A 72,089-nucleotide genomic window follows, 5' to 3' on the forward strand; every position below is an offset into this window, starting at 1 on the left:
GAATGCCACACTTTTATTTTTCTTGTCTTCATCCTTCTTCTCATCTTGGTCAACCCCTTCCCTTTCTACACGGTATGTCTCTTGTGTCATGACATCACCTAGTACTTGGTTAGGGGTAAGCTCTTTCAATCCTCCTCTTATAATAATTAATCTTAGTGTCTCAAATCTTGGAGGTAAGCACATCAAGAACCGATGGGAAACATCATCATCACTTATCTTCTCACCCAAGGCCTTCAAATCATTCACAATTACTTGCAATCTATGGAACATCTCTGGAATGCTCTCATCATCTTTCATCTTGAAGCTTGTCAATTTATCTTTGAGAATGTATAATTTTGCACTCTTGACCGCCGGTGTGCCCTCATATGTTTCCTCCAATCTCTTCCACACTTCACTTGCCCTATCACAATCCTTGATTTGCTCAAACACTTTTGAATCAATTGCATTATATATAGTGTTGAGAGCCATAGTATTGCATTGCTTGTTTGCTTTATCTTGGTTGGTGAGATTGGTGGGATCAAGAATCACAAAATCATTCTCTGTCACATCCCACACTTGATCATTGATTGAACCCAAATACATCTTCATTTTTCTCTTCCAATAATCATAGCATGTACCATCAAAGAACGGTGGTTTGCCCCCCACATGGTTGAACACAATTTGAGCCATCTTTTGACACCGAAGGTTGTTAAGCCTTGATTAAACGGTGACCACGGCTCCGATACCACTTGAAAGGTCCTAATATGGCTAGAGGGGGTGAATAGCCTATTTAAAAATTCTAAAAGACACTAGAGCAAAGGATTAGTATAACAAAAGGCGTAAAGCAATTTTGCTCTAGCTCTACAAGGGTTGCAAGCCACCTATCCAATTATTATAGTTGCTATGATCTCTAAGCACAAGCAACGGCTAAGTCACTACTCTCTACAACTAGTTACAACTAGCTAAAACTAGGTACTACTAGTTACAACTAGTTTACAAGAAAGTAAAGAGATGAGTGATAATTATACCGACGTGTAGAGGATGAACCAATCACAAGTATATCAATATATTCACCGGGAGAATACCAATCATAATATTGACACCAATATTTTTCTCCCGAGGTTCACGTGCTTGCCGGCACGCTAGTCCCCGTTGTGTCGACCAACACTTGGTGGTTCGGCGGCTAATAGGTGTTTCACAAACCTAGCCCAACAAATGGGAGCCACAAGAACCTACCCACAAGTGAGGTAGCTCAATGACACGAGCAATCCACTAGAGTGGCTTTTGGCACTCCGCCGGGGAATAAGCCCAAGAACCCCTCACAAATATCACCTTGATTGGGGGCGGACACAATCACCAAATCCCCTCACCAATCAACAAATCCACAACCGTCTAGGTGACGGCAATCACCAAGAGTAATAAGAAATCCAAAATCACAATAATCACCTAGTGCCACAAAATATGCAGTTTCAAATGCACCTAGGGTTACCCTCAATCCTCTCTCAGATGAGCACCAAGCTATGAGAGGGAGAGGAGAGGGAGGAGATGCTCACGAGCTCACTGGATCAATCACGCAGGCCTCTCAAAAATCTCTCGTAGGATTAGCACTTGGGAGAGATGGGAGAGGGGAGCTCGAGTTCTCTGTTCTCTGGAAAGAAAGAAGTGAAGTGTTATGTATTCGCGAGACCGAGAGAGTAAGGAAGTGGAGCGCTCGGCCTGATTTACTTGGCCAGCCAGCTCTCCCAACGGGCAACTACAGTACCAATTTCCACAACGGGCAGCAACACAGGCATTGAGTGGCTCTCTGTATTTTCTCAGCACTAGGCCCCATCAAATAAATGAGCAAGTGGCAAAGAGCTGCAACCCTGCAGTCCATGCGCATGCACTCCTGCCACTTCTCCACTTCAAATGGGACGAGCTGCACAACAGAGCAAATTAGTACCTCCTTGTACTTGAGTGGACCCCATGCTATAATTAGCATAAGTCAATGGCTGCCTCCTTTCTTCAAAGCGTGTTCACATTTGCATGCATGCATGCAAATCACCTTTCTCTTTCTCTCTCTCATTTAATATGGCAAGAGCTTCACCACATGCACGTATGGATGCATGGTCCCTGACTGCCATTCCTTCTTTCGCACGAGATGGACAGCAAGCAGCAGCTGTAAAAACTTTCAACTGGTTCCAACTAGTTCCAACTGCTTTCAGCTCTCTTTCATCTGTCTGCTGTTGGGCTGCACGCTGGATTCGACTAGTTGCAACTGGCTTCAGTTACTTGCAACCACACTCATTTGCTTGCTGTTGAGCTATGCAGTCATCTTAACTGATTGCAACTGGTTGCAACTGCTTTCAGCTTCTTTCAAATATATTCACTCGCTTGCTGTTTGAACTGTCCACTAGTTTTAACTGATTGCAACTGCTTCCAACTTGTTTCAGCTACTTACAAAAACTTTCAGTTTGTTTCAGCAGCTTGCAGTTCTTTTACGTCTGGACAACAGTTCATCTTCTTTGAATTTTCAGCATCTTTTCAAGTAGCTAATTTTACCAAAATATTCTAAAATAAATTGGACATTTAAATTAGCTTTTCACAAATATTTTTTTATAGACTTTCTCATGCAGCTCACCACGTCACTAAGCGCTAGGTAAATGCAAATGAGAAACATATTTAGTGGCACTAGATAACCATTGTAATTAAAGATTTCCCCTCTTTATAGTACGGTTATCTATCCTAAATCCACTCACACCCACTAGGTGTTTTGAGTGGCAAAACAAAATGGCCCTATTAAAAATACCTTTGCCTTGAGCCCATTTTGTTTTTCTCATTCTTCTTTTCCAAGTTGGAGCACTTGAATATCATCTTTTGATCACCTCCATCACCATGACCATCATCTAGCTCTATCACTTGGTGTGTACCAACCTATCTTTATATTTCACTTATGACAAAGGTTAGTACACATAGGTTTCATCAATTATCCAAAACCAAACTAGGGCTTTCATGCAGGCGCGCGTGCGCAGTAACCGTTGGCGGCAATGGTCGAGTTCAAACGGCTAGTGACACGTGGCTGACGCCTGAGCACCGGACGCTGGAGGTTGAGCGTCCGGTGGCTCCGTGTGAGCATCCGGTGCCCACGTGTTTTGCCCAGTGAAAGGGCAACGGCTAGTTTAGCCCTTGGGGCTATAAATAGAAGTGGTGGCCGGCCTTGGCCGGTGCTGAGCACCCTTGGGACTTAGTGTCCATGCTTGGGGAGTGCTAGTGAAGCCTCTAACTCACATATGCTTGATAGTGTTCATCCGATTGTGTGAGTGAGCGATTCTAGTGCGTTGCATTGAGAGATTGCATAGAGTGGCACTAGGTGTTCGTGTTGCAAGCCGGTGGTGCTTGTTACTCTTGGAGGTTGCCACCTCCTAGATGGCTTGGTGGCTTGTGACTCCGTCGAAGCACGCAAGGAGATTGTGCGGTGCTCCGGAGAAGAGATTGTGAGGGGTACGGTGATCACCTCGCGGGGATCGCGAAGAGCAACTCTAGTTGAGCGAGACGTGAAGAGCGACAAGTGGTCCGACTGGGTCAAGTGCTAGAGCTTGTGGTAAACACTCCACGTGGGAGAGTGTGACTTGAGGGTCACCACTAGCAAGAGGACCAGCGGCAACCTTGGAGCTTGTCTCAACGGGGACGTAGCTTGGTGGCAACCAAGTGAACCTCGGGAGAAAATCATCGTGTCAACATTGTTCTTCCCGTTGGTTTGCAAGTCCCTAACACAAGCTTGTTCCTACTTTCTTATACTTGTGCTTGTGTAGTTACTCTTGTAATTAGTTAGCTTGTGTAGCTTGCTAGTTACCTTCTTGCTTGTGTAGCTAGAAGTAGTTCCCTTGCATGACTAATTTGGTTTGTGTAACCTTGTTAGTCACAATGCTTAGTTTGTGTAGGTAAGTAAGTTGCGCTCTCTAATTTGGCATTAGTTGCCTTGTTATTGAGCTTGCTAGTGAGCTTAGGCTTTGTGCGCTTTGCCACACTAGTTTGTGTAGGAGCTCCCCCGGTTTGCAAAGTACTAGTTGCATAGGTTTGTGTGACCTTGCTCCTAGAATTGATTAGGTGAGCTCTTGCTAAGGTAGCACCTTGCTTGCTTGTTTAGGATCTTTTCAAGGTGCTAGAGAACTTAGATAGAGGGGTGTAGTCTTGGCTAGACCGATAGTTTTAATTCCGCATTTGTTTCGGTTAGCCGACGCGATAAGTTTTAGAAAGGACTATTCACCCCCTCTAGTCTGCCATCTCGACCCTTCAGAAGTGGACTACAGAGGAATCAACGCAGCTATAAAGTCACCTACGCGAACTACCACTGTCTGGCTGATCAGGGACATTCACAAGCAACCATAGCCCAGACACCACGTCTACGCTACGAATCACTACTCCAACCTAGGAGCTACCCAAATCGTAGTACTCAATATAATATGAGTTGCAAACCAAAGTACGAATACAAACAAGTTCCTTACTTGAATCAAAAGGGTAAATACAAAAGTACCTCAGAATGCGGTTCCGGGCGAGGGAGCCGAATCCAGACGAATACAACTCCAGAGGAAGCTCCGACAGGCCAGGACTCCTCCGAATCTCTACTCCTCTACTCTATCTCTCTAATCTCTATCTTCATTGCTAGCCTAGATCTAGTGGATCTCTATCTAATGCTATGACTCTTCATCTCTTGATCTGGCCTCCCCTAGGGGGGGGGTCTAGCCTTCTATTTATAGCCTGGTGGGATGAACACGCGCCGTCGGATCAAACCGACTTAACAAGCAGCCGAGATGGCTTCGCAGAGGCGGTGGAGGAAGCTTCCAGAAGGGGGGAGCAAACCCTAACCAGAGGGGGCCGCCGGCGTTAGGGTGGGGCCGGCCGGCCCCACCTGGTGGCTGCTGGCTCCCCCTCGCGTCGGGTGTCTTCTAGAGTGTTCCTTCCGTCGCGGATAAGTTTCATGGCCGATTAGAACTTAAATCCCTCTTTTCAGCACTTTCTGAAATAATCTATGGAAAACACAGAATGTATAAGGCCTTGTTTAGTTCACAAAATTTTTTGTTTTTGGGTACTGTAGCATTTCGTTTTTATTTGACAAATATTGTCCAATCACGGAGTAACTAGGCTCAAAAGATTCATCTCACAAATTACATGTAAACTGTGCAGTTAGTTTTTATTTTCGTCTATATTTAATGCTCCATGCATGCAATCAAAGATTCGATGTGACAGGGAATCTTGAAAATTTTTGCGAACTAAACAAGGCCTAAAACTCGTGGAAATTGTTAGTGATAACCCTATTCTAGTAGATATTTATTTCTGGTGGAGAAATAAATACTAACAAATTTTGTAAGTTAACATGTGTCAATATGGATCATTCTTTGTGATTATTGTGTGTGCGTTAAAAATACCAACACATGGCTATCAATAGAGTCATCAAACACTAGCGTCCTTGACCCAGTGTGCACGGATGCGACAGAGTTGCCACATCACCTGCTATGTCATATGCTACGTTGTGGTCATAAGGTATGGCTATGGGGAGTCTAGGGCAACACCAACAAGAACGACACCGATGATTATGATGAGCTTGGCGTCGGTGCCCCACTCGTATGGGTGCTGCTGCTCGTCGAGATGAGGGATGATCACGCCTTGAGCCGACAAAGGACAGATCCATGGACACGTGGGCGGATTTGGGTTCTACTTGCACATGCATGACTGATGGCGACATGATACGAGTCTGGCTTGTTGAGAGGTCCGTCCAAGGCTCGACCCTCGCATGATCTGCGGAGCTGCCTCACGAGGTGGTTGTGGAGCTGAGGGGCACCTTAATGATTCCCTTCCTCCTATGTCATGGACCCAGCATCGAGGTTGGTGCGGTCGATGCATGCGACGCCAGTGGCGGCCCCAAGCACAAGATCTCGGTGGCTTGGGAGGAAGCGTGTGGCGATCTGACCAGGCCTCGCCGATGCGATTGGATCCTATCGCGTCTGTGCTCTTGTGCTCTATGGCGAGGCCTACCTTCTACACGTTGGGGGCTGCCATGGCAATGTGACATTCAACACTCTTTGTCCTCTTCGGCCCTGACATGATAACACGTGCCTTCACACAGATGTGTCTGAATTCTGTCTTTTTCATTATGGTTCCCGGCCGGGTTGCGAATGCAAAGCAATTTTATATTCCTTTCAATCTAGGCCTCGTTTAGTTCACTCTGAAAACCAAAAATTTTTCAAGATTCTCCGTCACATCGAATCTTGTGGCACATGCATGAAACATTAAATATAGAGGAAAACAAAAACTAATTACACAGTTTAGCTGTAAATTACGAGACGAATCTTTTGATCCTAGTTAGTCCATGATTAGATAATATTTGTCACAAACAAACGAAAGTGATACAGTACCGAAAAGTTTTTACTTTTCGGAACTAAACAAGGCCCTATTTCTCAGTCTTTCTGCAGGCATGGAAGTAGAAAAACAGTTATTGGTGTTCGGATTGACCGCCAACCTTGATTGATGCAGGTCTTCAGATTTAACATTAATAGTTGTGGAATCATTTTCTCGATCTTAGTGAAGCCTACTCCCTCCGTCCCAAAATCATTGTCGTTTGCGCTTTCTAAAAAATAGCTTTAATTAAATATATAGTAAAAAATATTAATATTTATAGTATATAATTAGTATCATTGGAAAGGTCTTTAAGTCTAGTTATTTAACAAATTTATTTAGAGACACAAATATTGCATATATTTTTTAAAAATCGAGTTGGCACGAAAATCTAAAACGATACTGTTTTTGAGAGTGAGGTAGTATTACTTATCTACGGCTCAAGATATTTATCCTCCAAGACAAAGACTGATCAGACAGTCGAGAGGAGTCAGATGTGCTATCGGTGTACGAGAACGGGCACCTTCAATGTTTTTGTCGTAGCCACTTCTTTCGAGCCTAACCCTTCCAATAGAAACATCACCTATCACCTATGTCTATAGATGCAGAGTTTATTTTCTTTACTTTGCTCCGTGGAATGCTTTTCCCACTTTGTTGTATTGAGCTTTAACGTAATATATTAAATGCTGCTGTTGTAAAAAACACATTATCGATACATCTTATCTTATCTTATAATCTTATAAAGCTAAACCCCACTAGAGATTTCTCTCAACATATAAGCTATTCACATCAACAATCCAATAAAACTTGCAATTATAGCCAACTAGCACATGTAATTATGATAGTCATCTCTTCATCTACTAACATGCATTTAGTTATTCATTTCTCTCAACATGCAAGCTATCCACATCAACAATCCACGAAAACTTATAATTATAGTCAACTAGCACATGTAATTATGATAGTCATCTCTTCATCTACTAACATGCATTTAGCTATTTATATTGATGTATCAAATCATTCAACAAAATTAATTTAAGATAGTTTTATTCATATAACTATAAATATAAATAGTCTAATTTCTTTTTAAATTATCTGAAATTTCTGCAACAAAGCACGGGGTATTCTCCTAGTTATATATATGATTAGGTCTTATTTGTTTGTCTAATAAATTATGAAGAAAGTATCATTGACTAATTTGTTGTCAGTCCCCTCCCCGTCCCTTGTCAAGCAGTTAGGGCTTGTTTAGATCTAATTTTTTTTTGGATTTTGACACTATAGCATTTTCGTTTTCATTTGACAAATATTGTCTAATCATGGAGTAACTAGGCTTAAAAGATTCGTCTCGTGTTTTATATGTAAACTGTCCAATTAATTATCTTTTTTATCTATATTTAATGTTTCATGCATGTGCCGCAAGATTCGATGTGATGAGAAATCTTATAAAGTTTTTGGGTTTTTGGGTGAATTTAAACAAGGACTTAGTTGTACGTGCGCCGGGCCGAATTCGGGAAAGCGACGTCTGTAGGCCGGGCTGCTTCTTCGGCCCCTACTCTCACATTTCCATATTTCTCTACTATCCCCGCGCGCTCGAATGCACATCGCCCAAACAAACCCTCGCTTTCACCGCGCCGCAATCCCACCTAACTCCCAACAGGCGCAAATGGCGGCGGTCGGAACACTTCCCGGCGCCGCCGCAGTCGCTGGCGCTTCTGTGCGCCAACGCCAATGCCGCGGCGCCGCCCCTTCTTTCGTAGCCGCCTACGTCCGCGAGGGCACCCGCCTCGTCTACGGGAGGCAGCTCCGTCCGGCTCCGGTCCTCGCCTGTCCAGCGAGGCGGCGGTTCCTCGGCGCTGCTGCTGCAGCAGCCTCCTCAGGTTCAGCTGGGTTAGTGCATCCCTTTCTTCCCAGCCGTCTCAGCGCGCCGTACCTTGCATTTGTCCAAGCAACAACAGTCCGGGGCTTTGCCATAGTGTATTCGTGGAAGCTTCTAGAAGCAGAGGTTTAGATCTTGACCACTTAGCCTTCTTCAGCTGAACGGAGCTGTGATATAGAGCAATATTATTACACCTCTATGATGTGGTAGCCCACTTTGATTCCAACTTTTCTAGGCTTGTATTAAAAGCCTAGTTTAACCTTATTGATTTTATTTAGCAAGCCCACTGAGTGCAGTTCACTTGATTATGGCTGCAGTAATGTGTAGTGCGTACCCTTTGTTCAGTGGTGGCGTACAATTGGGGCTTTGCCATTGCACCTCCAATGTTTCGTGTAAATACAAAGAAGCCCTTTGAGTATTGGATGCAGCTCTCAAAATGCAGCTCTCAAAATTGGAGCTACCATGTAGTAACTTACCACTTTAGCTTATGAAATTTAAGAGTGATCCTACGCTATTTTTTATAACCGGCGATTTATTGCAATTTACATCTCAATTTTCTATTATATGAGTTCCTTGACTTTTGACTTGAGCTGAGATTAAGTTCCCATTGTGAAATTCAAAATGATCCACTGTATGTTGTGAGTTTTAACATTCAGTGATGCCTGGAGCACACAGCGCTGCAGTTAAGAAAATCATTTTGTTGGTCATTAGTAACATGAATTTTTTATTACAGAGATGCAGAGCCCCAGGGATTTGCAGAGAGATACCCAACCCTTGTCACAGGTTTCTTCTTCTTCTTGTGGTATGTTCAATTACCTGTATTGCAATGTAGCTTCATGAAACTACCCCCCCCCCCCCCCCCCAAAAAAAAAAAAATCCTTTGGGTACTAGTTTTAATTGTCACCTTGTGATCAAACCTTGCAGGTATTTTCTGAATGTAATATTTAACATCCTCAACAAGAAGATCTTCGACTACTTCCCCTATCCATAGTATGTTTCCTGGATAAGTGTGCATTCTGTCTTTCATGCTGGCACCATTTGCAATAACATATAAAACTTGTACCTATTGTTGTAGTTTTGTATCAGTGAGCCATCTTTTTATTGGAGTACTATACTGCCTCATTGGCTGGAGCTTCGGTATCCCAAAGCGCGCGGTATAGTTGACACCTCCGTGCTCTTTTTCATTTTTGATAGATAACCGCCTCTCTTTTTTTGAGAGAAAATACAGCAGGGGAGGCCCCCACTGTATGCTTTATTAATAACCGCCTCTCTAACTCACAGTTAAGGGTTTTCAGTGACATTTATGAGCAGGGTGTGCGTGCAAACTAAATTGTTTATTCGCTAAAGGAAAATATTTAATGTTGGATCATATTGCATAGTGAGGTGCATATATAGTGCTTCTGATTTGACAATGTTTCTATTGGATGGATTATACACTGAGAAGAATTAGCAAATAATGCTAAATTATACAAAATATATATTCTCCAGTGTTTTCGAAATGTTCTTGTATCTATTAAGCACCAGTTGTTTTTTTACATAGCCTTTTTTTTAATATTTCAGTGACATCTTTTCTGGAAGGAACTGATAAACTAATGCAAATTGTACTTCTGTAGCCAATCAACTCAACACTTCTGAAGCAGCTTCTTCCAGTTGCGGTTTGCCATGCCATTGGCCATGTAACAAGCACTGTGTCATTTGCTGCTGTAGCTGTGTCATTTGCCCACACTATTAAAGGTGCTTCTATGATAAGCTGATTTTATTTCTATTATTATCCCACTACCTCCTGTTTTCTTGTGCTAATTTGTTTCCAGTTTTACAAATTACAACACAGCTCTCGAGCCATTCTTCAATGCGGCTGCTTCTCAGTTTATCCTTGGACAACCAGTTCCATTGACACTCTGGCTATCTCTTGTTCCAGTCGTGGTTGGTATGTCTTATTCCAGATTTTTCATTAGTTGTGTACATGTTGTAGAACAGAAGATAATCCTTGTGTTGTGGGTGATCTGCGAATGCTGCATAGTTCTTAGTCAGGGTGTAGGTTCAGGTCACCTGCTAAAATGTCATTTATTTTGGTGGAGTAGGTTCGTATCAGCCTCCTTGCAGAACAAGCAAGGGTAAGACTTTCCAAAGAAAAGAAAGGGTAAGGCTGCCTAGAAATTCCCTTTCCCAGACCCCACATTTTGTGGGAGATGTTAGCACCAGGGTCTGTTTGTGATAGATATGTCTATTAGGAAAGTGTATATTAGGCAAGGCTATATTTAGTATGATTAGCACCTGCCATGTATTGCATTAGGAAAGTGTATATTAGGCAAGGTTATATTTAGTATGATTAGCACCTGCCATGTATTGCATGTAACCTGATGGATAAGTCTCTGTGTTGGCTGGTGGTTGTGGGCTGCAGTACGCAGCACATGGTAGGACAGCAGTTAGCATCTGTAGGACAGCATCCTTGACTGCTTTTAGGACAACAGTTAGCATCTTAGACTAGCATCTTAGACTAGCATCTTGGCATATGCTGGCTGGTTAGCAGCCCTATAAATATGTATCCCCAACCCCTCAGGTTGGCATAGCATTGTGTGAGAAATAAACCCAGAAAATTGCCTCAACTCTGTGTGCTATCCTCTCGATGAGAGTAAGGATCCTGCTCACACCTAGAGCAAGGATCCAACGACTAACAAGTGGTATTAGAGCTGTAGTATCCTGTAGCCTAAGCATTTCCTGCTCAATCCCTTCTCCAATCAAGCTCCCTGCCTCGCAGCAGCCCCAGCTGGCAGCAGCAGCTGTTCTGGCTGCCTCTGCTCTCCGCGCAGCAGCGCACCATGGCCGCAGAAGGGAAGTCTCAACACTTGGGCACCTCGAGCGCGCGGCGTCGGCAGGAGGCCGACCTCGCTGCAGCAGAGGAGCGCAGGCGAGCAGTGGCAGCGACCGCTGCAGCAGCAGCGAGGGCGTCAAGGCTGGCCCAAGCGGAGCTGGCAGTAGCTAGAGCGGAGGTAGAGGCAGCAACAGTTGCAGATGCAGCGCGTGCAGCGGCAGCGGAGGTTGAGGACCTGCGCAGCAGTCACAGCAGCTCCATCGCTGCTGATGACAGTGCTGACCCAGAGCTAGAGCTGCTGGAGAGAGATGCAGCGCGCCGGCGAGCGGCGCAGTGGGCAGCTGCGCACGCCCACGAGCGTGGCCACAGTCCAGACAGGCGCGGAGGCGCTGGTGGCGCTCCTGGAGGAGGCGCGCACGGCAACGTCGGTGGACGGGTCGAGGAAGAGCACGGCCTTCGCAAGCCGCGTGGCTCTCTCTCCCCGGACCGGTATCGCGGTGGAGCCAGAGGCGCTCCTGGAGGAGGCGCACATGGCAACGGCGGTGGACGGGTCAAGGGAGAGCACGGCCTTCGCAGGCCGCGTGGCTCTCTCCCCGGACCGGTACCGTGGCTACCACGGGTACCAGGCTGTTCCAAGGACGTTGGCCTTGGTAGTGGGTGGCCTACCCTCCCCAAGACCAACTATGTTGAGTGGGCTGCGGTGATGAAGGTGAGACTTCAGGTGCTGCACATGTGGGAGACAGTCCGGTACGGCGACGCCGACTACGACTAGGATCAACGGGCACTGAATGCCCTCATCACTGCAGTCCTGACCGAGATGTAGTTCTCGCTTACCAGCAAGCGGACTGCCAAGGAGGCTTGGGACGCCATTGCTGCAGCACGCATCGGCAGCGATCGCGCCCGCAAGTCCACATTGCAGCAACTCCGCAAGGAGTGGGAGAACCTGGCCTTCAAGCCAGGCGAGGACGTTGATGATTTTGCTCTCCGTCTCAACACTTCGCTGCAGAAAATGGTGCAGTTTGGCGACGACACCTACAACGAGGAGAGAGCTATCGAGAAGCTCTTCCTCTGCGTCCCAAGAAGTACAGGCAGATGGCTCGCTCAATCGAGTCTCTGTTGGACCTCTCCACGATGTCGATCGAGGAGGCGATAGGTCGCCTCAAGGTCATCGACAGTGACGAGCCACAACCCTCCTTGGGGCCCAAGCTCCTTCTCACCTGGGAGCAGTGGGCTGCCGGCTAAGGTGACAAGAAGGGGAAGCCTTCTTCTGCAGCAGCCGGTCGCAAGCGTGGCAAGCGAGGCAAGTCACGCAAAGGCGCCCAGGCCGGGGCGCAAGGGCGTGCCGACAGAGGTGCCCGCGGAGGTGCCCAGGGCGGCGCCGCCGAAAAACCCAAGCTGCGAGGTGGTGGCCAGCTGCGAGGCAGAGTACATCGCAGCCACTACCGCTTCTACTCAGGCTCTGTGGCTGGCTCGGCTGCTTGGCGATCTCCTTGGCAGAGACGTAGAGGTAGTGGAGCTCAGGGTGGACAGCAAGTCCGCCTTGGCCTTGGCGAAGAATCCAGTCTTCCATGAGCGCAACAAGCACATTCAGGTGAGGTACCACTTCATCAGGAGCTGCCTGGAGGAAGGGAGCGTTCGGGCCCACTACATCAACACCCAAGACCAGCTCGCCGTCCCTTGGGCGAATCAAGTTCCAGGAACTTCGCGCCAGGATCGGGATGGCTCAGATACCTCACAAGGAGCCACACAAGACTTAGGGGGATAGTGATGGATAAGTCTCTGTGTTGGCTGGTGGTTGTGGGCTGCAGTACGCAACACATGGTCCTTGTGTCACAGCATCCTTGACTGCTTTTAGGACAACAGTTAGCATCTGTAGGACAACATCCTTGACCGCTTTTAGGACAACAGTTAGCATCTGTAGGATAGCATCTTAGACTAGCATCTTGGCATATGTTGGCTGGTTAGCAGCCCTATAAATATGTATCCCTAACCCCTCGGGATGGCATAGCACTGTGTGAGAAATAAACCCAGAAAATTGCCTCAACTCTGTGTGCTATCCTCTCGATGAGAGTAAGGATCCTGCTCACACCTAGAGCAAGGATCCAGCGACTAACATAACCTGCCATTGCATTGGCTATATATATCAATGTCACCCCCCACGTTGGGTGTGAGGTGTTCCCCTAATCTTTCCATCATTCTACATGGTATCAGCCGTGATCAATTGATCCCTGATCCGGACCTTCTGCTTCCGCTCCTCTTTCCCTCCACCTCTCTCAGCAGCCATGCCTGGCGACGACGACGCAGCCGCCGCCGCAGCTGCCAAAGCTCCACCCCAGGCTGTCATCGTCCACCCCTACACAACCGTCAATGTGAAAACTCACATCCCGGTGACCCTGGAGATGAAGAACCCCAACATCACCAAGTGGGCTTCGTTCTTCAAGGCTCTGTGCGGGAAATTCAGCCTCGGTCCCCACATCGACGGGCCTCCTCCTACGGCGGCGGATCCATCGTGGGACATCGTAGAGTGCACCGTCCGTGGCTAGATCCTCAACACCGTCGACGACATAGTTCTCGACCTCGCCATCACCGCCGAGAACCAAACTACCCGCGAGTTTTGGATCGCCATCGAGGGACTCTTCCGCTCCAATCGCGCTCCCCGGGCTGTCTTCCTGCTGGAGGAATTCCACTCGCTGAAGCAGGGTGATTCGTCCATCGACGAGTACTGCCAGAGGCTCAAGATCAAGGCTGCTGCCCTCCGGGACGTTGGTCACACAATCGAGGACTCCCAGCTCGTCCTCAGCCTCCTCCGCGGCCTCAACCCGTGCTACACCGCTACTGCCGACGACATCGCCAACTCCACCGTGCTGCCTTCCTTCTCCAGGGTGCGAGAAAATGCTCTCCCTCAAAGAGCTGTGCCTCGCCAATGACGAGAAGACCACGACTGCATCTGCCATGGTGGCCGCCTGTGGCTCCACCTGCAATTCTCCAGGGTGCCACCCCTCCTCCTCTGTGGCCACTGGTGCTGCTCCCAAGGGCTTCGGGGGCGGCAAGAAACAGGGCAGCTGGCATGGCCAAGGCACCGGCGCTAGCTGGCAGCAGGGCAGCGGCAGTGGACAACAATGGGGCAACCGCCCCATGGGGCCCTGGTTCTGCTACAACCCATGGGCTTTCCAGGGCGGCGTTCCTCCTCCAGGCAGCGGGTGGCAGTAGGGCAACAACACCAGCGGCTGGACCCCTCACGGTTACCAGGGCGGGCACGACCAAGGCAACACGGGTGCCAGTCCGCAGGCCCACTTCGCTCCCCCTCCCACAGCTCCGTCCGCTCCAGTGTGGGTTTAGTCCGGCCTCATCGCCGCCTTGAACCAGATGGCGCTCCAGAACTCCGGCTGGGTCATGGACTCCGGCGCCACCTCCCACATGCACAATTCAGATGGTATACTCCTCTCCTGTCAACCCTCTTCTATTCCATCCATCATTGTTGGCAATGGTCATCATCTTCCTGTCTCTTGCTCCGGCAGCTCCACATTACCATGCCACACGTCTTCCTTTTCGCTTCGCAATGTTTTAGTTGTCCCCTCTCTAGTGCGCAACTTACTTTCAGTTCGCCAATTCACTCGTGACAACCATTGCACTATTGAATTTGACGCGTTTGGTTTTTTTGTTAAGGACCTGCAGACTAGACGCGTGATTCTTCGCTCCAATAGCTCCGACGGCTTCTACACCGTCCCTGCCACGCCACAAGCCAACCTCGTCATCTCCACCGACCTATGGCATCATCGTCTTGGTCATCAAGGAGCTGCTGCCCTCCATTTGCTTAGACAAAATAATTTGATTTCCTGTAATAAATCAGCCCAAACTCTATGTCACTCATGTCAACTTGGCAAGCATGTGCGGCTGCCATTTGGAAATTCCAATTCAGTTTCCACTTTACCGTTTGCGCTTATACATTGTGATATTTGGACATCCCCGGTCGCTATAATTTCTAGTGCACAGTACTACCTTGTCATCCTCGATGACTTCACCCATTTTTGCTGGACCTTCCCCCTCGTCCACAAGTCCGAGGTAGCTACTCACATTACTTAGTTCTGCGCCTTCGTCCACATAGTTTAGCCTTCCTGTCAAGGCTGTTTAGGCTGACAATGGCACTTAATTCGTCAACAATGCCCTTGCCACCTTCTTTGCCTCTAGCGGCATTCACCTACGTCTCTCCTGCCCTTACACCTCTCAAAACGGCAAGGCTAAACGCATCATCCGTTCCCTGAACGACATATGCCGCATGCTGCTCATCCACGCTCACATGCCACCTAAATACTAGGCAGAGGCACTAGCTACAGCCACATATCTCATCAATAGGCGCCCCTGTTCAGCCATTCAGCATCAAGTTCCTTATGAGCAACACTTTTGGCAACCCCCATACACCATTCTCCGTGTCTTCGGTTGCCTCTGCTATCCCAACCTCACCGCCACTTCCAAACACAAACTGTCCCCTCGTTCCACAGCTTGTGTCTTTCTCGGATATCCCTCCTCACACAAGGGGTATGGGCGTCTCGACCTCACAACTAAACGGATCATCATCTCCTGTCATGTTGTCTTCGATGAGACGCAATTTCCGTTCCGTACTAACCCTTCCAGTGTGCTGCCAAGCTCTCTGGACTTTCTTCTTATAGGTCCTCCTGCACTGGTGCCTCGTACTACTGCCACGCCGCCACCAGCTGATGCTTCGCAGTGACGACACAGTGCTCATTTGGAGGAGCTTGCTGAGGACCTGGCTATTCTACAGATTGGCCCGGTCCTTGCCCCTACCCCCGCTGGTCCTGCTCCAGCCGGCCCTCCACCTCTACGGGTCTACACTCGGCGGCGTGCCGACACTTCTGCACCTGCCCCTGCGACAGCCGCTGCACCACCTTCTCCACCGGCTGTGGAGTAGGCGCCTGTTGTCCCTATACAACCGGCCTCTACTCCAGTTGTGGCGCCTTCCCCGCCACCACCGCCTCCTCCGCCGCCTCCTACATTGAGCCGGCCTGTGACGCTTCCAGACCGGCTCGCTGAAGCCTGTTGATTGTTACGACTTCCCACCAGCTGCTCACTTCGCTGCCTCCTCTACTGCCTCGCCCATTCCCCGTGACTACAGAGGGGCCCTTGCCGACCCTCAGTGGCGCGCGGCTATGGCTGAGGAGTACAAGGCTCTCGTCGACAACAACACGTGGCGTCTCGTCTCCCGGCCTCTCGGCACCAACGTCGTCACTGGCAAGTGGATCTTCAGGCACAAGTTCCACTCCGACGACACGCTGGCTCGTCATAAGGCTCGCTAGGTCGTCCGCGGCTTCACCCAGCAACACGACATCGACTACGACGAGACGTTGAGCCTCGTCGTCAAGCCTGCCACGATTCGGGTCGTCCTCAGCATCGCTGCTTCTCGTCAGTGGCCTATCCACTAGCTGGACGTGAATAATGCCTTTCTTCACGGTCACCTGCACGAGACCGTCTAGCTTCGTCGACCCGGTGCGCCCTGACGCCGTCTGTCTTCTCCAGCGCTCCCTCTACGGCCTCAAGCAGGCCCCACGGGCATGGCACCACCGCTTCGCCACGTACGTTCGACAGCTCGGCTTCGTCGCTTCTGCCACCGACACCTCCCTCTTTGTCTACATTGAGGGCGGCGCCCGTGCCTACTTGCTGCTCTACGTCGACGACATCGTCCTCACGGCTTCCTCGGATGCTCTGCTCCGCCGCATCATCGATCGCCTTTACTCTGAGTTCGCCATGACGGACCATGGGGAGCTCCATCACTTCCTGGGGATCTCCGTCACTTGTTCCTCCGATGGGCTCTTCCTTAGCCAAAGGCAGTACGCGGTGGATCTTCTTCAGAAGGCGGGCATGGCCGAGTGTCACTCGACATCGACACCTGTCGACTCTCGTGCCAAGCTCTCTGCCCGTCGCCGATCCCAGTGCGTACCGGAGTCTCGCCGGCTCACTTCAGTACTTGACGCTCACTCGCCCCAACCTGGCGTACGCTGTGCAGTAGGTGTGCCTCTTCATGCATGATCCGCACGAAGCTCACCTTGCACTGATCAAGCGCATACTCCGGTATGTGAAGGGCACACTGTCGGCTGGCCTCCACATCGGCACTGGGCTGTCGACAAGCTGATTGCCTACTCCGATGCTGACTGGGCAGGGTGCCCCGACTCCCGCCGTTCCACTTCAGGCTTCTGCGTCTTCCTCGGCGACAGTTTGGTGTCCTGGTCGTCCAAACGTCAAACCATAGTGTCCCGGTCCAGTGCGGAGGCTGAGTACCGGGCTGTTGCTCATGTGGTCGCAGAGTGCTGTTGGCTTCGACAGCTTCTTCAGAAACTTCATGTTCCCTTGAAGGTCGCCATAGTTGTCTACTGTGACAACGTCAGCGCTGTCTATATGACAGCAAACCCGGTCCACCACTGCCGTACCAAGCACATTGAGATCGACATCCATTTCGTCCGTGAAAAGGTGGCTCTCGGCGAGGTTTGTGTTCTCCATGTGCCGTCCAAGTATCAGTTCGCCGATATCATGACCAAGGGGCTGCCAATTGAGCTTTTTGAGGATTTTCGGTCCTGTCTGTGCATCCAGCATCCTGACGCTTCGATTGAGGGGGGCTGATAGATATGTCTATTAGGAAAGTGTATATTAGGCAAGGCTATATTTAGTATGATTAGCACCTGCCATGTATTGCATTAGGAAAGTGTATATTAGGCAAGGCTATATTTAGTATAATTAGCACCTGTCATGTATTGCATGTAACCTGCCATTGCATTGGCTATATATATCAATGTCACCCCCCCACGTTGGGTGTGAGGTTTTCCCCTAATCTTTCCATCATTCTACAGTTTGGTTGCTTGCATTAGCATGTATCCAGGCTTGTGCAGTTTAACTGTGTTTGGTTGCCCACAGAGGCACAAAGGCTCTTATAGGTTTGCATGGTGCTCAAAGCAAGTCCAATGCAGCGTTTTGTATTACGTATTAGGCAATGTAGATTTGCACAAGCTGATGGGGCACACAAATCTTCCTCCCCCACCTCTATTAGAACTGGAGGTGACTACATGTAACACAGTATAAGCAAACAAACACAGCTTGCCTGTGCAGGACAACCAAATACCATGATATTGCATACGTTTATGCCATCTTGGGTTGTGTTGCATAAGGTCTAATGCAAGCAACCAATCATACTGGTGTTGGTCTGCCATATACTGCCATATAATCTCTCATGTTTAGCAGCTAATGATGGTAATTAGTGCATGCAGTTTGCCCCTTCAAACTCCAGTATAATCTGCATGGGTACCTTGGTGGTAATCATGTGGCTTTTCTTCAGCTTCATTGTCCATATCCATGCCTTCCAACACTCACACTTCCAGGCACTCTGCTTGCCAAAATACCACACCACAGTGGGATATAGCACAAATTCTGTGAATCTACTAATGGATATACAGTTGCATGTATAATTCTATACCTGAAAATTTTTCTTCATTAGATAAATGTACTTTCTGGAATGTATATGTAGCTCATTTCCCTTTATAACTTGCTCTCCATTTTTCCCTTTTACAATTTTAAAAAAAAGGGGGAGTTTTTGATTTCATGAAAAATTTTTGGGGTAGGGGTTTTAAAAAAAATTTTTTGGGGGAACCCTGGGCCCCCGAGGTTGAAATTAAAAATTTTGGAAAAAAAAAGGCCCCCCCCCCCCCCCCCCCCCCCTATGTTTGAATCCTGGCTCCGCCCCTGCACATCATAGCGGCAGGAGCATACCTTTTTTTTTATTGAACACATAGGAGAGCTGAAAATCTTTATATTAAGAAGAAAGGATAAAGAACCCTTACGAGAGACACCTAAAACACACTTTTACACAAAACACACACCCAGGTTCTAACATATTGTTCACACCCCTTTTACAATCATAAGAAGACGACCTTGACTGTAAAACCTGAAACCTAAACATTCTCATCTGACAGGGAGGACAGAAAGCAATGTCCTTAGCCCCAGCTAAACTCCATAGCCTCATCTCCTCTGATGCCAACCTTGTAGCTTCTACCACATCCGCTAATGCTCTATCAAATACTCTCTGGTTGCAACGTTTGCAATGGGTGTGTGCACCTAGAATAATTATGAGTTAAGGCCTCGCTGAGCTAAGCCATCAACTAAACAACTCGATCTGAAGTATCACCCAGTTGGGGTGCAAGGCTTTGCAAGCCAAGTTTCAGCAGCAGACCATACCAGAATTGCCTAGCAAAGACACGTGAACTTTTAAGGTGGTTGGTAGTTTCCTCCTCTTGATCACAAAGGACGCATTAAGGAGGATGCTGCAGACGGCAGACATCGACGCGAAAGACTATCAGCGGTCCAAACATTTAGGGGGTGTTTGGTTGGAGAAATGGTCTAATCCATCATCTACTCATTCCTCACTTTTTTGTTTGCTTTGTGGAATGGAATCATCACCTCATTCCCCACAAGCTAATAAGTAGTACTAGTATGAGGAATGGAGTCATTCCACCAAATTTGAGGAATGGACTCATGATGCACCACCTCATCTAGAATGGAGTGAGTTCTCAAACCAAACACCCTGTTACTGTGTGCAGCCAGCCCAAGAAAAATCAGCAATTATCTGGGGCCCATGTTTTCCAAACCATCTCCGAAGGTCTGAATATGATAGCTTCATTTAGGAGACCATCATAAGCAGACTTTGCCGAACACCAGAGCTAGCCAATCTCCAAATGTGCTTGTCTTCCACTTGAGAGGCTGTAATACAACATGAGGCAGAAGGCGTCAGAGGTCGAGGATTCAGAAAAGGCGCCGACACCCAGTGCTCCTTGTAAATCTGAAATCCACTAATGGTCAATGAACTCCTCCAAAACTATGCGTTTATTCTCTGCTTATGGACAAGAGCAAATACACGAAGTGCTAGGTCCTTAATTCTCTGCTCATGCAACCACCTGTCCTTCTAGAAGAGAGTGCAAGCACCATCCCCAACTTAAATACACACAGCCATGGAGAAGAAAGTCTGGACGTACTTATGGACTTGGACATGATAGAAAGACCAAGGCCGTTTATGATCAACCTTCTGCAACCAAAGCCATCTCATCCTTAGTGACTTAATGCCTATCCCATCTTCTGAAGATCATGCCAAGGCCACCAAATTCAGGGTGGCAAGCCTTGACCCATGCCACAGGACAGTGGCCACCTCTTGCTTGTTTTCTCCCCCACCATACAAATTTTCTTCAGATTTTCTCAATCTCCTTTATGGCCCATGGTGGAAGATTAACATGCATGGCTAAATAGACCACCATAGAAGTAAGAACAATTGTACCAGTGTTTTCCTGCCTGCCTGAGTCAACAAATCATCTTTCCATCCTACAAAAGGTCAGCTATCCTATCAGTGATAGGCTGCGCTTCTGCTCATGTAAGCTCTCTAGGATCATGCTTAGAAACTCGTGACTCCAGAAGTTATAGGATGTGGACTAAAATCACTGTTTCTGACTGATTTTTTTTTTAAATAAGATTTCACAACTCCTGTGTTTTTGTACTTATTGTTTGCAAATTTATTTTCAAATCAGGTGTCTCGGTAGCATCCCTCACTGAACTCTCGTTCAATTGGACTGGCTTCATTAATGCCATGATCTCAAATATTTCTTTCACCTACCGAAGCATCTATTCGAAGAAGGCTATGGTTTATCTCTTTGGCCTAGCATTTTACGTCAATTTGCCCCTCTACATTTGTAGCAGCTCCTATTTTTCTGACTTATTTTCTTATTGTTTTCCTTCGTTACAGACTGACATGGATAGTACCAACTTGTATGCATACATATCAATAATTGCTCTCTTTGTCTGCATTCCCCCTGCACTTATTGTAAGTCTAGTCTTAATTTATCTGCATTATATTTTGAACAATATATTTCTGCAGTTTGTCTCTTTACTTGTATTTTTGCTACAGGACCTGTCCTTTCTTAGAATGCCTAATTTCCAGTTATTTCAACTTCTATTCAGTCACAAGCATCAGACCTTCAATTAATTTTTATCAATGCTGTATTAGGACATTTGATCAAGAAATAACAACATGCAAAGAAAGAGAACACGAGTAAGAACAGTTGAGAAAATGATGAGAAGACAATTAAACATGAATATATTTATTGCACCTGCTTAATTTGAACAATTGGCATCCTCACCATCCAGATTATTTTCAGTACCATGGTAGTTCCTTAGAGATGAACATCCACTCCATTAGTATGGTTTGCTATACTTGCTACCAGCAGCACAACTTAATTTTGTTCTGTATCTGCACATGCCAGCATGTGTTTGTTTAATTAGCAAACATGTAGCGTTCATTGTTTTGTTTAATATTTTTGGATACATAGAATTGTGAAGTCCACTAACTACTTTTAAATTCTTGTGCTAGAGTACTGAAACATTCATTTCATGATTGTTTCTTATATTCTCAACTTTCAGATTGAAGGACCTCAATTAATGCAGCATGGATTTAAAGATGCAATTGGCAAAGTTGGATTAACAAAATTGATTTCTAACTTTTTTGTGGTGGGCTTATTCTATCACCTTTATAACCAGGTATATAACTTCATGGCATGTGAACTGTCCATATTCTTGCTAGTATGTAGGGCCGATTGCATATTTCCATTGGTTTGGTGATGGTGAATATGCCACTATACGAAGCCATGGTCAGCGTGAAGTAATGATTTGTCCCAGATGGACTGAGTAATGGCAAACATAAGGCAGAACAATTGTTTTGATGATTTTTGCGAATTCGATACAAAGGTTTGGACTAGTGGAAAATTTGCAATTATCCCTAACATTTATTGAGACAAAGTTAAAAGTACAAAAACATCAATATCAACAGCATTTGGTCATAAAAGGTCAAGGACAGTAAATAACATTGGTCAACTGGAACTGGACAATGTGGCTCAAATAGAGTAGTATTAGTGTTGGGTTAATTCGATATCCAAATTCCAAATGAGTAATGCTTGCATATAATGTCTCTTGAAAAGAAGAATGTAAAAATAATTCTGGGGAGGAAGCAAGGATGGAACACGAAAGACTGCACATTTGCATAGCCTGTCCTTCTGGGGTGGTTTCAAAGAATTTATGGAAGCACAACATGACATGTGCAAATATGCTGCATACTTGTGTCTTTTGTGATGATATTCTTATCATTTTTTCATTCAGCTATCTATCATATGTTGACTGGAAAAATGTACATCCAGGTTGCTACAAACACATTGGAGCGGGTAGCCCCTCTATCACACGCCATCGGCAATGTGTTGAAACGTGTATTTGTCATTGGCTTTTCCATCATCGTCTTTGGTACTTAAATGAACTCTGATCTTTCTTAGTGATCTAGTTACCTATAACCATATTGTTGTTCTTGCTATTGTGCAAATAGTGTTTTCACATAACACTCAATGAGCTTAATGTTGAGCAGGCAACAAGATCACCACACAGACTGGAATTGGCACTTCCATTGCTATTTCTGGTGTTGCTCTCTACTCATTTATAAAGGCTAAGATTGAGGAGGAGAAAAAGGTATGTACTTTGTTCTTATTTATTACTAGGATGTTATATTGAGTTCTAGATTGGAATCTCTAAAAAAATGGATCCTCTCTCTTCTCTTAGGGGTTATTTGATCTATATATATATTTTTTTCTTGAACAAGCAGGAGAGCTGCATATCATTGTATTAATAGAAGGATAAGAGTCATACAGAGACCCACACACACACACACAGCCCCATTGAATACACAGTCATTCTTGAGCTTCCAGATAAATCCAAGCACCGAGGGTAATGAGGGAGTTTAATCCCTTGCGTGCTTCAACACTAACAGCAGATTCTGCCCTGTCCCACCAGGCTTCGAAAGAAAGATCAGTAGTCTTAGGTGCAGTCAAAGTGAGACCAACACTACTTAGGATACAGAACCAAAATTGCCTTGCAAAAACGCACCCAACAAGAAGGTGTTGGATATTCTCGTCATCCTGATCACACATCAGACACTGATCTAGGTGGGGTAGTGTGGGGTACTGACCTCGGATACCCACAGCGCAAGACATGGGCCATGCCCCTATGGGTGGTCCAACCCACGAGACGAAGCTTGCGGTGCATGGCTTAGGTCGGTGCACGCTGCAAGGGATTAGATCGATAGCCAGGAGAGATAGCCCCGATCTCTTGATTGATGACTTTCTATGTTTATCAATTGTAGCCGATTTTTAACCCTACCCCCGGCCTATATAAGGCGGATAGGGACCCCCCCTCGAGACATATCATTATCAAACACATCATCAACACGATCTAGGAGAACACAGGACTAGGGGACTAGGGTTTTATGTTACACTGACGGCCTGGACCTGTCTAAATCTTGTGTTTGAGCTCGTGTTTCCGTCTAGTTCTTGGTTACATGCACCTCCACCGATTGATCTACCATCGTAGGCATACCCCTCGGTGGACTGCCAAGCATCTTTTGTCGACAGTCGGCGCGCCAGGTAGGGGGTGTGCACGCTTTCCATAGCGATCAAGATGGTGAAATTCCCGAACTTCGAGTTCTCTTCTATGCTCGGCTAGATCTTTACGATTGGGTCCATCTCGTGGGTCGTCAACGCCAATGGTGATGGGGAGATCATCGACTCCGCACCCGACTGCTCGGCGCCGGTGCTACAGCCGCTCGTTGTTGCGGATCTGATCTCGGAACCACCTTCGAGGTCGCTTCTCCGACAACTCGCCGCCCGCTTCCTCATTACTCGAGCGAGCCTATCCCAACAATGATCTAATCGAAAGCATCAATCTGGTCGAGCAACAACTCTCTACTGTTTGATCGTGGCGGAACGGCGCTTGCTGGACCTGTACGCGGGCAAGATCCGCCGTCGCTCTAGCAACCGCGAGGGCTACGCGCCAAGTGCAACTCCCGACCTCACCGACCTAAACAGATCGGATGGGGTCTGACCGTCACTGCAATCCCGGCAGGACGTGTAGTCTAGCACACCCTGCTTCTTGGGTCCGATCTGCATGCTGCTGATCTGGACAGGGCGTAGCAGTTCCACCTCCTTGCCCTTTGGGCTCGTCAACTCTTGCTGCTACATACAGGGGCCAACTCATCGATTACCCCAGAGACATCTACCCGCTCACGAACCCTGTCGCCGACCACGCTACACCAACGGTTAACATGGTGGCGGCTCGGGGGCTCCCTGCCGAATTCCTCCATAAAATTTTGGAGGAGTGTCACCTCTGATTCTCTAGGCTCCACTGAAGTTATCACCAACACCGTCATCACTTTTCCTCCCCGACCACTAGGTTATGGTGGAGAAGTTTTTCAACTGAGCCTCGATGAACCCCCTCAGGATGGAAAAACTAAGGAGGACCGGGTTGCTCGTCTCAACAGGAATGCCAATCGCACAACTTGGTGTCAAAACAAACCCGCAATCGCCACTGCAGAAGTTGCGCTCTATTCACAGGGCAATCCTTGACTGGTTCGCCGTAATCTTGACATCGAGTTCCTCCGTGTCGGTGACCATGAAGTCTTCCATACTCTGAGCGCCAACCTCGCAGTTGCCGCCAATGAGCTCGCAAGGCTTGAGTAGATGTTGGAGGTTGCTAAGATCGCTGCTTGGCTCAAGGCCCCCACTGCCAAGTAAACGAGATCCGTCAGGATCAGGGGCCTTCGTAATCTACGGGCTCTAATCGGCGATCCGCCGCAGCAAGATCCAATCATCGTAACTGTCACGGAGGGAGCCGTTTTTCTGGTTGCAACGTCGATGGCAGCCAATTCCTCCAAGGAGGCCTGTGGGCAACCATGTCAACAACTCCCGCAATCCTGAAGACACAGCGTGATGTGTGCGCTCACCTCCATGCCCGCCATAACGAGCGGGCACAATCCTGTAGAAGAGCTCACTCATCGCTAGCGGTACGACGCCAAGCACGGAAATCCGACCAATGCCATAGAGCCGCTGGATCCTGAAGCACAGTTGAAGATACCGATGGACCTCGCCTTCACTAGAGCACTCCGAACTCTCCGGTGGCCTCATGGTTTCAAAATCACTGGGTAGAATCCTACGATGGGCGAGCCAACCCAACTCAGTGGTTGCAAGCATATGCTACCGCCGTACGAGCTGCTAGAGGCGGTCCAAGTGTCATGGCAAACTATCGGCATGTCATGCTCACACCCCCGTGATGAATTGGCTCACCAGCCTCTGAGCAGACTCCATTTCATCATGGGAGCAGCTCAAGGAGATGTTCACCGACATGATCTGAGTAGGACTTATCAAGGAATGGAAGAGCGCCTCCGTAGCTACATCAGGCGTTTTTTCTGAGGTGAAAAATTCCATCACTAACATAACTGATGAAGAAGCGATAACCACTTTTGTTCGTGGTCTTATTCACCATCACCATGATCTCTGATCCAAATTCAACCGCAAGCCGCCTAAGGGCCTCGCTGACATGATAGCAACCGCTAACCAATACGTGGACGCTGAGGAGGCCGAGTTTTGCCTTATGGAAGATGATCGAGCCAAGCTAGCTCCCCGACCTCCACGCCGCCATGATGATCGCAACGATGAGCGGTAGCGCTCTGTCCGCCCACCTGACGATCGTGTTCATCGCCATGATGTCCGCCGTGATCTGCCAAAATCATCCAAACCTGGACAGAATCGCCGCTGCCAACCAGAGCACATTTACTGTTGCCCAAACATCACAAGCAAAGGTAGAGATAAATCCCAGAGGTCAGCTTGACCAATGGGCCGCTTGGATTTAATCTGAAAGTTGCAAAAGCCTGGTTTTACAAAGGAATGGCTGCTGCTTATATAGAGCAGAGCCTCTACAAACTACTCAGCATATTCTTGCTGTCCACCCTCACCTCCACCACTTCCACCTTCCTGCCCACCCGAGCAGCCTGGACAGCCAAAGAGCTTGGGTTGCAGCAGTTGTGGTGGCTATGTACTCTGCCTCGCAGCTTGACAGGGCCACCACCTTCTGCTTGATTCATTGCCAGCTGACCAAGCAATTGCCCAAGAAGAACATCGCCCCACTGGTGCTCTTGCTTGTGTCGATGTCGCTGGCGAGATCGCCGTCGCAGTAGCCGATGAAATGCGCGGTGTTGGGAGCCCTCTTGTAGTGGAGCCCGTTGTCTAGGGTCCTGGCCACATAGCAGAGCACGCGCTTGGCGGCCTGCTGATGCTCCATCGTGGGCCGTTCCATGAAGCGGCTCAAATACCCGACAACGAACGCTAAGTCCGGCCGGGTGTGCACGAGGTACCACAGGCTGCCAATGAGCCGCCGGTATTGCGTAGGATCCACCTCCTCTGCCGTGCTCTCAAGGCTGAGCTTCAACTTGTCTTCCATCGGTGTGGCGGATGGTTTTCAGTCCACCATCTTCCCTAGCTGGAGATGCGCTGCGTGTAGTGAGCTTGGCGGAGGGTGATGCCCTTGGCATCTTGATGCACCTCGACGCCAAGGTAGAAGCAGAGGAGGCTGAGGTCGCTCATCTTGAACTGATCCTTCATGGCAGCCTTGAAACTTTCCAGTTTCCACCTCCCTCCAGTTGGTGTCGGTGATGATTTGGTCATCGATGTAGACGCTGGCCAGGAGGACAGAGCGCCTGCTGCCCCTACGGTACACCGTTGCCTCGTGCACGCTCTGCTAGAAGGCCATCTTCTTCAGCGTGGCGTCTAGCTTTGTGTTCCAGGCGCACGGTGCTTGCCTTAGCCCGTAGAGGGCCTTGTGCAACTGGTACACCTTCCCTTCTTCTCTGGCGACGACGAAGCCTGGTGGCTGGCACACGTACACCTCCTCCTTGAGGTCGCCGTTGAGGAAGGCGGACTTCACGTCCATGTGATGCACCTTCTAGCCTCATACGCCTTCAGTGCGAGGAGAACCCACACGGATTCCATCCTTGCCACCGGCGCGAAAACATCTTCGAAGTCAATGCCTTCCTGCTGCACGAACCCCCTCGCCACTAGCCTCACCTTGTGCTTGGTCACCACCCCCTTCTTGTCCTTGAGCTTGAACACCCACTTGAGCGAGATCGGGCGGTGGCCGGCGGGCAGGTGTACGGGCTCCCAGGTCTTGTTTTTCTGCACCGACTAGAGCTCTTGCTTCATGGTGGCCTCCCATGCTAGATTGCCCTTGGCTTCTGCGTAGTTGGTCGGTTCGCCAGCGTGCGTGAGGTGGAGCTGGGCAAAGAGATGCGGCGCCAGGCCCGGAGGGGATTCATCGCCGATGATGTTTGTAGCGGAGGGGCTCGTCGTCGTAGAACGCGTCGACCCGGTCCTCATCATCCTCCAGCGGTGTGACGTGCTCGTTTGGAGGTGAGGATGACGAAGCTGCCACTGCAGATGTGGACTCGATGGCGCCCGGGGTTGGTAACGCCTGGAGCAGAGTAGTCACACCTCTGTTTCGGTGCTCCCCTGCTCCCTCGGAGCCGAAGACGGCGAATGTGGCGTGGTCGAAGCAAAGCGCAGAGGATGAAGACGCCGCAGTGCGTGTTCCCTCAACAAATGTGAGCTACAAGCCACATTAAAAATCTGCATATGGGTGGGGGGGGCAGCATCTCCATATACGCTCATAAAGTGCAAGACGCTTGTATGTTTTCCCGAACATAACACCCATGGTGGCAAATCAACAGCCATGGCTAGATATATCAACATGGCTGTTAGAACATGCTGCACCTGAACCACTCTGCCTGCCCATGTCATCAAATACGCCTTCCATCCAGGTAGTTGGTCAGCAATCCTATCAATAATGGGCTGAAAAGCTTTGTTACAAACATATTTTGATAATTCAAAACAACCTAAAATTCTTTTTGGCCAAGTGTCGATAAGATAAAATCTGTATTGGAAATTTCTCTTTATGCTGAAACCAGTATTGTGGTTTCTCTGAGAAATCAAAACCTGTTGTGTTTTCTTGGAAAACCACGTCCTCATGTCTTCATTTGCATCAGCTGAAACAACCTATCCAAACAAGGTATACTATGGACTTGTCATAACAGAATAATGTCCTAAAATTGGTATTCCTAAAAATCTCAATGGAACTTGTTTTCTATTAACTTCTTTTAATTCCATTAATCCAAACAAAAACCTAGCTAGGTATGCAGTCATAGTTACTGTTATTGGTTAAGATCTAGTTACTCTCGCTCACACTAGCTCCATTATACACATGTTCATATTACACCCAATGGACTTATGAACTTCGAACATGCTGGTCCATTGCTTTGCCCTCTGTGTAGTCAGTAATTTCAGTTGGCAGCAGTCTCCGGTGGTTTCTATCCACTAAACTCCAGCTTCAACTCAGATTCTCAGGACATCCCATCCTTAACAGCAGGCCTCCAACCTATCGTCAAACTTGTCATCTTCCATTTGATACAACTGTTAGCAATAGGCGCCCTGATGGGCTGTATGGGCCGGTGCGGTTAAGCACCGTAGGGATTAAGATAGATTGATAAGGCAAGGATCACCGTTGATTGGGTGTTTCTATAAACCCTTAGGGATCCTTGCCTATATAATGTACCCCTGTACCCCTTAATTAATCTATCTAATCCCGAGGCTAATTGCTCTCATGGTATCACGCCTAGGTTAGGTCAGCTTCCGCTGCCTCACGTGCGCCGGCCCCTCGCCGCGCCGTATCCCGCGCGCCGGCCTCTCGCCGTGCAGCGCCTCTTCCCCTCTCCGCGTGCCCTGCCCTGCTGTGCTGCGCACCCCTGCCATGTCGCCCTCCCCTCCCAACGACGGGCAGGACAATACCGGCTCCTCCGGTTCTGTCCAAGACGACGAGATCGCCCAGCGAACTGCCCAGGAGCAGGCCAACGCTGCCGCCGCCGCCGCCCAGCAGCTGGAGCGCGACCGCGCCGCGACCCGCGACGCTGCCCTGGCCCGCGCACTCGCGGCCGAGCAGGAGGCCACAGCCGCGGCCCAGGAGCGCGACGCCGCCGCCAAACGCGCCTCCAACGCCCTCGCGCGCGCAGCCCTGGAGCAGGCGGCTGCTGCTGCCGCCGTGGCTCCTTCCTCGTCAGGGCCTCCACCCGGTGGTGCCGCTGCGAACGACAGCACCCCACCTGATCTGCGCGCCGCCATGCTTCATCATGAAGCCGTGGCTCTGCTTCAACTTCACTCCCAGGCTGTCGCCGTCAGCAACATCCGGAACCACGTCACCACCGTCGTCGACGTCGACTCCGGTAACTTCAATTGCTGGTGCGATCAGTTCCTCCTCATCCTCGGCAAATTCACCCTCCAGGATCACGTCCGCGACGAACCTCCAGTCCCGATCTCTCCGGATTGGGCCCGGATGGACTGCGTCGTCAAATCCTGGATCATCGCCACCCTCACGGACGATCTGGGTGAGATCATCCGCGCCCAGGGCTCCACAGCCCGGCACGCCTGGCTCGCGGTCGAGTCGCAGTTCCTCGGCAATCGGGAGGCTCGCTTCATTCAGCTGGAGACGAAGTTTCGCAACTTTGTGCAGGGGGACCTCTCCATCACCGATTACAGCCGCAAATTGAAGAAGATGGCTGATGATCTCACGGCCCTCGGCGAGGTCATCACTGACCGCACCCTCGTCCTCAACCTCATCCGCGGCCTCAACGAGCGCTTCGCCCATGTCGGCACTCTCCTTCGCCGCGCCAAGCCCTTCCCCACGTTCCTGGAAGCTCGTGAAGACCTCATTCTTGAGGAACTCACCATGACGGATCGTAAGGAACCTCCAGCAGCTGCTCTCGCCGCCTCCACTACTCCCGCTGCGACGCCTCCACCTTCTGCAGGTTCCGGCGGGGGTTCCAAGGCCCCCAACAACCGCCGCAGCAAGCGCGGTGGCGGCAACAAGGGGCAAGGCAACAGCAGCGCTTCAGGACAGGGCACCCGGCTGCCTGCCGGCGGCGCACAGCAGCAGCACGCTGCTGTCCGCAACCTGGAGGAGGACGCCCTTGGCCCAGCTTCTTCAACCCATGGTCCGGCTCCATCCAAATGTGGCCGGGAGGTCCTCGTCCACCTCTGGCACCTATCCCGGTGCCTCCTCACCTCCAGGCGCAGCACCAGGCACAGCAGCAAGCGCAGCAACAGGCACAGCAGCAAGCCCTACTCGCTCAGCAGCAGCAGCAGCAGGCACTTGTTGCTCCCCAGCAGCACGCTGCACCGTGGGTCGCTCCAGGTTTTTACAACCCCATGACCGGCCTACCCTCCTGGGACTCGACGGATCTCGCTGCCTCCTTCAGCACGACCTCGCTGACGCCTCCTTCGTCCAACGAGTGGTACTTCGACTCAGGTGCTACTTCACATATGACATCTCAACCCTCCTCTCTTTCACATGTTCTTCTCCCGCGGTACCCTACTCCTTCATCTATTATTGTCGGTAATGGCTCTCTTATTCCAGTCACTGCCACTGGTTCCACAGAGTTAGCCTCAAATTTACGTCTTAATAATGTTCTTGTGTCGCCACAAATTATTAAGAATCTAATCTCTGTTCGCCAGTTTACCCTCGACAATAATTGCTCTGTTGAGTTTGACCCCGCTGGTTGTTCTGTGAAGGTTCTTCCGTCTCGGAGAGAGATCGTCAGGTGTAATAGCTCCGGGCCCTTGTACCCACTTCGCCTTCCACCAGCACTCTCCTTTGCCGCTCAGGGCTCCTCTCCACTGTGGCATTGGCGTCTTGGGCATCCTGGTCATGAGACCTTGTCAAAGCTTGCGTCTACGTCTAGTGTTTCTTTTCCTATTCAGGATTGTTCAGATTTATGTCATGCTTGTCAGCTAGGGCGTCATGTTCGTTTGCCCTTTCATGTGTCCACATCTCGTGCGTCTAGCAAGTTTGATCTCATTCATTGTGATTTATGGACCTCTCCAGTTGTTAGCATCTCTGGTTATAAATACTATTTGGTCATTCTTGATGATTGCACCCATTATTTGTGGACTTTTCCTTTACGACTTAAATCTGTCACTTTCAGCACGCTCGCTCAATTCATCGCCCATGCCTCCACTCAGTTTGGCGCTCGCGTCAAAGCCGTTCAGTGCGATAACGGGAAAGAGTTTGACAACTCCAGCACCCGCCATTTCCTTCTCTCCCAGGGCATTCACCTCCGCATGTCCTGCCCCTACACATCGTCCTAGAATGGTAAAGCTGAACGCATTATTCGCTCTATCAATAATGTTGTTCGCTCCCTGCTCTTTCAGGCGTCCATGCCTCCCCGGTACTGGGTGGAGGCCCTCTCCACGACGACTGTTCTCCTCAACATATTGCCCACCAAAACTCTAGAGTTCTCCACGCCTCATCTTGCCTTGTTTGGTAAGCCTGCCACATATGATCATCTGCGAGTTTTTGGTTGCAAATGTTACCCCAATATATCTGCCACCGCCATTCACAAGCTTGCTCCTAGGTCTGTCCTGTGTGTCTTCCTAGGCTATTCCGCTCATCATAAAGGGTACCGCTGCCTTGACCTCTCCTCCAACAGAGTCATCATCTCTCGGCACGTCATCTTCGATGAAACGGCATTTCCCTTTGCTGAGCGCTATGGTTCTAGTACTCCAGCAGACCTTGAGTTTCTTACAGATACTACTGATGTCGTGCCTGCTCCTATTGGACCATCACACAAGTCTTTGCCTGTAGGAAACTCGCCCAGTACCTCCGACACCGCCGCTTGCGCCCCTGCCGGTCCCTGTGAGGCCGTGCCTGGGGCGCCCTGTGAGGATGCTGATGATGCGGACACCCTGACGCCCGCGCTCTACGTTCCTCCTGCGCTGCGGGTGTCAGGACCACCTCCACCTACCTCCGCGCCACGCGTGGCCTTGGAGCTCACACCGACTGCGCCACGCGCGGCCACCAGGAGCCCTTCCGCGCCATGCGCGGCCCTGGAGCTGCCTGACGCCCTGCGTCATGAATCGGCTTCCCCTGCGTCGCCCGTGGGCCCTTCAGCACCCCTCCAGGCACCGCGTGGGCCACCACCAGGATTCCCTCCTCGGCTGGCTCGCTACTTCACGCACGTCTACAAGCGACGACCACGTGAGCCACTGACGGCCGCCCCCGCCCCTGCTGCAGCAACTTCGCTGCCCCCTGCTGCACCGGTGGCCCCTGCTGCAGCAGCCTCGTTGCCCAAGGGTGCGGTTGCAGTCCCTCCGAGGACCAACCAGCACTCCATGGGCACTCGATCGAAGAGCGGCTACAGGATGCCCTCTATCTACCACGCCGTGCCTCTCTCTCCGGTGCCGAAGACCTTCCGTAACGCTCTTGCTGATCCCAATTGGCGAGCCGCTATGGAGGACGAACACAGTGCTCTTCTTTAAAATCACACCTGGGATCTTGTGCCTCGCCCTCCTCGGGCCAATGTTGTCACTGGGAAGTGGATCTTCAAGCATAAGCTTCAGTCTGATGGTTCCCTCGAGCGGTACAAGGCGCGTTGGGTCCTCCGTGGTTTTACCCAACGGCCTGGTGTGGACTTTAATGAGACTTTCAGTCCTGTGGTGAAGCCCGCTACTGTTCGCACGGTTCTCTCCTTAGCGCTCACACGCCACTGGCCCATTCACCAGCTAGATGTGAAGAACGCCTTTCTTCATGGCAACCTGACTGAGACAGTTTACTGCCAGCAGCCGTCCGGGTTCGAAGATTCAGCTCATCCGGATTTTGTTTGCCTTCTGAAGAAGTCGCTCTATGGCCTGAAGCAGGCCCCTCGTGCTTGGTACAGCCAGATAGCTTCCTACTTGTTGTCTATTGGGTTTGTTGAAGCCAAGTCAGATACCTCACTCTTCATCTACCAGCGGGGTTCCGACACAGCTTACCTGTTGCTCTATGTCGATGATATTGTCCTTACAGCCTCGTCCACAGATTTTCTTCGGCGAATTATCTCAGCGCTCCAGCGGGAGTTCGCCATGAAAGATCTTGGTGAACTTCATCACTTCCTTGGTATGCATGTTCAGCGGCGAGGTGATGGACTCCTCTCACAGCGACAGTACATGCTGGATATCTTAGATCGTGCTGGAATGACTGAGTGCAAGCCGTGCTCTACACCAGTTGACACCAACTCCAAGGTTGCTGCAGCTGAGGGGGCCCCTGTGTCTGATGCAACAGACTTCCGCAGTCTTGCTGGAGCTCTTCAGTACTTGACATTCACTCGCCCAAACATTGCTTATGCTGTTCAGCATATCTGCCTCCACATGCATGACCCTCGAGAGCCTCATCTTGCTGCCCTAAAACGGATTCTTCGCTATGTTCGGGGCACACTTCATCTTGGTCTTCTGCTGCGACCGTCTACTTCGACTGATCTTGTTGTCTACACTGATGCTGATTGGGCTGGTTGTCCCGACACTCGCCGATCCACCAGGTTATGCAGTGTTCCTCGGTGACAATCTCGTTTCCTGGTCCTCCAAGCGTCAGAACACAGTTTCAAGGTCAAGTGCTGAAGCCGAGTATCGCGCAGTAGCAAATGGAGTTGCATAGGCAACCTGGCTGCGTCAGCTTCTCTTGGAGCTACATACCCCTCTTCGGCGCGCCACACTGGTGTACTGCGACAACATCAGTGTTGTCTACATGACCTCCAATCCGGTGCAACATCAGCGCACCAAGCACATCGAGATTGATCTTCACTTCGTTCGAGAGAGAGTCGCCATTGGTGATCTACGAGTCCAGCATGTTCCTACTGCCCTGCAGTATGCTGATATCTTCACCAAGGGACTGCCTGCCTCAGTGTTCACGGAGTTTAGGTCCAGTCTAAACGTGCAAAGTGGCTGACGTTTGGACTGCGGGAGAGTGTTAGCAATAGGCGCCCTAATGGGCTGTATGGGCCGGTGCGGTTAAGCACCGTAGGGATTAAGATAGATTGATAAGGCAAGGATCACCGTTGATTGGGTGTTTCGATAAACCCTGAGGGATCTTTGCCTATATAATGTACCCCTGTACCCCTTGATTAATCTATCTAATCCCGAGGCTAATTGCTCTCAACAACCATTAAATTTCTTACCTTTGGATAGAAGCAAAATTTGTTTTGCTTGCTTGGACCATGACTGAGCTGGGCCAGTAGGCAATATTCAATCTTGCTTGTTTCTCAACTTCTGCGACACGAGAGAAGCTCAGTATTTATGTGCAAGCGGCAAGCGTTGTCACTGGGCCCACACCATTGAGATTTTCAAATTGCACCAGCCAGCTCAATTCAGTCATCGTTTTTGTTGCTCATCAGCTAGTCAACCAAGCATACATCAATAGTTATGGATTCCACAAATTCATGCTCCAGCCTCCTAATGAATTTGGGTGAACTTCACCATGTTGGCAATCCAGCCACCTGCAGAGGTGAGCAATCAGCTCACTCACTCACTCTCACAACTCACGGCTAGAGGTAGAAGAACACTGAGAACAGAGCACACACACAGCACTAGCACAAGTCTGAATGTGCAGCAACTGAACTGCTCTCTCCATTGCATTGTCTAGTATATATACAAGTCTAGTACCAACTATATGGCACACTAGTACATGGCTTAGCTCAGCCTTCAACTACTACTACATGGCTGATGTATGCCACTACATAGTTGGCCTATTGCCATACTCCTACTGTACAATAGATGGACAGCAAGAGCTGGCCACAATACCAACTCTCTGCTGCACCAAAAGATCAAAAGGGAGCAGCAGATTATCTTACACACCAAACCTTTTCCTTATAGCACTATTGGCATGTCACCCTTGGATTGTCACTAAGATACCTTCTACATTGTTTTTACGCACACTACTGTGTCATATCATACAACTCTATGTCCAATTTAATGTGGAAACATCTGAGTGGCGCAAACAATTCAATCTAGTACAATTATGTAAAGCCTACAGTTTGCCCAAATTATAGTACTCATTAGGTCCTAATCAAGTGTTGATAGAACAGACAGTATCAAACTGCTTAGCTTGGTATCTGTTTAAATTGTTATTATGCACCCCTGATGTTGCATATGATACTGTAAGTTATTCATGGTTTTATGTTATTCTTGTAACTAAATGCAGCAAATAAAGAGTGCATAAGGTGTTGGACTGTTGGCTGATGTGAATGCGGTTGGTTTGTTGCTTTGATGGACCTGTATTCTCTCGGTGAATGAACAGACTTGCAAGATGGATAAAATCTTGCTATCTCCTACTACATTCTCAGTTTTGTATTGAGGTGTGTGGTGGCTGGTGTTGGCTAATTTGTTTATTTGAAGCAAATTTGAGCAATGCTCAGAGACATGGAATTTTCATTTAGTTTTCCTTTGCTCATTTATTATGATTTGACATGGTGCTCTTGTAATCTTAAGTACTAGTGTTATGACCGGTATGGTCTATCAGAGGAGGGAGAAGGAACGTGGCTGAACCAGACCAGGAAGGCAGCCTGGACGTGGTCACCACCTGGCCTATTGGCCAAGTTATCTAGAGTTTGCATTAGTTAAGATTTACTTTCCATAATAGATTAGATCTATTCCTATTAGATTGGAACTGCTATTGTATAAAGAGTGGAACTCGTATTGAATGAGAGGTTAGCCTGGGATTGAGATATTCTTATCTCCCTTGGGCTCCCGGCCCTTGTCTCCTGTTTCCCGTCTCCCTGTTGCGTGAGTTCCCTCGACAACGGCACCTGCACGCCGCCGCCCAGCTCGCCCTCACGTCCCTGTCTCTCCCCCATACTTCCTCCGAAGCAAGCTCCGGCGTCGTAACAACCTGGTATCAGAGACCATGGCTACGACCGGCGTCTCCTCCAGCCCCGTCGATCCTGCTGCCGGCACTACTCTTCCACAAATCACCGCCACCCTCCCCGCTGCCGACTCCACAATACCACCTGCATCCTCCAACGCCCTGATTCCCACCCTCACCATGCCGCTCACCACCCACACACCGCCCCCACAGCTGGTGTCCATGCCCAGCGACACTCTGAATTTCTTCACCAACACCCTGCAAGGGATCCAAAACCAGCTGTCTGTCCTCAACTTCCAGGTGGGTGATCTCGCCACGCGTGTGGCTGTCATCGACGGCCGGGAATTGGCTTCGGCCCAGCACCTCCCCCAAGTTGCGCTGCCAGGGTTTGGCTCCATGCCCGCCCTGACCGCGCCCTCGTCAGCTGGGGCCTCGGCGTCGACACCCCATGTGCCAGCAGCATCTTCGGCGCCCGCAGCAACAACAATGGGCTCCCTGTCCTTCGGCTCGGTGCAGCCGACGTCCGCTGCACTAACAGCGGGGGTGCCAATCAATCAGATCCGCTTCCCGGCTTCACCATCTCCGATCCCTTCACTGGAGGCAATCATGAGGGGCGCACCAGCCGTGTCCTCGGCTCCGATGGCATCACCGTCACCACATGTCAGCGTGTCCCCGGCACCGGATGGTCACGTCGTCCCCAAGTACCACAAGCTTACGTTCCCCACCTTCGATGGCAAGGAGGACCCGCTGGGGTGGCTGAACAAGTGTGAACAATTTTTCAATGGGCACCAGACGCGCCACAGCGACCGAGTCTGGCTTGCATCTTATCACCTCACCGGGGTTGCCCAGCAGTGGTACCTCGTCCTTGAGGCTGACTCCGGTCGTCCACAGTGGGAAGAGTTCCGCACGTTGTGCCATCAACGCTTCGGGCCGCCCCTCAGCACCAACCATCTCTCGGATCTCGCGCGCCTACCTTTCACCTCCACGGTGGATGCGTACATGGAGGCGTTTCAGGCTCGCGCAGCCCACGCCGGGCGTCTCTCTCCGGGCCAGAAGGCAAAGCTGTTCACTGGAGGCCTGCCCCATCACATCCGCGTCGATGTCGAACTCCACGACCCGCAGGACTTGCAGCGTGCCATGTACTTGGCCCGCGCCTATGAACGCCGGAACGCGCCGGCGCCCCTTGCCCTGCCGGCACCCCCGTGCCGCCGACCGACCAGCACCACTTCGACGCCGGCTGGCGCGGTGACCCAGGCGGAGAGCTCCTCATCCTCAGCACTGCCGCGCTCCTTCAAGCGGCTCACACCAGATGAGATGGCCGAGCACCGAAAGCAAGGCCTTTGCTACAACTGTGATGAGCCGTACGTCCGTGGCCACAAGTGTGCTCGGCTGTTCTTCCTGGAGGTCACCGATTACATTGTGGAGGAGCCTGAAGATACGGACAGCGGCAGTACGCAGCCGGCTGAGGACGCGCCCTATGACACCGACAAGCCCCTGATCTCCCTGTCCGCGATCACCGGCATTCGGGCGCACGAGACGATGCAGCTCCGCGTACATGTGGGTCAGCACGAGCTGACTGCGCTGCTGGATTCGGGATCCACTCACAACTTCATCAGCAGCGCCGCAGCCCACCGCGCAGGTCTCCACTTCCAGGACAGCGAGGGCGCTCACGTCACGGTCGCCAACGGTGACCGCGTCCTGTGTCGCGGCATCGCCCGCGGAGTCAACCTCCAGATCGGCATGGAGGTCTTCAAGGTCGATTGCTACGCCATTCCGCTGGACTCCTGTGACATGGTCCTTGGCATCGCCTGGCTACGCACACTCGGACCCATCTTGTGGGACTTCGACAACCTACGCATGGAGTTCTCTCTACACGGCCGCCGAGTACAATGGCGCGGCGAAGGGACGCCATGCTCAGCAGCAGCATCGCCCCCCAACGCCCAGAGCCTGCAGATCCTCTCGGCCAAGGGGACCGAGCCGGCCCTCCTCGAGCGCCTGCTGGACGCATACGCTGACGTGTTCGCAGAGCCGGACGGGCTGCCACCAGCCCGCGACTGTGACCATCGGATCCACCTCAAGCCGGCCACAGAGCCCGTGGCGGTGCGCCCGTACTGCTACCCGCAGCTCCAAAAAGACGAGCTCGAACGCCAGTGCGACGCAATGCTGCAGCAGGGCACGATCCGCGCCAGCACCTCCCCGTTCTCAGCACCTGTCCTGCTGGTCAAAAAACAAGATGGCTCATGGCGCTTCTGCGTGGACTACCGTGTAACACCCTAGGTGTTAAGCATGCACTTAGCCTCACCAAAGCCATGCATAAGCATTTCATCAAGCATAAGCATCATGAGCATGACACTCTTGAGCAAAGTATGATTTTATGTGCTTTATTTCATGTGTTTTAAATATGATAAAAATATGATACTTGCTTCTAAAATTGTGAAAAATTCAAATTAGGTAGATTTATGTGTGAGAAGAATTTAGAATATTTTTGTGCACTTTTTGGAGCTATGGAATTTGAGAAATGGAATTTATACAAAAATATCTAAAAAGAATTTAATTAAAACCTAGAACTGAGTTTTAACTTGTAATTCAAATTCTGTTTGGAATTTGGTTTTGCTTGTTAAAACAAAGTGGTAGAGTTTTTGTTTTGGAACAACTTTGCTTTTGGGTGGAAATGGTGAAAATGATTTGAAAATAGTCAAAATGCTTTTGGAAGAGGATTTGAGAAAAGAAAATTTAAAAAAAAAAATGGAAAAGGGAAAAGGGGGCGCTAGCAGGCCGCGGCCTCGCTTCTGGCCCACTGGCCGAAGCCGGCTCGGCCCGCCCGCGCTCTCCCCTCCCCCTTCCCCCGCGCTCGCGCCCGCGTCCGCGCGCGGACAGCGCTCGCCGCGACGCCGTGGCACGCCGGCAGGGCTCGGCCGCCGCGTGGCGGGCATGCGGCAGCGAGGACGCGCCCCGGTCGGCCACCAAGGCGCCCCGGTCGCGCTCGCCTCCGCCACCGCTCCCATTTGCGCCCCTCAGCTCTCTCTCTCTCGCTCTCTCGCCCTCGCCCCGCACGCGCGGAGCGCCGCCGTCGCCATTGGAGCCCGAGCTTCGCCTCGGCTGTTCCTCCTCCGTACGTGCGCCATTCTTCAATTAGTTCTTCCCCGAGCTTCGCTTTCGCTCCGCCGTTGCGAAACGCTCATCGGAGCACTCGGTAAGGCACGGTGAGCCCCGCTCGCCCTCGCTTTCTTCTCCGGCGAGAGCTCCGCCGCCGCACGCGTGATCCGCGCGTCCCCATGCCTTCCGGTGCTACGTAGTTGGCGCATCGTGTTCGCCTTGGCACCGCGATGCTCGCAAGCCCCTCCAGCCACGCTCTACCGAGCCGGCGTCCCGTACCGACGACGAGCAGCGCCGCCGCTCCGCCATGGCCGGTGGCGAGCCTGCTCCGGTCCGTTTTAGGCCGCGCAAATGAGTGCCTTAGGTCCGCCGTGATCCGTAGAACGTGTAGAGCCGCTTGATTCGCCGAAAGGGGTCGCCGACGGTGAGCTCCGGCTCGCCGGAGCTTCCCCCCCCCCTCTGCGCTCTGACCAGCGGGCCCTGCTGGCAGGCGGGTCCGCTCGTCAGCGGCCGCGGGTGCACTGCACCGGGTGCACCTAGCAGATCTCGGGGTGGATTTGATTTGTTTTCAGAAAAATAATTTCCAGGAAATGATTTAAATGTTCAAAAATTCATATCTTGATGAATATGGCTCCAAAAATGGTGAAATAAATTTTGGTGTGTTCCTTATTTCCAGATCTATATCCTAGTATGATTGCATGTCATGTTTGAATAACTTTTCTGTGTAAGTATAATTAATCCATGTTTTTGTTGAACTTGGAAAATGCATAGTAAATGGAATATGGCTCAGAAAAATGTGAAACTTGTTTTGCTGGCTCTGCATGTGTGTTTACTCACTGAGAAAATATTGTTACATATTATTTGGTGTATAAATGAATTTATGGTAATTTAAATGCTTGCATGGCAGTACTTTATGATTTTTAATAATTAATTGAGTCATGCAATAAATCTGGAAAATTTTGTGGATGTTTCTTATGATATTAGACAAATTGTAAAAATATGACATCTGTTGTTTAACACTTATATCACAGTAGGGTGATTATACTTACTCTATTACTTAATCTTGAGATTTTTGTGGTTCAAAATAAGTAACCAAAAATTATAAAAAATTTACAGTGGACTTTGTGATTAACTAGTAGTCTCCTGTAATTTTTCTGGAATTTATTGATGAACAGAATTGCATGTGATTTTAATAGGCTTAGAAATAAATAAAGAAAATTTTTGAATGGTTGTGTATATGGGTTGAATGGATTAAGTTGGGTTTGGTGTATCTTTGAAGCATCATATAGGTTGCTGATGTCATTTGAAAAATAATTATAGAAGAGAATGTAATAGATGTTTGATTCAATTGTTTATTCTTGGATGATGTTGACTACCTTGTAATAAGCATGATCAAGTGCATTACTTATGCATCACAACATGACTCTTTTGGTACTCTCTCATATAAGCATCCACTCGGGCATCTCGCACTCCACTCATGAGCATATATGCATCATACAGGCTCGCAGGAGAACAGAGTGGGACCCGAGGAACCCGAGGAGCTTCAGGAGCAGGAACCTCCGGAAGCACAAGAGTCCGGAGAGGAACTGCAAGAGTGCCCGGATCATCGACCCAGCACGTTTGAGAAAGGCAAGCCCCGGAGCATTCTAAGTCTCCCTATTCTCACTAACTTATATAAAGTGCTATACTTATTCTACTATATTGCATATTACGTGATAGGAGTTGTCTGGTACCGTTGCTGCATATGTATTCCTTGTTATCCCTACTCGTTATCTACCTTGTCCTATGTAGATAGGCGCGGAGTCTATGCTTAGCCTGCTTAGTCCGGTAGAAGTCGGGTGATGTCCTGTCACCTGCGAGATGTAGGTGGATACCTGCTTGATTAAGCAGTGGTTGCTGGGGAAAGAAATAACCAAGTGTGGAAAGTAATTGGAGACCGGGCAGGGTCTTATGGTGGGTTGCCCATAGTGCCCCTGCCTGTGTCGATTAAGGACCGATCGTTGACGGCCCTCTTGTCATGTTGAACGCATGCCCCACATTTAGCTGGAAGGATAAGTCGTTCCGACCGCGAAGCCTGAGCACTATCCGGGCCGGGAATCGGCCCGATGTACGCGCTGTATTGGTGATGGTTGAGGAGAACGACGAGGGCGCGGCGCGCAACCTTGGTATACCTTGGATACCTCGGTCGCCGGAACGGTCCTCGGGTACGGGCGGTGCCTGTCGAACCCGCGAATTGGTCCTGGATAGTGCAATACGGTGATCTGTAGCTCACTTGATCAGTGAGTGTGGTTTGTGTGGGGAATAAACTCGCCAGCTGGTTAGAAATCGATTCGAATCGCCATCGCTCCTGGATAGTGAGCACTTGACATGAGCCCTGTCCTCGTAGTAAGGACTATGGAACACTTGGGTTATAATGAAACGGGTTTATGACTGCTGTAATAAGGTACTATCATAGTCTCATATTTGCTTGTAATAGCACAGGAGCAAATCTAGGTAATAGATAATGATACTGTCAACTTGAGCAGATTAAAAGAAGAAAGGATTTATGTAGGCTTGGGTAATAAAATCTTGCGGTCTTTGCAAAATGGTTGTCAGCTACCCCACTAAATAGCCTTCATGATCCTTGATGAGTCTTTCTTTTAAGTTTATGACGGGTAAGTCTAGCTGAGTACCTTCTCGTACTCAGGGTTCTATTCCCATGTTGTTTTGCAGATGGTCAAATGTACTATGGTTATTGCATCCTCTGTCTGTACCCAGCTATGGGTGATGACTAGACCAAGGGCGATGGTCACTCCGTCTCTTCTTTTGCTTTTGTGGGAATGACCGAACTATGGCACTGTATCAGACTTATCGCGTGTGTTGTATTTTCGAACTATGAAGCTTCCGCTACTTGAAGAACTTGTTTTGTAATAACTTAAGTACTCCGATGTGTTTCATGAATGTTGTAATCTGGATGTACTTGTGGATGACGACCGCTAAACTTATTACGATCTTGGCTGTATATGTGATGTGTGGTTTGAAATCCTTCGAGATTTCACGGACTACCGGGATTATATGGGCTTAAGCGTGATAGTTCGACTATGCAAATGGTCACTATTAGGCTTAATCTCTTATAATTTGGTCGGTTCTGTTACAGCTGGCATCGGAGCAAAGTTTAGCGAGTTACTGTTCATAAGCACGCTCTGAACAAAAGTCTAAACCGGTTTAATGAAAGATTTTAGTAATTAATAAAGATCAAGGTGTTAAACTAAGTTTTGGAAAACTATCTAGTGTGCCATGGTCATATCCTTTATGCCCAGTTAAGGACTCTAAGGTGGCTAGCTAAGTACTGACTTGGGGGTTAATGCATCATATTTTTATTTCGTCGCTCATACGGCGTGCAATAGTATGAGTGCCATTCATTTGAGTGGTAATGAATGGATCAATTCTTCCTCTACGCCATGGTAAGTGGGAGTTGTGAGAGCATGATCGGATACACTGCCGGTCTAGGGAAGTGTTGTCAAGTGCTGTGTCACGCACACATGTTGGTGTGTCTTGGGAACAGTACCGCATGCTGGGAATTCCGTCTTGAGAGGCGATGCCGTCAATAGGGCGATGATGTGGGTAGTGGCACGTCACCTGCATAGACGGGTGTCTGTGTGGGTGAAGTGCATGGTTCTAAATTCTTGCTCTGCATGATCATATTGTGGGTGGGCTGAAATGAGTTTTCTGCAGGTACACTAACCACGTTCTCGCTTAGAACGCTAGTTACGTTATGAGAGAACGTTGTGTGCCACCGCATCTACCGCTTAGTGTTAATCTTTGTTTCAAGGTTTGTGAGATCGTAAGTTCGTGCATGCATCATGTTCATTTCATATCATTGCTTACTTCCCCCTTAATTTAATCTGTCCCATTTCTAAATAAAATAATTAAAGGTAATCCTCGCTCTTACCCACGGTATTCCATTTGCAGCAGATGGCACGCACTAGGCTTACAGCTCGCAAGTCCACTGGTGGGCGGGCCCCTCGCCGTCCGTTGGCAGCTAGGAGCTCGCGACATAAGAGCAAGTTCCTAGAGGAGTTTGGGATGCCCACTTTGCTTTGGAGGGTGCTCAGTTCGATGGGGTACCCCGAAGGAAGGGAGCCTCGCTACTATTGGGATAAGGAGCCGCTTGGTGACGAGACCCTGGTGGGGATTGAGGCAGTTGTCCCTACCAGTGGAGGAGACCCTGCTTGGGGCGGCTGGGTGTACGAGTCCCGAGGTGTCACGCCTTTCCACGGTGCCAGCAGGGCAGCTTTTGCAGTTTTGAGGGACCTCATGGAGAGGTTTCCACAGGAGCTGGCCCACGCCTTCGCTGGGGTGTTTCCCCGGGGTGACCCTTACACTTCGGTGTGGGATCAGTCCGAGGTGAATGCTCTAGAGAGGAGTGCGGATGAGGACCAGCACAGTGACAGTGCAGCTATGAGTGCCATGTACGCGTTGATGAAGACCTATGGAGGCCTGGAGCGTTGTTTGGGTCGCTTGTCCGGGTCTCTTCTCACCGTCCAGGATGAGAAGCGTCAGTTGCAGCGTGAGTTTGACTCCGAGGTTGAGAGGCTACAGGCAGAGTTGGCTCGTGTGACCAGAGAGAGGGACCAGGCAGTCCAGAAGAACAGTGAGCTGAGTCAGGACCTGCTTGCAGTACGGGAACAGAAGGACAGGGTGACTACTGCTCACAGGAACTGCGAGCGCATGCTAGTCCATGTGCTTGGACAGAGGAATGAAGCCTGGCACGAGGAGGACACTTTGAGGGCCCGACAGCTAGAGCTAGAGCAGCAGCTAGCTAATGCCGAGGAGTACAATGAGAACTTGCATGAGGAGATCCACCAGCTGCATAACCAGCTTCACCCTCACCACCTACCTGGAGCCGCGGAGCTAGACTCTGAGGACGAGATGGACACGGATCCCGAGTTAGGAGCAGCTGCTAGTGGTGACGAGGATGAGGATGGCTCTGGCATGGACAGTGACCACAGCGAGTAGATGCTAGGGCTCTGGAGCTAGTCTTCCCTCCCTTGTTGTTGTATGTTGCATGGCATGTCGTGTACTTTTGGGATCTGGGCTGTGTAAGACTTTATGAGTTGATACCGAAAGTCCAGTGTATGTATGCTGGCAAGTTGGATGTACGCGAACCTTGTTGCGTAAATGTTAAGTAATCTGTTAGTGATGTTGTGCGTGGATAATGAGTTATTGTGCCTTTGTTTATTGTGTGAATCTATTCCCTCAGTAAATTCAGTATGGCACGATTTTACACATTTTCTACCGGTTGATGGCAACTCCTAACGATTGCTTATCATTGGCGTATGCAGATGGTGCAAACACGTGGCGGGGGTAGCAGCAATCCGGGCCTTGGAACAGGTACATCCGGAGGTGGGGCTCAACGGATTGAGGACAGAGCACCAACACCGCCACCGCCACCACCGCCTCCCCCGTACACTGCGGATGTGTTTTTCGCGCAGTTTCTGGGAAGCCAACGCAACATGGAACAGATGCAGCGCAACATGGAAGAAGCTTTGCGCAACATAGCTGACAACACCCGTCGTGGAGATAATCAGGGTGGTCGGGAGGTTAACCAGTACAGTTCGTTCAAGGACTTCATGGATACCAAGCCACCGATCTTTAAGGAGGCTTTGGAACCGCTCGAAGCAGATGAGTGGATCAACACCATGGAGCAGAAGTTTCGTCTTCTCCGAATGACAGAAGAACTCAAGGCTGAGTATGCGGCACATCAGCTGCAAGGACCCGCTGGGATTTGGTGGTCCCATCACCGTACCACCTACCCGGAGGGGACACCAATCACTTGGAACCGCTTCACCACCGCTTTTCGGGGAAATTACATTCCTCCTGGTGTGGTTGAAATGAAGGTTGGGGAGTTCATGAGGCTGTCCCAGGGGACGAAATCTGTAAAAGAGTATCTACATGCCTTCAATAATCTCGCTCGCTATGCCCCTGAGTTTGTGAACACGGAGGCCAAGAAGATTGCTAGTTTCCAGAGGGGCTTGAATCCAAAGATGCTGAAGACCATGGGTACAGGGGCCAGGGCTACTTTCAATGCTTACATCAGTGACTGCCTGACCCAAGAGAACAATAACAACAACTACAGTGCATCCAAGTCGCGTAAAAGGGCTTTTGAAGCTGGATCATCCCAGTCCAGGGCACCAGTGGCAGGGCGACAGCAGTATCGTCCTCCTGCCCCGGGTGCTAGGTTCCGACCACCGCAGAGAAGGAACACCGGACATCCGACACAGCAGAAGCCGTACAAGGCGGCGATAGCTCCTGCCAAACCAAAGGCAATTCAAGCTGCAGCACCTGCCGTCAACAACGCGCCCAAGGGTCCATGCTATAACTGCCACAAGATGGGGCACTTTGCTAAGGAATGTCCCTACCCCAAGAGGCAGCAGCCAACATATCCAGCTCGTGTGCATCATACCTCGATCGAAGAAATCCCGGAAGGAGAACCGGTTACAGCTGGTATGTTTTCTGTCAACCAACATCTTGCAGTTGTTTTGTTTGATTCTGGATCGTCGCATTCATTCATGAGCCAAGCATTTGCACAAAAACATGATCAGCCAGTTACCGAGTTAGGTTATGGCTATCGCATCAGCTCAGCCGGGGCAGATGTGTTGACTAATAAAACGGTAACAGGAGTTACCTTGGATATCAGTGGTCGAAGGTTCCGTGTAAACCTTGTGGTCATGCCAGGACTGGTTTTGGATGTCATCATTGGGATGAACAAAATGACTGATTGGGGCGCGGTTATAGATACCGGGAATAGAACTCTTTCCCTTAGAGACCCGCAAGGAAAGGGGGTGCTTCAGGTCAAGCTACCTAGACGGTTGGACTTCGCCAGCCTTTCATGTGCAGTGCAGGTAGTTCCTCTAGAACACATACCCGTGGTACGTGAGTTCCCGGACGTGTTTCCTGAGGATTTACCAGGACTTCCCCCAGATAGGGAGGTAGAGTTCGCAATAGAGTTGATACCAGGTACAGCACCAATATCTAGAAGGCCGTATCGGATGCCCCCAAATGAACTCGCAGAATTGAAGAAACAACTGAAGGAATTATTGGAAAAAGGGTTCATCCGGCCCAGCTCGTCGGAATGGGGTTGTCCCGCGTTGTTTGTGAAAAAGAAGGATCAGTCGTTGCGCATGTGCGTGGACTATCGTCCACTCAATGCAGTGACAATCAAAAATAAGTATCCCTTGCCAAGGATTGATATCCTGTTTGATCAGTTGTCCAAGGCAAGAGTGTTCTCTAAGATAGATTTGAGATCCGGGTATCACCAAATCAAGATTCGTCCGCAAGATATCCCGAAGACTGCTTTCTCCACCAGATATGGGTTGTACGAGTATCTTGTCATGTCCTTTGGGTTGACAAATGCTCCTGCATACTTTATGTATCTGATGAATTCAGTTTTTATGCCAGAATTGGACAAGTTTGTTGTGGTGTTTATCGATGATATCCTGGTGTATTCAGAAAATGAGCAAGATCACGCCGAACATCTGAGAATCGTGCTGACACGATTACGAGAGCATCAGTTATATGCCAAGTTCAGCAAGTGTGAGTTCTGGTTGAAGAAAGTTCCGTTCCTAGGGCACATTTTGTCTGAAGAAGGGATTGTCGTGGATCCATCAAAAGTGCAGGAAGTCATGGACTGGAAGGCACCAATTTCGGTCTCGGAAGTTAGAAGTTTTCTTGGTCTGGCCGGGTATTATCGTCGTTTTATACCTGACTTCTCCAAGATTGCTAAGCCCATGACAAGTTTGCTACAAAAGGACCATAAGTTTGTCTGGACGGAAGGGTGTGAGTTAGCCTTCCGCACCCTGCGAAGATTGCTAACCACTGCTCCCGTTCTGGCACAACCTAATTTAGAGAAGCCTTTTGATGTGTTTTGTGACGCATCAAAGAGTGGCCTGGGGTGTGTGTTGATGCAAGATGGCAGGGTGATAGCTTATGCTTCCCGACAGTTAAGGAAACATGAAGTCAACTATCCAACGCACGACCTCGAGTTAGCAGCGGTAGTGCATGCTTTGAAGATTTGGAGGCATTATCTGCTAGGAAATAAGTGTCACATTTACACCGATCACAAGAGTTTGAAGTACATCTTCACGCAGTCCGAGCTGAATATGAGGCAACGACGGTGGTTAGAGCTAATCAAGGACTATGACCTGGAAGTTCACTATCATCCAGGCAAAGCTAATGTGGTCGCCGATGCTTTGAGTCGCAAACCGCGCTATCAAATGGTTCAACCGTTGTTTGAAGATGGGTTCAATCTTATGCATCCTGAGGTTTTATGTCATATACAACTCAGTTGTTCACTCGAGAGTCAAGTCATTGAAGGTCAGAAAACAGACAAGGGTATTTTCCACATCAAAGAGAAGATCAAAGATGACCCAAAGACTCAGTTTCGGGTTGACGAGAAGGGGGTACTGTGGTTTCAACAGCGGTTAGTGGTCCCGAAAGATCGGGAGTTGAAGAATCGCATCATGGATGAAGCCCATCTCTCCAAGCTGTCTATTCATCCGGGCAGCAGCAAAATGTATCAAGATTTAAGGCCCCACTTTTGGTGGACCAAGATGAAGAAAGAAATAGCAGCTTATGTGGCCCGTTGTGACACGTGTTGCAGAGTTAAGGCCATCCATATGAAACCTGCAGGTCTGTTACAACCGTTATCAGTTCCGGAGTGGAAATGGGAAGAGGTCAGTATGGACTTTATCACAGGTTTACCAGCCACAAGGAAGGGGAATGACTCGATTTGGGTAATCATAGATCGGTTGACCAAATCGGCCCATTTCATCCCTGTGAAGACTCGTTACCGACCTCCTGAGTATGCCGATATATATATGGCTGAGATTGTCAAGTTGCATGGTATTCCCAAGACAATCATATCAGATAGAGGACCGCAGTTCACCGCTCACTTCTGGGAGCGCATGCATAAGAGCTTGGGAACCAGTCTGATAAGAAGTACGGCGTATCATCCCCAGACTTCAGGTCAAACCGAGAGGTTAAATCAAGTGTTAGAAGATATGCTGAGGGCCTGTGTGCTATCATCCAAAGGATCATGGGAATCGTGGTTACCTTTGGCTGAATTCTCCTACAATAACAGTTATCAAGAGAGCATCAAGATGGCCCCGTTTGAAGCTTTGTATGGTCGAAGATGTCGGACTCCGTTAAACTGGGTTGAACCTGGTGAAAGAAGATACTATGGTATCGACTTTGTGAATGATGCCGAGAAAAAGGTGCAGATCATACAACAACATATGCAAGCAGCACAGTCACGACAGAAAAGTTATGCTGATAAGAGAAGAAGGCCACTTGAATTCAACATAGGTGACTATGTGTACCTCAAGGTTACGCCGATGAAGAAAGTTCAACGTTTCCGAGTTCGAAGCAAGCTTGCACCCAGATATGTGGGACCGTACCAAGTACTAGAGAGGAAAGGCCCGGTGGCCTATAAGATTCAGCTACCTGAGGAGATGAGCTCGATCTTTCCGGTCTTCCATGTGTCGCAACTACGGAAATGTTTGAAAGTGCCTGAGCAAAGAATTGAACCCCGAGGGATCAAAATAAAAGCAGACTTAGAGTATAAAGAGCAGCCAGTGGGAATCGTGGATACCAAGGAGCGAGTAACCCGAAACAGAATTGTCAAAACATACAAGGTGGTGTGGAGTCATCATGACGATAGGGATGCCACCTGGGAAACAGAGGATTACTTAAAAACAGTTTACCCAAAGTTTCATAAGAAATGGTTAGTAACCCAAAATCTCGGGACGAGATTTCCCTAAGGGGGGAAGGGCTGTAACACCCTAGGTGTTAAGCATGCACTTAGCCTCACCAAAGCCATGCATAAGCATTTCATCAAGCATAAGCATCATGAGCATGACACTCTTGAGCAAAGTATGATTTTATGTGCTTTATTTCATGTGTTTTAAATATGATAAAAATATGATACTTGCTTCTAAAATTGTGAAAAATTCAAATTAGGTAGATTTATGTGTGAGAAGAATTTAGAATATTTTTGTGCACTTTTTGGAGCTATGGAATTTATACAAAAATATCTAAAAAGAATTTAATTAAAACCTAGAACTGAGTTTTAACTTGTAATTCAAATTCTGTTTGGAATTTGGTTTTGCTTGTTAAAACAAAGTGGTAGAGTTTTTGTTTTGGAACAACTTTGCTTTTGGGTGGAAATGGTGAAAATGATTTGAAAATAGTCAAAATGCTTTTGGAAGAGGATTTGAGAAAAGAAAATTTAAAAAAAAAAAATGGAAAAGGGAAAAGGGGGCGCTAGCAGGCCGCGGCCTCGCTTCTGGCCCACTGGCCGAAGCCGGCTCGGCCCGCCCGCGCTCTCCCCTCCCCCTTCCCCCGCGCTCGCGCCCGCGTCCGCGCGCGGACAGCGCTCGCCGCGACGCCGTGGCACGCCGGCAGGGCTCGGCCGCCGCGTGGCGGGCATGCGGCAGCGAGGACGCGCCCCGGTCGGCCACCAAGGCGCCCCGGTCGCGCTCGCCTCCGCCACCGCTCCCATTTGCGCCCCTCAGCTCTCTCTCTCTCGCTCTCTCGCCCTCGCCCCGCACGCGCGGAGCGCCGCCGTCGCCATTGGAGCCCGAGCTTCGCCTCGGCTGTTCCTCCTCCGTACGTGCGCCATTCTTCAATTAGTTCTTCCCCGAGCTTCGCTTTCGCTCCGCCGTTGCGAAACGCTCATCGGAGCACTCGGTAAGGCACGGTGAGCCCCGCTCGCCCTCGCTTTCTTCTCCGGCGAGAGCTCCGCCGCCGCACGCGTGATCCGCGCGTCCCCATGCCTTCCGGTGCTACGTAGTTGGCGCATCGTGTTCGCCTTGGCACCGCGATGCTCGCAAGCCCCTCCAGCCACGCTCTACCGAGCCGGCGTCCCGTACCGACGACGAGCAGCGCCGCCGCTCCGCCATGGCCGGTGGCGAGCCTGCTCCGGTCCGTTTTAGGCCGCGCAAATGAGTGCCTTAGGTCCGCCGTGATCCGTAGAACGTGTAGAGCCGCTTGATTCGCCGAAAGGGGTCGCCGACGGTGAGCTCCGGCTCGCCGGAGCTTCCCCCCCCCTCTGCGCTCTGACCAGCGGGCCCTGCTGGCAGGCGGGTCCGCTCGTCAGCGGCCGCGGGTGCACTGCACCGGGTGCACCTAGCAGATCTCGGGGTGGATTTGATTTGTTTTCAGAAAAATAATTTCCAGGAAATGATTTAAATGTTCAAAAATTCATATCTTGATGAATATGGCTCCAAAAATGGTGAAATAAATTTTGGTGTGTTCCTTATTTCCAGATCTATATCCTAGTATGATTGCATGTCATGTTTGAATAACTTTTCTGTGTAAGTATAATTAATCCATGTTTTTGTTGAACTTGGAAAATGCATAGTAAATGGAATATGGCTCAGAAAAATGTGAAACTTGTTTTGCTGGCTCTGCATGTGTGTTTACTCACTGAGAAAATATTGTTACATATTATTTGGTGTATAAATGAATTTATGGTAATTTAAATGCTTGCATGGCAGTACTTTATGATTTTTAATAATTAATTGAGTCATGCAATAAATCTGGAAAATTTTGTGGATGTTTCTTATGATATTAGACAAATTGTAAAAATATGACATCTGTTGTTTAACACTTATATCACAGTAGGGTGATTATACTTACTCTATTACTTAATCTTGAGATTTTTGTGGTTCAAAATAAGTAACCAAAAATTATAAAAAATTTACAGTGGACTTTGTGATTAACTAGTAGTCTCCTGTAATTTTTCTGGAATTTATTGATGAACAGAATTGCATGTGATTTTAATAGGCTTAGAAATAAATAAAGAAAATTTTTGAATGGTTGTGTATATGGGTTGAATGGATTAAGTTGGGTTTGGTGTATCTTTGAAGCATCATATAGGTTGCTGATGTCATTTGAAAAATAATTATAGAAGAGAATGTAATAGATGTTTGATTCAATTGTTTATTCTTGGATGATGTTGACTACCTTGTAATAAGCATGATCAAGTGCATTACTTATGCATCACAACATGACTCTTTTGGTACTCTCTCATATAAGCATCCACTCGGGCATCTCGCACTCCACTCATGAGCATATATGCATCATACAGGCTCGCAGGAGAACAGAGTGGGACCCGAGGAACCCGAGGAGCTTCAGGAGCAGGAACCTCCGGAAGCACAAGAGTCCGGAGAGGAACTGCAAGAGTGCCCGGATCATCGACCCAGCACGTTTGAGAAAGGCAAGCCCCGGAGCATTCTAAGTCTCCCTATTCTCACTGACTTATATAAAGTGCTATACTTATTCTACTATATTGCATATTACGTGATAGGAGTTGTCTGGTACCGTTGCTGCATATGTATTCCTTGTTATCCCTACTCGTTATCTACCTTGTCCTATGTAGATAGGCGCGGAGTCTATGCTTAGCCTGCTTAGTCCGGTAGAAGTCGGGTGATGTCCTGTCACCTGCGAGATGTAGGTGGATACCTGCTTGATTAAGCAGTGGTTGCTGGGGAAAGAAATAACCAAGTGTGGAAAGTAATTGGAGACCGGGCAGGGTCTTATGGTGGGTTGCCCATAGTGCCCCTGCCTGTGTCGATTAAGGACCGATCGTTGACGGCCCTCTTGTCATGTTGAACGCATGCCCCACATTTAGCTGGAAGGATAAGTCGTTCCGACCGCGAAGCCTGAGCACTATCCGGGCCGGGAATCGGCCCGATGTACGCGCTGTATTGGTGATGGTTGAGGAGAACGACGAGGGCGCGGCGCGCAACCTTGGTATACCTTGGATACCTCGGTCGCCGGAACGGTCCTCGGGTACGGGCGGTGCCTGTCGAACCCGCGAATTGGTCCTGGATAGTGCAATACGGTGATCTGTAGCTCACTTGATCAGTGAGTGTGGTTTGTGTGGGGAATAAACTCGCCAGCTGGTTAGAAATCGATTCGAATCGCCATCGCTCCTGGATAGTGAGCACTTGACATGAGCCCTGTCCTCGTAGTAAGGACTATGGAACACTTGGGTTATAATGAAACGGGTTTATGACTGCTGTAATAAGGTACTATCATAGTCTCATATTTGCTTGTAATAGCACAGGAGCAAATCTAGGTAATAGATAATGATACTGTCAACTTGAGCAGATTAAAAGAAGAAAGGATTTATGTAGGCTTGGGTAATAAAATCTTGCGGTCTTTGCAAAATGGTTGTCAGCTACCCCACTAAATAGCCTTCATGATCCTTGATGAGTCTTTCTTTTAAGTTTATGACGGGTAAGTCTAGCTGAGTACCTTCTCGTACTCAGGGTTCTATTCCCATGTTGTTTTGCAGATGGTCAAATGTACTATGGTTATTGCATCCTCTGTCTGTACCCAGCTATGGGTGATGACTAGACCAAGGGCGATGGTCACTCCGTCTCTTCTTTTGCTTTTGTGGGAATGACCGAACTATGGCACTGTATCAGACTTGTCGCGTGTGTTGTATTTTCGAACTATGAAGCTTCCGCTACTTGAAGAACTTGTTTTGTAATAACTTAAGTACTCCGATGTGTTTCATGAATGTTGTAATCTGGATGTACTTGTGGATGACGACCGCTAAACTTATTACGATCTTGGCTGTATATGTGATGTGTGGTTTGAAATCCTTCGAGATTTCACGGACTACCGGGATTATATGGGCTTAAGCGTGATAGTTCGACTATGCAAATGGTCACTATTAGGCTTAATCTCTTATAATTTGGTCGGTTCTGTTACATACCGCGCGCTCAACTCGGCCACCGTGAAGGACAAATTTCCCATACCAGTGGTCGAGGAACTTTTGGATGAACTCCGTGGTGCTCGCTTCTTTACGAAGCTGGATCTCCGCTCCGGGTACCACCAGATTCGCGTACATCCTGACGACGTGGCCAAAACGGCGTTCCGAACCCACCACGGCCGCTTTGAGTTCCTGGTCATGCCGTTCGGCCTCTCCAATGCGCCGTCGACGTTCCAGGCCCTCATGAACACGGTGCTGAAGCCCTTTCTTCGCCGATGCGTGTTGGTGTTCTTCGACGACATCCTTATTTACAGCACCACGTGGACTGAACACCTCCTCCAGCTGCGCGCCGTCCTCGACGTCCTTCGAGCCCACAGCCTTCATCTCAAGAGGTCCAAGTGCTCCTTCACAGCGACTTCAGTTCACTATTTGGGCCATGTGATTTCTCATGCAGGGGTCTCCATGGACGTGTCCAAGGTGGCGGCGGTCCAGTCTTGGCCACAACCGCGTTCAGCCCGTGGTCTTCGAGGCTTCCTCGGCCTCGCGGGATACTACAGGCGCTTCATCAAGGACTATGGCGCTATTGCGGCGCCGCTGACCAGCCTCCTGCGCAAGAACGCCTTCTTGTGGACAGCCGAGGCTGAGGACGCGTTTTCTGCATTGAAGCAAGCCCTTTCAGCCGCCCCGGTGCTGCATCTTCCGGACTTCAACCTCGAGTTCTTCGTCGACTGCGACGCGTCCGGCTCCGGCTTCGGGGCTGTTTTGCATCAAGGAGAGGGCCCTCTGGCGTTCTTCAGCAGGCCATTCGCTGTTCGCCACCTGAAGGTTGCTGCATATGAGCGCGAGCTGATCGGGTTGGTCCAGGCAGTGCGGCATTGGCGGCCGTACCTCTGGGGCCGGTCCTTCGTCGTCCGCACCGATCACTATGCGCTCAAGTTCCTGCTAGACCAACGCCTATCAACGATCCCGCAAAATCACTGGATCAGTAAACTCATGGGTTATGATTTCAGGATTGAGTTCAGGTCAGGGCGCTTCAATGTCGTCGCCGACGCGTTATCAAGGCGGGATGGCGACGCACCCTTGCTGTCCACGTTGCCGTCGGCTGCGCCGGCACTGGCAGCACTTTCGACACCGACATTCCAACTGTTCGACGAGCTCCGCCAAGAGTTTGCTGCCTCCGATGAGCTTCGGGCAGTCTGCGAAGAAGTGGCTGCGGGCGGCCGCGGCGCGGACTGGGCGCTGCAGGACGGCCTCCTTCTCCACAAGGGGCGGGTCTATGTTCCAGCCTCTTCCTCGGTCTTCGACGACGTGCTACAGCTCACGCACACCAACGCACACGAGGAGATCCAAAAGACGCTGCAGCGATTGCGCACTGAGTTCTTCATAGAACATGATCGTCGCACTGTCCATGACTACATTAGGGCCTGTGCAACGTGTCAGCGCAACAAGACAGAGGCTATGCACCCGGCTGGTTTGCTGCAGCCCCTCCCGGTGCCATCGAAGGTGTGGGCTGACATCGCGATGGACTTCGTCGAGGCGCTACCCAAGGTGCACGGCAAAAGCGTTATCTTGACAGTGGTGGATCGCTTCTCCAAGTACGCCCACTTCATTCCTCCGCGACATCCATACACAGCCTCGTCTGTTGCTCGCGCGTTCTTCCGCGACATCGTGCGTCTCCATGGTTTTCCGGACTCCATTGTAAGTGACCGTGATCCGGTGTTCACGGGGAATGTGTGGCGCGATCTCTTCAAGCAGGCTGGCGTCCAACTTCGCATGAGTACCGCCTTCCACCCACAGACGGATGGGCAGTCCGAGGCTGTGAACAAGACGATTGCAATGTATCTCCGCTGCATCACAGGTGATCGTCCAAGAGATTGGCTTGATTGGCTGCCGTGGGCTGAGTTCTGTTACAACACATCCTTTCACTCAGCGCTGCGTGCCTCTCCATTCATGGTGGTGTATGGTCGGCCGCCGCCACCACTGCTGCCATATGGTCCCGGGACAGCCCGCACCGAAATTGTGGATTCCATGCTAGCTGACAGGGATGAGTTTCTGGCAGAGGTTCGTGCTCGTCTTCTCCAAGCCCAGGAACACGCACGCCGCTTCTACGACGCCAAGCACCGACCTCTCGAATTGGCTGTGGGTGACTGGGTGCTGCTCCGGTTGTTCCGCCACAACCAGTCTGTTGCACCGGGCAGCACCGGCAAGCTGGGCCCCAAATACGCTGGTCCGTTCCAGATCTTGGAACGCATTGGCGAGGTGGCATATCGGCTCCAACTTCCTGAAGGTGCCCGCATTCATGATGTGTTCCATGTGGGCGTCCTCAAGCCGTTCCGGGGCCGCTGCCTGCAGCTGCACCAACATTGCCTCCGCTACGTCATGGTCGGCCCCTTCTTCGTCCACAGCAGGTGCTGCGTTCTCGGCTCAGCCGCGGCGAGTGGCATGTGCTCGTCCAGTGGGCGGATCTTCCACCTTCAGAAGCTACTTGGGAGCCGGTGTCAGACTTCCGTGCTGCTTACCCTTCCTTTCAGCTCGAGGACGAGCTGTTTCCGAAGGAGGGGAGAGATGTTATGACCGGTATGGTCTATCAGAGGAGGGAGAAGGAACGTGGCTGAACCAGACCAGGAAGGCAGCCTGGACGTGGTCACCACCTGGCCTATTGGCCAAGTTATCTAGAGTTTGCATTAGTTAAGATTTACTTTCCATAATAGATTAGATCTATTCCTATTAGATTGGAACTGCTATTGTATAAAGAGTGGAACTCGTATTGAATGAGAGGTTAGCCTGGGATTGAGATATTCTTATCTCCCTTGGGCTCCCGGCCCTTGTCTCCTGTTTCCCGTCTCCCTGTTGCGTGAGTTCCCTCGACAACGGCACCTGCACGCCGCCGCCCAGCTCGCCCTCACGTCCCTGTCTCTCCCCCATACTTCCTCCGAAGCAAGCTCCGGCGTCGTAACAACTAGTGTCTCTAGATGTTTTCCCCATGGAGATTTCAATACCGAACCCAAGGAGATTTCAGTACCAAATTTGAATAATGTTCATATACGTGGAATTTTGATTTCCACGTAACCTTACTCAGTTATTCTAATATACAATGGTGTTCATGTAACCTTAAGCAGTAGTGTCTCCTGATCCTTTTTCCAATGAAATTTTCAGTATTGTTGATAGTACATTACGAATCATGATGAAAAGCAAAATGGAGTGAGAACAATGTTGCCAGTCGTGTGATATAACCTATTCCTACTAAGGTATCATTGTTGCTAGGAGCACATGAATTATATCTGGTTGCAAACATGTAGCATGCAGTTTAGATGTTTACTTATGGCATGGTGGAATTTACATTACTGAGTACATATTATTTTTTAGTGGAAATACACTAGTGAGAATTATAATCAAGTCCTGTTTACCTTTATCGGTAATGGTGCGTTCTTGGTAGTGAGTAGTGACTATTTGTTAGTTTTTTTTTTTTTACTGACTTGCCTGAAACGGATTCTTAGCCTGACTGTTCTAGAGTCTAGACAAGGATCCTTATTTCAGTCCGACGAAGTTGTTTTTGGAAGATCTCAAACAGTGGCGAGCTCGTAGCCTAACTGTTCTAGAGCCTATACACCAAAAAAAAAGGGTCCCAATTTTCGTATAATAAAGCTGTTTTGGATGAAGACCTAAAACTGGTATGTGTTCGTATTTTTCTAGATTTATTTTAGGATTTAACGGTGTTATGCTTTTAGTAGTAGACGATGTCTCTGTTAACAGTGAAGCGCCTGTGGTGACTTCGTGAATATCGTGATCTGCCAGCTCAGTTCTTCGAAGGTGCTTATAGGGATAGAGTTTATGTAAGTGTTCATAAAGATGAGCGTGCATATGTTGTGTACTGTAACCCTTTAAAAAGTTGAAGAGTTTGAAAAGAAGTTCACAGAGACGTTCGGTGTGCATTTAGTGCACCACCGGGTGGGATATTTAACTTTTTACCATTTTTATAAAGGGGCATTTGGCTACCGGACATGCAAAGTGGCGCGCATTAGCTGAAAGACACTTTTTCATGTAACACTCACCACCAAAACAGTTGCCATTTGTAAACCATAAGGCCAATGGCTATGAAATTTTAACAGCAACAAGATATGATAGTTATCTACAAATCATCTAATACTCACTTCCATAGAAAATCTTGTTAAGGACATGAAATCATGTCCACCAGCAACCTTAACAGCCATGATTTGCTGGTGGACATGATTTCGTGTCCTTAACGAGATTTTCTATGGAAGTGAGTATTAGATGATTTGTAGATAACTATCGTATCTTGTTGTTATTAAAATTTCATAGCCGTTGGCCTTATGGTTTACAAATGGCAATTGTTTTGGTGGTGAGTGTTACATGAAAAAGTGTCTTCCAGCAATGGTCACCACTTTGCATGTTCGGTAGCCATTTTTCCCTTTTATAAATGACGCTCCATCAAAAACCACTATTAGAATGGCATCTATATTTTTGCCACTGTGAGAGAATCTTCGTTCAGTTTTTGCCAATTTCGCTGATTTGGCAAGACATGTCAGCGATAGAGAGGCCAAGTGAAAAGTCCAAAATACCCTTGTTAGGACGTGGAAGACATGTTGAAGAGATTCACACGTTACTTTCCACGTAGCCACCACACTGCAATCGCACACGCCTCTATAGTTGAACATGCATGCTGCTGGTCCGCGGCGGCGGTCAGGTCCTCGATACATCAAGCAGATGCCATAGGGTGGCCTTGTCATGGTGCTGAGTGCACGTGAATTTGGTCCCGCCCCAGCTCCAACAACGGCTCAGATTCTTGTGGCACAACCCGTTCCACACACGAGCGTACCACTCGCCTCTCCTGGTGACACCGTGACACCACTGCCGCCGAGCGCTCAGCAGACATTTGGTACATGGCAAAACGAACGGTGCCAGATTCCATCATGAGCGGCTACGCAATGCCAAAACTCCATCTCAAGTGAACATCATCAGCATTCGGTGGCAGTTCTCTTAGCTTCAATGCGTTTATGCATGGTGGATTTGCACCCTTCGACTTTTGCACGATGTGAAACGGAGGAAGTAATGGGCGGCTTGGAGAGTGGAGGTGCCATCGCATTAAGGGGTTGTTTAGTTCCTAAAAAAATTTACAAAGTTTTCAAGATTTTCCGTCACATCGAATCTTGCGACATATGCATGAAACATTAAATATAGATAAAAAATAACTAATTGTCCGATAATTTGCGAGATGAACCTTTTAAGCTAATTAGTCCATAATTGGATACTAGTTATCAAATATAAAAGAAGGAGCTACGGTAACCAAAACAAAAAAAAATCACCTACTAAACAAACCCTGAACCTAAAGCATACAGTGGAAGGGGTATATTAGACTTTTCACATGGCCTCTCCACCCTACCAGGCTGACATGTCTTGCCATATCAGCGAAATTGGCAAAAACTGAAGAAACCTTCTCTTATCGGTGGCAAAAATGTAGATGCCATTCTAATAGTGGTTTATGAAGAAGTGTCATTTGTAAGAGTGGCAAAATATTAAATATCCCGATTTATTCAGTGGCCTGTGGCCCAACTGCCCAAGGGTTGTGGGCACCGGATAAAAGGGCCCTATGCTTCGTCTGTGCAGGCTCTGATCGGCCTAAGGTGGCGGTCGTGCGCGAGGTGCAAATTTGACAGGCGGCGTAGCACGTGTTCTGGAGTTGGAAGCGCGGGAAGAATTGGAAGATAGGGGCCTCGCCCTTGGGTCAAGGACTTATCAGGTTAAACTGCCTATAAATATTAATTACTTCAAATATTTTTTTTTTTGCGAGCAATTACTTCAAAGATTGCCAAGAGGAAATAACAAACAACTACATAAAAATGGTGATCTCAGTAAGATGAAGTACATGCGAGGCGCACATATCACTATTCAACTTTGCTGTTAACAAATATATCTATCTAGCTCTAGCGGAATAGAAGTTGAGCATTCTGCTATTGAAACTAATAAGATTGTAGGATCAACAATCAATGTCCTCTTTAGACAATCAATACTGCAAGTATGAACAATCCAATATATAATTAGTTCAACCATATAACACTCCAAAATTTTTAATTTTGGATTGTTATTAGAAAACACTAAATTAATTAAGGATTTAAAATTTTTTTGTAAAATATTCCAAGATTTTATTCATTGTTGTTATTATAAAAGGGGAAAAATGTGGAATTTTAAAACTCTTATAAAATTAAGTGAAGGGTGTTTTGTTTTGTTATTGTGTGCTTTGTGCCCTAGCTTTGTTTGGCTTGTGTAAAAAAAAGAATTACAAAATTTCCAGCGAGCCACGATTAAGTCCTTTCGGTTTTCGGTAAAATAAAAACACTAAAAGTCCTTTTTGAAAACTAATTTGTAATTGAGTTGAAAAACAATTTTAAAATGTGTTATTAAGAAAATATGTTTTGTTCTAAAAGTAGTAAGGAAAACAAGCTCTTAAATAATCTCAAATTAGGAATTAAAAAGGGTTTTGAAATTTTGGTTTAGTAAAATAGTTTAGAAATCATGTTTATAAAAAGAAAAAGGGATTTCTTCCTCTCTGGGCCGTCCCATTCTTCCCCGGCCCAGCTCCCTTTCCCCCCTCTCTCTCTTGCCGCGTGGGCCGCCAGCGCTTCTGGCCCAGCTTGCCCGCGCACCAGCCAGGCCGCGGCCCAGCCCCCTGCGCCCGCGCCTTCCCACTGCCAGGCGGGCCCCGCCTGCCAGCCGCGCCTGAGCCGCTGACAACGCGGGCCCACATGTCAGCGGGACGCTGCGTCGTCTCCTACCTCCGCATCGGCCGGAGCTCACTGCTGCCGCCCGATTTCACGATCGTGCGCGCAGATCGAGGATGGCCGTGCCCATAAAAGGGCTTAGCCCTGTGCGCCGCACGCCCGCATAACCCTAGCGAAGCCCCGCCGCCACGCGAGACCTAGCCGCGCCGAGCCGCCGCCATTGCCGCGCACTGGAGCTCGAGTCGCCGCCGTCGGTCTTCTCGCGTGCTGCGTCTCCGGCGACGAGGAAGTCTCCCCGAGCTTCGCTGCGTGGTAAGGAATCCACCGGTGCCCCTCCCGTTCATCCTCCCTCTCTCAGTCGCGCGCGCGCGCCCTCGCCGGAGTAGTGCGGCCGCCGCCGAGCCGCCCCGCCTCGCGCACCCGCCTCCCCGGCCACTCTCGGCCCTCGCCGACGCGCTCATCGGCCTCGCCACGTCCCGCGCGTCCTTCCCATGCCCTCGGCGTGGCCTCCCGAGCCCCGCAGCGCCGCACAGCGAGCTCGCCGCAAAGCCGGCCATGGCGCCGCCGCGGCCAGGCCGCCCTCCGCCACCACGCACCGGCCCGGTCCACCATGGACCGGTGGACCACGCCCCAGCCCGCGGTCCACAGCGCCGCCCGTGGACCGTCCAACCCCAGCGCGCCACGTGGCCAGCCCGCCCGGCCGCCCGCGCCGCTCCCTGCTCTTTTGCAAAAAGGTCCCTCTGGTTTTATGAAATCAACCCGCAGTCCATCCCCATTCAAAAGTAATTAGGTTTCAGTCCTGTTTTTAGCAGTCTAGCCCCTGGATCCATTGGTATTCGTGGATTTAATCCAAATTGCGTATTTAATTCTGTTTTAATTATTTAAAATACAAAAAAATAGTTCTGCTTATTCACGGCTTTGCCACTGACCTAGTTTTGGCCATAGAATCCGCGTATTAATTCCAATTGAGCCCATTCTTGTCGCGTTAGTTTAATATCGCCGCGCTCTACGCAGTAGTATACATATTCATCATGTAACTTATTTCTGAATTTATTGATTTAAATATAATTTGATTAATAGCTTTTAAATTAAAATAATCTAGGGTTGTAATTCGGTTCTCGTTGCATTGTGACTATGTCGATGTAATATACATGTTAGCAGTGCTATATTTATTGTCTCATGTTTATGAGTATAATTAATCCGATTAATGTTTCAAATGCATTCCTATTTAATTAATTTAAAAACACGTTAGGTTTACACTTTGGTATTTATAATCAAATGTGAACTCAAATACCTCTTAATTATAATTTGGTTATTTAAACATGAAGCACATAAATAATTTAGTAATATTTATCTAGAGTCTTTTTGATTTAAAAGTAAATAATGTTTATAATTTTGATCTTTTGTAAATAAATAAATGCCCACGTTATTAATATCAACTTTAATGTTTCTTTATTAGTTATAACTTGATTAGTTTAAATATGATATGTAATCACTCGATTAGTTGCTTTCATATATTCTATTTTTCAAAACTATAAATGCTTGATTGGCTTCAGTGATATATAATTAATTATGAATAGAATATGACTGACATTTAACCCTCACCTTTATAATTCTTTATAATTTGGTCAACTCAATTTTCAGATATTATTTTGAATAATCCTTCACCCGTTTTCTTAAAATACGACCAGCATATAGTCGCCTTTTCCGTTACACTTCGAGCCTCGATAGTCGTGTCCGTTTAACGATAGCTCCGTTCTTAATCGTTCTTGCGTGTCACGATCGTAGCAATAAGTCGTGTCGTTTAGTGCGCTCTTTCTAAGCTTTTCTTTTGATTGATGCTTGTTCTTAGTCGTGATTGTTTGTTTGTCTGTTTGTGTTGCTTGGTTGCTACGCGTAGAAGAAGTGTGGTTCGTCAACAGTGAAGACCAGGAGCTGAGGACCGACAGTCGAAGCAGAAGGAAAGAAGCTAAAGAATTCTGAGCAGTTATACACTGGGAATAAAGGCAAGTGCAGACACCCTTTGATCATATTGTACCTATGAACTTTAAATACATTTACTTTCCAGTGCATGTGTCTTAATACTGCAAACCCTAAGGACATGACTAGTCTTCTACTATATTCCTTGTATACCTGGGTTTATATATGGGTAGTATAGTGAACAGTAGATATGCTTAGTTGCTCTACTCATCTAATCTATATAATAATAATAATAATGATCTTGCTTAATGAATTCTTCAATGATGATAAATGATTAAATGGTGAACAATGGTCACTTCGGTGATGGAGATGTTGCGGTGCTTGCGAGCATCGTGGTTTGGTTGAGGACAGGGGGAGCGGGTACTGTTGGTGGTCCGGTTTGTCGGGCGTACCCGTCTCTGCTCTCCGTAAGGACTTAGTCAGGGAGCGGCCCCCTGGGACTTACAGTGCAGCTCCAAGCTATATGGCTCTGGCTTGACTAATTAGCAGGACCTCCACTAGTAGGGTGTTACTTTCCGGGTAGGCGTGAGGAAGTAACTTGGGTAATGAATATTAAGTTGTCGGTTGATCGGTACGCCATGGCTATGGGTATCGACTGCCGAGCGCCCCGGCAAAAACTTGCGAGTGGCATCCTATTAGTTGGACCCTGTGAAAGGTCTCGTAGTGAGACCCCGCCTGCTCACCTTGGAAGTGTTTTGGGGAGTCGCGACCCCGGGCAAATGGGAATCACGACTTGGAGTGAACGTGCACACCTCTGCAGAGTGTAAAACTGATATATCAGCCGTGCTCACGGTCACGAGCGGCCCAGACCCTCACTTGATGAGCAAATTGGATTCACTGGAACTTGGAGGCGAAACTTGGTTGAGGTTGCTACCTCGTGCTTTGACGGAATGGCTATTCCGTGTTGGCAGGATTGGTATCCTGTGTTCTTAATTGGGATTGTTATCCCATGATATTAATGGGGTTGCTACCCCGAGTTACTATCCGAGGTTGCTACCTCGGTGATCTTAATAATAATAGTGATTATAATGATGACTAATAATATTGCTAATTAACCTTCATCTAAATAAGGGTTGGGATGCTTTACCCATATTTAGTAATAGATTGTTTTAATAATAGAGTTGTAATAAAAGTTTACCAACTTAAAAGCTCACCTGCAGTTAAACAGTGTCAGCTTTTCCTTTGATTAAGCCTTGCATGTCATTATACTTTCCGCCTGTACTTGTTGAGTTCGACATGAACTCACCCTTGCTATTTCCCCCACACTCCAGTGTGTAGTAAAGTGCTGCTCAGAAGAAGAACAAAGATGCTATGGAGTTTTCTAGAAGTATATGAAAAGTGCTTGGCGTACGGAGCCCCCAGTCAACCGTCCCTGAGAAGAATGGAGCCTAAGACGTTTAGCTTCTGTTTCTGCGTACTCTGATGTTTGTAAGTGTTAATATAAATATGTTTTCCGCTATATATAACATTGTTTCTGATATTTCTATTCTTTTGTTATATGTGTGGACTTCCTGGGCACACATATGACGACTCTGGTCTTATTTTAAATGCCAGGGTGTGACAGGAATGGTATCAGAGCAATGTCGACTGTAGGACGTATGCCTAGATAGCACTGGTCGATTTCTAAAGCTTATTCTAATATAAAACTATTTTCTCATCTCTTGACTATTTGATTCTGACTATTTCTTCATCCTTGTCATGTTGTATCCCCTCCTTGAATAGCTTCCTTTGAGCTATTTCTATTAATCTCCTTGGCTTTTGTTTAGTTGTTTTACTGAAGTTTTCAAAACTTGCTTTATTTCAAAATTCGTTGGCCCTTCATCATCTTGAACTTACCTTTTAAGATGACCACCACTACTGAAAGAAGTACGTGTAGTATCGTTGGTGTGTTGCGTGCTTGTTTTGCTTGGTTTGTTGTTTTGTGTGTCGTCTCAGTTCTAGTGTTTTGAGGAGTTCTGGAAGAAATCGTTTGGGGATTAGTTCGATCTCTGTTAAGTGGGGTAGTGATCTCTCTTATCCTATCCATATCTTTTGTCAATCTTAATCCTGTCCAGCTATTCTCTCCTACCCTATGTCATACTCTTTGCCTATATTACTCTAGCTCATTCTACTATTGCCTAATGTCAGATGATTGATCCAAGTGGTGACATCAATGGAAAAGAATATTGGTGATCCGAGTCAACCAATGACTTCTGCAACACAATTGAGCAGTGAAGAGATGATAGCTTGGCAATCCCAAATCCTAGAGATGGCAGCTGATCATATGGCTAGACTCTAGAAGCTTTTGATACTACAATCTTTACTTCTCCAAGACGACATTGAAGAAGCTTACACCAAATGTCAGGAAGACCCAACTATGCTACCCTTGTCCCTAGTAAACCAGGAGAAGCCCTTGTCTATGCAAGATCAAGTACTAAGTGGAGTGGGACCACAAAAAGATTCTCACTTATATTTAGAAACGAACATGACTGAAACTCAGGAAGAAGCAATGAAGCGACAAGTCGTAGAAGCCTGGAAGAACATGAAAGCTAAGAAAGATGGTATTAATGAGGCACTTGGGATTCAAGAGCCGTGTAATTGCTGCAGATATTATGGTTTACCGTGCCTTCAGAAAAAGTCAAGCGAAGGAAAGATAGAAGTACCCCAAGATCAACAGACTGAAGGTAACAAGAAAAGGAAGGCAATCTCCCTAGAGCCACTGTTAAGTGTTGAGCCAAATCTGAGTTCTACATGGCAGTTAGATTTAGCTCCAAACTCTCATCAGACACATTCATACCTTGAAGAATTAGATGCCCCTTCAGCTACACTTGCTATGCCAGAGATATGCCTAGATGGATGGACCATCACCTATACAGAATATCAGCCTCGAAAGAGTAATCAAGCTAAGAAGCGAAATAGTGAAGAGACTCCATTGAAGGTGAACCCTCAGAACCAACAAGTTAGTAGCACTCTGGTTACTCCTGATACATTAACTCAAGGAACTCAACATCAGGATAGCACCTACGTTAAAACTGTTAGCAATGCTTGTTACCAGTGTCACGAAGAGGGACATCACAAGAAGCATTGTCCAAAGAAGTACCTAGTTCGTGACTATGTTAATGGTAGATTGAACCATGTGGATCTAGGTACTGCTCACGAAGCACAAAATGTGGTGTTTGGATCGATTTTAGTCAACTCAACTCCTGCCACTATTTTGTTCGACTCAAGTTCTTCACATTCTTTCATCTCAAATAAATGTGTTGCTAATCATAAGATGCTTCTGTTGGAAATGAAGAAACCCGTACAAGTCAAATCACCAAGAGGGAAGATAAAAGCAACACACATGTGCCCAAAAGTCAGTCTCGGTATAAAAGGTGTAAATTTTGAGGTGAATCTTGTAGTTTTGGAATCAATGGAGATTGATGTCGTTCTTGGAAGAGGATGGTTAACCGCTTGTCATGGAAAGATTGACTGTACCCAACACTCAGTATCATTAACCACCCCATCAGGAGATAGGTTTGTGTATGAAGGTATTCAACCTCACCCGAAGGATTAAAGGACTAATGGAAGGATTGTACCGACAACGAGGCAGTTTGAAAGAAGTGTGGACCTTATACAGAGGTGATATATTCTCAACATCTGATGTGAAGCAAGTTATATTAAGGGACCTAGATAGATTTGAGCTAGTCAATGGTGGTATATGAAATCTGAAGTCAGTTGTGTCTATTAGCTTATAAAGATTTTGCATTCAAGTCACTTGTAATCTTCTTTGTAAAATGAGATGTCTTGTTCATTGGACCTTATCATTCTTAAGCTTCCAATATGAGTTATGAGTTGTTTGACCAGATGTTCAGTCTATTTATGGTAACCGATGGAACCTTGGACGAAGCGCATCGTGCTATCCCAACATCAATTTGTAGTGCTTACATGTGAAGTGATCTTAAATTCTTCATACAAAATGAGTTGACATCATTTGTGTAGTTCTCTCTTGCAACATTCTCCCGACACTACAAGTAGTAGGTCATGTCTGCTTAGAACCCATCTATGGAGACCACAAAGAAGCACTGAGTGACCTAGAAAATATCATGCCTGTTGACCTATCAAAGCAAGGCAATAGGAAACCGAGGTCCTAAGCTAAGACTTCTTTTTCACCGTGGAATATATGCTGGACTATCACGTGACAAAATGCAGAACCTGAAAGTCAGATGTAAAACCATACCGATATATGATCAATTTCATCGACCCCTTGGTTTGTTTTGCTGGGAAGTGTTCAAGAACTTTCACCTGGATAAACTTCTTGTCTTGTGACTTACGTCTCGCACCAACACTAAGAAAAATTAAGAACATCTTAATATATCCTTTCCAATCATTGTGTTGATTCTCTCCCTGTTCCTCGGAATCTCCATCTGTGCAGCGTGTTGTCGAACTAGTAACCTCCAAAGGAAAACTTTGAAGATTATCTACCGACAAGAAGAGTGTTCTTATACAGGATTTTGGAAGATAAGCTAACACTTGGTTTAAGTGGGGTAGCGTCCGCTACGATCATCACTCTCGAAAGTCTCAACTTAAAAGACATGGAGAACTATATAAGAATCTTTATCATTCTTGCGATGAGCTCTTATCAATTTTGTCAACGTGTGATCTTGGATCTTACGTCTCATAGGACTACAAATAATTAAGCGTGAGACTAAAAAAAAAATCTAAATCTTTGTCAACTTTTGTCATTTCTTTATCCTTTCGTCTACTATCTCATACAAATCTGGAATCAAGAAAATTGTGAGCACTATAATCTTTATCTCCTATGTGTCATCTCTTGTTAGTTCTGGCTACTTGCCCTTGCACCATATCTTAATTCAGGATCCAAAGATCAACTCTTATCCCATGCGTTTATCTTTTCTTGTCATCAATCTTTACCATACTCTTTACCCTTTATGTCTATATTTAATCCTTTGATCATGTCTTGAAGGTCTCGAAACAACTTTGATGATCTACTTTATCTTTCTCTCTAGTTTCTTCAAATCTCGGGGCGAGATTTATGTTAAGTGGGGTAGATCTATAACACTCCAAAATTTTTAATTTTGGATTGTTATTAGAAAACACTAAATTAATTAAGGATTTAAAATTTTTTTGTAAAATATTCCAAGATTTTATTCATTGTTGTTATTATAAAAGGGGAAAAATGTGGAATTTTAAAACTCTTATAAAATTAAGTGAAGGGTGTTTTGTTTTGTTATTGTGTGCTTTGTGCCCTAGCTTTGTTTGGCTTGTGTAAAAAAAAGAATTACAAAATTTCCAGCGAGCCACGATTAAGTCCTTTCGGTTTTCGGTAAAATAAAAACACTAAAAGTCCTTTTTGAAAACTAATTTGTAATTGAGTTGAAAAACAATTTTAAAATGTGTTATTAAGAAAATATGTTTTGTTCTAAAAGTAGTAAGGAAAACAAGCTCTTAAATAATCTCAAATTAGGAATTAAAAAGGGTTTTGAAATTTTGGTTTAGTAAAATAGTTTAGAAATCATGTTTATAAAAAGAAAAAGGGATTTCTTCCTCTCTGGGCCGTCCCATTCTTCCCCGGCCCAGCTCCCTTTCCCCCCTCTCTCTCTTGCCGCGTGGGCCGCCAGCGCTTCTGGCCCAGCTTGCCCGCGCACCAGCCAGGCCGCGGCCCAGCCCCCTGCGCCCGCGCCTTCCCACTGCCAGGCGGGCCCCGCCTGCCAGCCGCGCCTGAGCCGCTGACAACGCGGGCCCACATGTCAGCGGGACGCTGCGTCGTCTCCTACCTCCGCATCGGCCGGAGCTCACTGCTGCCGCCCGATTTCACGATCGTGCGCGCAGATCGAGGATGGCCGTGCCCATAAAAGGGCTTAGCCCTGTGCGCCGCACGCCCGCATAACCCTAGCGAAGCCCCGCCGCCACGCGAGACCTAGCCGCGCCGAGCCGCCGCCATTGCCGCGCACTGGAGCTCGAGTCGCCGCCGTCGGTCTTCTCGCGTGCTGCGTCTCCGGCGACGAGGAAGTCTCCCCGAGCTTCGCTGCGTGGTAAGGAATCCACCGGTGCCCCTCCCGTTCATCCTCCCTCTCTCAGTCGCGCGCGCGCGCCCTCGCCGGAGTAGTGCGGCCGCCGCCGAGCCGCCCCGCCTCGCGCACCCGCCTCCCCGGCCACTCTCGGCCCTCGCCGACGCGCTCATCGGCCTCGCCACGTCCCGCGCGTCCTTCCCATGCCCTCGGCGTGGCCTCCCGAGCCCCGCAGCGCCGCACAGCGAGCTCGCCGCAAAGCCGGCCATGGCGCCGCCGCGGCCAGGCCGCCCTCCGCCACCACGCACCGGCCCGGTCCACCATGGACCGGTGGACCACGCCCCAGCCCGCGGTCCACAGCGCCGCCCGTGGACCGTCCAACCCCAGCGCGCCACGTGGCCAGCCCGCCCGGCCGCCCGCGCCGCTCCCTGCTCTTTTGCAAAAAGGTCCCTCTGGTTTTATGAAATCAACCCGCAGTCCATCCCCATTCAAAAGTAATTAGGTTTCAGTCCTGTTTTTAGCAGTCTAGCCCCTGGATCCATTGGTATTCGTGGATTTAATCCAAATTGCGTATTTAATTCTGTTTTAATTATTTAAAATACAAAAAAATAGTTCTGCTTATTCACGGCTTTGCCACTGACCTAGTTTTGGCCATAGAATCCGCGTATTAATTCCAATTGAGCCCATTCTTGTCGCGTTAGTTTAATATCGCCGCGCTCTACGCAGTAGTATACATATTCATCATGTAACTTATTTCTGAATTTATTGATTTAAATATAATTTGATTAATAGCTTTTAAATTAAAATAATCTAGGGTTGTAATTCGGTTCTCGTTGCATTGTGACTATGTCGATGTAATATACATGTTAGCAGTGCTATATTTATTGTCTCATGTTTATGAGTATAATTAATCCGATTAATGTTTCAAATGCATTCCTATTTAATTAATTTAAAAACACGTTAGGTTTACACTTTGGTATTTATAATCAAATGTGAACTCAAATACCTCTTAATTATAATTTGGTTATTTAAACATGAAGCACATAAATAATTTAGTAATATTTATCTAGAGTCTTTTTGATTTAAAAGTAAATAATGTTTATAATTTTGATCTTTTGTAAATAAATAAATGCCCACGTTATTAATATCAACTTTAATGTTTCTTTATTAGTTATAACTTGATTAGTTTAAATATGATATGTAATCACTCGATTAGTTGCTTTCATATATTCTATTTTTCAAAACTATAAATGCTTGATTGGCTTCAGTGATATATAATTAATTATGAATAGAATATGACTGACATTTAACCCTCACCTTTATAATTCTTTATAATTTGGTCAACTCAATTTTCAGATATTATTTTGAATAATCCTTCACCCGTTTTCTTAAAATACGACCAGCATATAGTCGCCTTTTCCGTTACACTTCGAGCCTCGATAGTCGTGTCCGTTTAACGATAGCTCCGTTCTTAATCGTTCTTGCGTGTCACGATCGTAGCAATAAGTCGTGTCGTTTAGTGCGCTCTTTCTAAGCTTTTCTTTTGATTGATGCTTGTTCTTAGTCGTGATTGTTTGTTTGTCTGTTTGTGTTGCTTGGTTGCTACGCGTAGAAGAAGTGTGGTTCGTCAACAGTGAAGACCAGGAGCTGAGGACCGACAGTCGAAGCAGAAGGAAAGAAGCTAAAGAATTCTGAGCAGTTATACACTGGGAATAAAGGCAAGTGCAGACACCCTTTGATCATATTGTACCTATGAACTTTAAATACATTTACTTTCCAGTGCATGTGTCTTAATACTGCAAACCCTAAGGACATGACTAGTCTTCTACTATATTCCTTGTATACCTGGGTTTATATATGGGTAGTATAGTGAACAGTAGATATGCTTAGTTGCTCTACTCATCTAATCTATATAATAATAATAATAATGATCTTGCTTAATGAATTCTTCAATGATGATAAATGATTAAATGGTGAACAATGGTCACTTCGGTGATGGAGATGTTGCGGTGCTTGCGAGCATCGTGGTTTGGTTGAGGACAGGGGGAGCGGGTACTGTTGGTGGTCCGGTTTGTCGGGCGTACCCGTCTCTGCTCTCCGTAAGGACTTAGTCAGGGAGCGGCCCCCTGGGACTTACAGTGCAGCTCCAAGCTATATGGCTCTGGCTTGACTAATTAGCAGGACCTCCACTAGTAGGGTGTTACTTTCCGGGTAGGCGTGAGGAAGTAACTTGGGTAATGAATATTAAGTTGTCGGTTGATCGGTACGCCATGGCTATGGGTATCGACTGCCGAGCGCCCCGGCAAAAACTTGCGAGTGGCATCCTATTAGTTGGACCCTGTGAAAGGTCTCGTAGTGAGACCCCGCCTGCTCACCTTGGAAGTGTTTTGGGGAGTCGCGACCCCGGGCAAATGGGAATCACGACTTGGAGTGAACGTGCACACCTCTGCAGAGTGTAAAACTGATATATCAGCCGTGCTCACGGTCACGAGCGGCCCAGACCCTCACTTGATGAGCAAATTGGATTCACTGGAACTTGGAGGCGAAACTTGGTTGAGGTTGCTACCTCGTGCTTTGACGGAATGGCTATTCCGTGTTGGCAGGATTGGTATCCTGTGTTCTTAATTGGGATTGTTATCCCATGATATTAATGGGGTTGCTACCCCGAGTTACTATCCGAGGTTGCTACCTCGGTGATCTTAATAATAATAGTGATTATAATGATGACTAATAATATTGCTAATTAACCTTCATCTAAATAAGGGTTGGGATGCTTTACCCATATTTAGTAATAGATTGTTTTAATAATAGAGTTGTAATAAAAGTTTACCAACTTAAAAGCTCACCTGCAGTTAAACAGTGTCAGCTTTTCCTTTGATTAAGCCTTGCATGTCATTATACTTTCCGCCTGTACTTGTTGAGTTCGACATGAACTCACCCTTGCTATTTCCCCCACACTCCAGTGTGTAGTAAAGTGCTGCTCAGAAGAAGAACAAAGATGCTATGGAGTTTTCTAGAAGTATATGAAAAGTGCTTGGCGTACGGAGCCCCCAGTCAACCGTCCCTGAGAAGAATGGAGCCTAAGACGTTTAGCTTCTGTTTCTGCGTACTCTGATGTTTGTAAGTGTTAATATAAATATGTTTTCCGCTATATATAACATTGTTTCTGATATTTCTATTCTTTTGTTATATGTGTGGACTTCCTGGGCACACATATGACGACTCTGGTCTTATTTTAAATGCCAGGGTGTGACAAACCATCAACGTAAAGTCAATCGCCAAGAAATTGTACAAGGAATCGATGATCACGACAATGGCCCCTACAAGCGGATAAGCGGGACCTAAGGTACCTACCAAATGCAATCGCCAAACATTCGCTTGCAAAAAAACATCTTACAGCATCGAGACATCGCAACCTAGCGATCCCAAATTGCCAGCACCCTAGCAGTCCGACAAACCACCACATAGCTACCACTGCTACAGATTGATCCTATCATCAATACTTTTATCACCGCCACCTGTCAGTGATAGTTATCACCAATGGTTTCTAATACGAACCGCGCCGGTTTGTAAGAATGTTCGGATGGATAATTATCACTGCCACTTCGTCTTACCAATCAGCGGTGATAGTTCATCATTATGGCCGGTTTGCACCATCAACCAGCGGTGATGAAGTGCTCCTCACCACTGCTGCCTCACCATATGAACCACCTTTGAAGATGTTTTTCACCCCAGCTGCGCTTGTACTTGTATGATATAATGGTGATAACTTTGCTATAGCATAATAAAACTCGGATGAAAACAAACTTTATATCAAAGTTGTAGATCTCGACGATTTTGTAGTTGATGGATTTTTCATTTTAAATCATTTATGGTCCCAGAATTCTGTTTGAAGTGCTCAAATTTTAATTTTTTTAAATTGTACAAACTACCTTAGATGGAAACAACCAAAACCAATGTTGTAGTTGAAAACTACTTCATTAGAAATCACTTATAGTGTCAAATTTGTATCTGAAGTTTTATAATTTTAAAAAACCAAAATTTTCAAACAACCACGGACTGAAAATCGACCACAACCAAAGTTGTAGAGCTCAATGAAAACAATAACTTTGTAGTTGATGCATTTTTCATTTAAAATTATTTGAGGTCTCAGAAGTCTAGCTAAAGTTTTGATATTTTGAAATTCAAATTTATTAAATGGCCGAAACAACCAAAAACAATGTTGTAGATCTCGATTAAAACAACAAATTTGTAATTGAGCTTTTTACCTGTACGACCCTAGAAAAAATACATCTTCCTTGTATGACCTTTTTTTGAACTTACTTATATGGCCCCCAAAACAAAAATTACTTCCTTTTATACTCTTCTGTCAAGTCTCTTAGGGTATTCTGTTAGTTTCGCCACCAGTTGAAATGCAAAAGGTCTAAACTACGCAATTGCTATTTCTTTTATTAGACTATCTCCAACAGCCCAAACCTAAATACAAGACCCATTCTTAGCATTGGGTGACGCAAAGTCACTAGGTCACCCATCCAAAATTTCCTTTCCCCAACAGTGAACCCAAAATTTCCTCCCTCCGCCGATGAGACTAGCCCCTCATCTCTTGCGGCGGCAAGCCTGCCGCATAGGTCCTCCACCGCATGCCGCCCCGCACTAGCGAGCTTGGCCACATGCTGCGGGTGGAGCAAGGTCGTAGGTGGATTTCATTGGGGTCGGTCTGCCCACACGGCGGCGTGCGACGAGGCCGGAGGCGAAGGCCACTCGTGCGGCGCAGCTCGTCGGAACCGGGGTGGAGCACGCACCAGGTGCCCGTGGTGGGAAGGAACGTGTAGTCGCGGGCTTGGGCATAGAGCGCGAGTCAGCG

At 48.1% G+C, this 72,089-nt stretch overlaps 1 protein-coding gene across 1 annotated transcript; it reads left to right on the forward strand.

Moving 5' to 3' along the window:
* LOC8058293 (triose phosphate/phosphate translocator, chloroplastic) lies at positions 7,919 to 35,246 on the forward strand. The gene is made up of 12 exons (XM_002439453.2): positions 7,919 to 8,238; positions 8,961 to 9,029; positions 9,152 to 9,217; positions 9,303 to 9,381; positions 9,841 to 9,961; positions 10,059 to 10,154; positions 20,612 to 20,724; positions 20,827 to 20,904; positions 21,501 to 21,617; positions 22,271 to 22,370; positions 22,489 to 22,589; positions 34,998 to 35,246. The coding sequence occupies exons 1-12, from the start codon at positions 7,946 to 7,948 to the stop codon at positions 35,013 to 35,015; spliced, it is 1,251 nt and encodes a 416-aa protein (XP_002439498.1). The 5' UTR covers positions 7,919 to 7,945; the 3' UTR covers positions 35,016 to 35,246.

Source organism: Sorghum bicolor, chromosome 9 (assembly GCF_000003195.3).
Source record: "Sorghum bicolor cultivar BTx623 chromosome 9, Sorghum_bicolor_NCBIv3, whole genome shotgun sequence".
Taxonomy (NCBI): Eukaryota; Viridiplantae; Streptophyta; class Magnoliopsida; order Poales; family Poaceae; genus Sorghum; species Sorghum bicolor.

Bases quoted from the DNA above. Each gene is read 5' to 3' on its own strand.
- LOC8058293 (XM_002439453.2), top strand. From the start codon at position 7,946: ATGCACATCGCCCAAACAAACCCTCGCTTTCACCGCGCCGCAATCCCA. The intron at 8,239-8,960 runs GTTAGTGCATCC...TTTTTATTACAG, and splicing joins GCCTCCTCAGGTTCAGCTGG to AGATGCAGAGCCCCAGGGAT. The intron at 9,030-9,151 runs GTATGTTCAATT...CAAACCTTGCAG, and splicing joins GGTTTCTTCTTCTTCTTGTG to GTATTTTCTGAATGTAATAT.